The sequence below is a fragment of the Culex pipiens genome, chromosome 3 (assembly GCF_016801865.2).
Source record: "Culex pipiens pallens isolate TS chromosome 3, TS_CPP_V2, whole genome shotgun sequence".
Classification (NCBI taxonomy): Eukaryota; Metazoa; Arthropoda; class Insecta; order Diptera; family Culicidae; genus Culex; species Culex pipiens.
The window spans coordinates 43,448,571-43,505,828 of NC_068939.1; the positions used below are offsets into that span (position 1 = coordinate 43,448,571).

Sequence of the window (57,258 nt, forward strand, 5' to 3'; positions counted from 1 at the left end):
GCACATGTTTGCCCACTTTTGAAAAACATATTTTTGAAAGGCTGAGAAAATTCTCTATATTTTGCTTTTTGAACATTGTTGATACGACCCTTAGTTGCTGAGATATTGCCATGCAAAGATTTTAAAACAGGAAAATTGATGTTTTCTAAGTCTTACCCAAACAACCCATCATTTTTTAATGTCGATATCTCAGCAACTAATGGTCCGATTTACAATGTTAAAATATGAAACATTCGTGAAATTTTCCGATCTTTTGGAATACAATATTTTCAACAAACATTCAATATTTGAAATTTAAGTCTTAATTTAAAATTTTTGAAAATTTTGTTTTCGAAAAGATCGGAAAATTTTACGAATATTTCATAATTTGACATTGTAAATCGGACCATTAGTTGCTGAGATATCAACGATAAAAAATGGTGGGTTGATTGGGTGAGACTTAGAAAACATCAATTTTCCTGTTTTTAAACCTTTGCATGGCAATCTCAGCATCTAAGGGTCGTATCAACAAAGTTCAAAAAAGCAAGATATAGAGAATTTTCTCAGCTTTTCAAAAGTGGGCAAACATGGGCACTATTTTAAAAAATGTAAAACTACGACTATTTTCAAAAAAGTTACCTAAAAATGGGTATAACATGAAAACGGTGCACTTTATCAAAATTTCACTAAAGTACTTTTTGATTGCAAATTTGATTTTACATCGAAAAATGAAGTTGAAAATTTTGTGCGACCAATATTTCGATGTTTTGAAAAATTAGTATTGATGCAAAAATTCATAACTCGGTCAAAGTTTTTTCGCACAACCTGGAAATTTCTGTAAAGTTGGCATTTGATGTCTCCTAAAACATATAAAAAAATTAAAATAGTGTTTTTTTTTGCAAATCAAGTTTTAGTGACAAAAAGTTAAATAAAAAATCACCAAAAAAAATTGCATCATTTTTTTTCAGTGTAGTCCTTACCATACATACAACTTTGCCGAAGACACCAAATCGATCAAAAAATTCCTTCAAAAGATACAGATTTTTGAATTTTCATACATCATTTTTGTATGGACAGCTGCCAAATTTGTAAGGAAAATTATATTCTTTGGGCATCCCGAAAGCACCATAAATGTTTCAGCCGGATAAAAAAAAACGAATGACCGAAATCTGAGAAAATTGCTTAAAAGTAAAATTTTTAAATAAAAGTTTTTCATAGAAATAAATTATTTACCGTAATGTATGGTTATTTCAGAATGTTTATCGTAATTTTCTTCATAAACAATGTATTTGCCATAAGCATTAAATAATTTTGCCATTAATTTACAGATTATAACCTCTTTATCAATATGATTCCGTAAAAAATGTATAAATAAATTGATTAAAAATCGTTAAATTAAAATTCAGATATCTAGCGCTAGTCGTTAAAATTATCACCAAAAAAGTGCCTTTTTGACAATTATATGAAAAAATGGCGTATATCTCGCGTAGATCAAGAGCTATAAATTTAGCATGTTTGACAAACTTTAATCAAATTTTCTCCTCTACAACTTTGCCGAAGACACCAAAACCCTAAAACATCATCCAACAAAGTTAGATTTTTGTTGACACCTTGGAAGATCGTCACATTGTATGTCAATATTTTTTTTTTGCGAAAATCAGAAACAAATGATTGAAGTAAAGTAAATGATTCGGAAGCCTCAAATGAATAGCAAGGAAAGAAGTAAACGAGAAATAAACCTCAGAATTTGCCAACATTTTTTATATGTTAAGTACAGATCTAGCTCACGATTTCCATGACCCATTTACCAACCTATTCATTTAACCACCGACCACAAGAAGCGATCTGATGACTGTGACTTCTTCCTCAATTAAAGCTGGCCGAAGATGCGGTTGCAATTTTTCGCAATCTGAACAGCATTATTTCGCGCGTAAATTTAATCGTTTAAGTTTTTTGCCTGAAAAGCCTTGATTGCATAACGAATCTAATGTGATGATTGGAGATTAGATTTTGGTGTAAATGTTAGGTCTTGATACAATCGATCTTGATTTGGTCAGGACTTTGAGGGTAAGTCAGAAAATTGAACTTTTTTCTTGAAATTGGCCTGCAAATTCTTGAATTTTTGATACTTATGTTTAATTTGCTTCATTGTTCTTAAACTGAAATCAAATCAAATAACAATACGTATAAGGATAATCTAATAAAATTAATTAGCATATAAATTTAGAATTGTTCTATATTGAAACTGCTCAACTTTCGTCACGAGTTGGAACCAACTTCCTCTAGAATTATACTCGGTTCCATACAAGCTAGTGATCTCATTGCAATAAACATTGCATGCAACACAAAACCAACATTTCGGCGTAAGCTCAAGCGGTACACCAAGCGTAACTAACTAGTTCCAACGAAACCGATCTCTAGTTCAAATTCGCTCTCCACGTGTCGCTCGCAGTTCCAATAAGCCATGCTTCAATTGCAGAAAATACAAACAGCATCATTTGCACCCCGCTGAGATTTCGTTATCTTCGTTCCTAGTAATATTACGTTGTTAAGACGAAGCTCTTCAAATGATGTGAGCTTGAATTAAACGCTACAGGAAAAGGAGAGAGAAGAGAAAAGGGATCAACATGTCAGTGTCATTTAATTTCAGTATTTATTAAATCTATTTTGTAATTTTCTGAGCTAAATTGTACAGATTTTTTACATTTCACTAACCTTTAATGAACTAATGCAAGCATCACCGACAATCGACACCAAAATTATGCTAATTAGCAAATCGTTCTAATTCTGCAAATGTACAATGACGTGTGGCCTCGGCAGTAAAAAACAACCAACGTGTAACACATTCTACCACGCTTCTGAGTGCATTGCAAGCGTGGTTTCATTCACATAAAATCTATTGAAACGTTTGTGGCCCGTCCAAACAGTTTGGTTAATAAGCGAAACTAATTTATGTCTCGTTGCTGGTAATTACACTTTTTGTTTGCGCGACTGGGAAATGGAGAAGGTTTAACGGTAAATCGCGGTGATTTCGATCTGTTGCATCTGACTGCTTTTGCTTTTACAAAAGGGTCATCTGCATTTTGGTCATTGCGGTCATGCTGGATGGCGATTTCAGTGGGTTCTGCCAAAAAAGTTTGAAATAATTACCATTTGTTTCACTGGTTCTGGCAGATGAACAAGTAGGGCAAATATTTCACCAAACTAACTTAAATGTGAGAGATTTAATTAAGGTTGATGTTTTTTTGCCCATAAAAAAATCGTGAAATTCAATAATACATAAATTTAAGAGGTTGAACAATGACATCGAAAGAATATTTTCGAAAAGTAATGTTATACTATTTTTTAACTTTTGTAAATTTGACACCTCAAGTTCACGATTGATTGTTTCCTCAAAGAAAGATATTCCACAAATTCGTTGTTGTCTGCAACACAAAGAGACTCAGCATCACTTAACCAAACACTTCTTTCCTCAAAACGCCCCTGCGCTAGACAACAGGTCGTAAAAGTCCTTGCCAAAGTGATTTTAGTTTTTCATCGTATTTAAATTGGACGTGATGTGGAAAACAACTACTTTGGGATTCATTTCACTACTAGTGATATTGTTGTGAAATAACAGCTTTTTTATCAGCTAAAAAATATTTCTTTACAAAATTTCTTTAAGCTCTTCCAACTTAACCAATTACAGCCACGTGCTTCGATTAACCATTATAGGACATAATTCCATCACAACCCTCAACAGTGCAATACTTTCCCAACTTACCAAACAATTTCGAAGGAAACCCCCCGGCGGGGTTCGATTGGTGGGCGTCCTGCTTTGTGCGGGAGGAGTAATAGCCCAACTTTCCACCCCACCTTTTTGTAGGGGACACACACAGGACAACGGGCACATATTCGATGCGTTTTTTGTTTTCTTCTGAGAAAGCTGTGGTGGCATACGATTATCGTGTCACCTTCAGAGATTTCAAAACAACAAAACCCAGAAGGAGGAAACGAACGGCAGAGTCAGGTTCGGGATGGTAAGGATGGTTAGGGGTTTAGTGGTTACAATTTTCAACAAAATTAGTTTTAAAATATTCATTAACCATTTACAATCTTTCTATTGTTTTTATTTTTCATGCTAATGCTTATGATAAAATAACCAGTAAATTCATGATCTTCTGATCACCATTAGTTTCATTTCAATCTCTTTTAAACTTTTTCTCAATTAAATTTTAAAATAAAATTGTGAGATTTTCATCTATGACCTCAGTTTATAAAAATGTTGCTAGTAAAATTTGAACTTATAAACAAAATCGAAATAGTATTAAATCGCTTGATTTTTTTTTTCAAATTAAAAAGCTAAATCAGTTGCTTTTTGTTCTGCAACAGTATTCACAGCAAAAATTCCGATGGTAAAATCGCATGCAAAAGCATGCACATCACCTTTGTGAGCAAAAGCATGTAATATTGTATGAGAATACGTGTACCGTCAGTGGGGGTGACATTGGGTCTGGGGGGTGAGATTGGGTCAAAGTGATTTTTTACGGATTTTACCATTTCTCAGGTTCTTCTCAATGAAAATGAATTCTTTTGAAAGGGTTGTGTAGGGGACATCTTAAGATGACTTCGCTGAAAAAATCTCATTCCTAGAACAAATCCTGTTATTTGGCAGATGTCTAAAGTTGGGGTACGTTTTCGGCCAAAAATGACCTCTTGAAAAATCATTTTTCTAATATTTTTGTAAGAATTGCTCGAAAACTACCTAAATGTTTGAAAATCTCCACTTCAAACATTGTAGCGTGTCAATACGATTCCCTCGAACAAGAAACACTGTTGCATGACTTGTTTTTACCATATCTTTGTATTTGAGCATCATTTTAGTTTCATTTGACTTAATGACACCTCCTCTAAGGGGTGAGATTGGGTCAATTTTCAAACAATTGGCATTTAAGGTAGTGTTCATCAAAATCCACCATATTTTGGGAAAATGTTAGTAAACTATCTAAGAACAAATCTACGTTGAAAGATTTTCAATGTTATTTAAATTGTTTTTGTTACTAAGCAAATACGAGAGGTGTATCGTTTTTTGACCCATAGTCACCCCCATTGACGGTACACAAAGTTCACCGAGCCGAACCAGCGTTTATGGCTGAAAGGCTCGTTAATAAAGACAACTAACTAACGGCTATCTCACCGTCTTGTAATTATTTGGTTCAACGCAAATGTAGCAATAGCTTTCCCGTACGTCGTATACTGTATTTACTGTATACGATGTATGGGAAACTTACATTTACATCGGTATTAATCCAGACAATTTCAAAGCGGCGAGATAGCCGAGAGGGTTGGGGCGCGGACTTGGTAATCTGGATATGACCCTCACCAGATTGTTGTTTTTTTTGTGGTGTGCAAATTTTTTTTTTCTTCCGTACATGCTTTTTGTGTACACGTATTCTCATACAATATTACATGCTTTTGCTCACAAAGGTGATGTGCATGTGCGGTAATGGAAGGAAAAGTAAATAGTTTTACAACGGAATTGCAAAACTTAATTTTAAGAAACTTTCATGTGAAAATTAAGTAATGTTTTTCGTTATATGCAAATTTATACGATATGCAAGTGATTTAATTAACAGCAAAAAAACAACATTTAGAAATAAAAACAATTCAAGATTTAAGATTAGGTACCGTCATCAGAGGTGACATTGACTCTGAGAGGTGAGATTGTGTCGTACAAATTTCAGATTTTTTGTATGATTTTCATTTCATTTTTTAACATAAAGCTTCCGAGAAATCGTTAGTTGAAAATAACAGGCTAATTAGGTTACTCTTAGAAAAGGCTGTATCTAAGAAACTATTTGAAAAATTATCAAAGACTCAGAAAGAATTTTGTCAGTCCTCCAAAAATATTTTTCAGACGTGGCTTGCCTCCATTAAGTACTTTTAAAAATAATCGGTTCCCCTCCCACTGACATTTACACACAAGATCCTCTATAATTACTCTAAGCTTTAAGAAAAATGTAATTACAAAAGCCGACTCGGTCCTAACCAGGTCCCAGTATCGTAAAGGTCCTAATAAGGCCGTTGCAAATATTTTTTGAAGTTTATGTCCCTCGACTCTGGTCGGGGTCGAGGGGGGGACAAAAAAATAAAAAATAAAAAAATTAAATAATAAGCCATGGTCTCAACATTTGAATGAAAAAAGTGTTTTAAAATGCATTTCACACCTGCCCAGTTGTTTTGCAATCATTAGTTTTCAAAATATCCAAGTATTGAAGAAATTTTTATTTTCGCCGCAAAATTAAACTTTTTGCGGTGCTGTACACTGGAATTCCACAAAAATTTAAAATATTTTTGATCGATCCCAGCATGCTAAACATGATTTTAAACGCAGGAAAATGCATTTCTTATTGTTTTCAGTTGATTAGACTTCTATTTCCTTTCCAATTTTGAAGTTTTTTGAAAAAAAAAAAATTTTTGCCCCCTGATTTTTCGAACCGATTTTGAAGGGGGGGGGGGGGGCGACATAAACTTTGAAAAATATTTGCAACGGCCTAAAAATATTGTACCAGTTTTTGCATCATGCACTATGGGCAAAAGATGTCTTTTTGAGGTATTTCTTGAGAGTCTAAGTATTTTTTTTTCTGAATAGTCTTAATTCTAGTCTACACTTTGCCCAAGACACCAAATCGATCAGAGAATCCCTTTCCCCAAGCAATTATTTGATCAATTTAGCGTCTCCTTCATTTTTTTTTTTTTTGAGTTTTTCATTTAAATTGTTGGGGGAAAAATGCTGAACTCAAAAAAAATACTATTTTTTTATAAACGTGTAGTCACGTTTAATGCAACATTAGTTGATTTTTTAGTTGTTTTGATGCTTATTTGTAAAAATAGTGTCTTATTACAACATATTAACACTATTTTCAAAAATGTTTGTTTTGGTAAGTGACTATTTTTATAAAAGAGGTCTAACTTCATGGAAACTATATTAGAAAGGTCCCTAAAGTAATTTCCCATCTCCCTTCAACGTTGTATTAGAGGAAATGGCTTGTTTTCTAAGGTGGCCCATTCTGTCCCGCAGGGTGGCCCATTCTGCCCCGCACCCTGGAATAGTAGTCGAAAAAACATTTTTTTAAGGTGGCTTAAAAATAGTTTTAAGATAAAAAATTTCATCAACCAAGTATACAACATGCATTGAAGGGAACATCCCAAAAGATAAGCCTTTTAAACTGAATTAATAAATTTGTATGTTTTTCTATAGTTTTTGGCGCATTTTACTTAGGCGGGCCATTCTGCCCCCTGCCCCTAACCCGACAAACTTCGTTCTGCCTTTTTTCATTTGCTGACGTTTTTTTGCTTTTTTGCTTATTCAGCCTCCTGTGATTAAATTTGATTTTACGTAACTTTTTCCATAAAATTTTCTGATGCTCCGGAAACGGTTCCAGAGTGGCTAAAATGTCAATTAGTTAGCGTATAAACTGTATGAAGGGCTTATACGAACCCAACGCAACAAAGAGCACCTCGATCCGAGGCTCCGTAGATAGTGATTTTTTTGGAAAAAGAATCGAAACCTTGCAAAAAGTACTCTATTCTTTAATATAAAATATAATTCACAATAGAAAAGTATTTTAAATTAAAAAACGCAATATTGTTAGATCTGATCTGAAAATACCCCATGAACTCTTCAAATAAACACTGAAGATTGTTTTTTTTTTCTGGGATATACTGCCCATGTTCCCATAAATGTCCCATATGCAAAAACAGCAAGTTGAGAAAAACGCATTTGAAGTTTGTCCCATACATAAGGCTACGTGTTAAGGTTTCGCGAAAAAACTGGATTTTCTCCTGATTTCAAGAACAATGTACTGGATGTTGTAGGCTTTTCTGAAAGTGCACAAGATTTTGAACCAATCTGCATCTATAACTCAAAAACGATTAAAATGTATATGGGACATTTATGCGATGGCAGTAGAGTAATTTAAGAACTAGTATTAAAAATTAAGTTTTCCAAACTGCACTTAATTGTAAACTGCCGTTATCTTAGAAACAAATGGTATAACTTTCAATGTTATATAATGTTGAACACAACTCTCATCCTTATTTCGTCTAAAACTTCCCAACTTTTCATGCACTGAACCCCAACATCCCCCAAACGCCCGAAGCCCAACGCAACCGACGAACCTCGCTCACTCAATTCGCGCATTTTACCATACATCAGCTGCCGGTCGGTCTTCTCCAATCTCCGAGTCTCGGCTCCTCATCATTCACTCGTTGGACGTCACCGTGACTAGACGCTGCACAATCGCGTAACCGCGTCTCGAGCCGTGCCGGGTTGTGTTTTGTGAGTCACGACACGCGCCCCAAGTATATACAATCTAAGTTTGAAGTTGTTAGTGGGACTTCCTCGTAGTGTTTTTACAAGGTGCCTGATAACAAGTACTATAGCGGTCGTTGATAGTTTGTGAACTGTATAGTAAATTTGCACTAGTTATACCTATTTGCTCAACCTGCGACTTCGGAGTTTGTTATTCTCTCCGCGACCTGTTCGGTGACCTATCGGCAGCACCACCGTCTGGGAGATTCATCTCCAGCACCGACTTCATGAATAATTCATAGACGACCGGCAAGCAAGAGAAAAAAAAAAGTCTGAAAGTAACGCCAATTTTTAACAGTTGATCGAGTTAGGGGGTACTTGCACTTTGGATACCCGCAACCACCCCACACTTATGTAAGGACGAAGTTCGCCACATCAGCATCGCACGTTGGACCAACCAGCCATGTGGCGAAGATTGTTGTTTACGAAGCGGCCGCAGCTTCTGGTGCCGACGCTGCTGTTGATGACCTTCGCACAGTGGCCGATTCAACAGGTGAGTGGCGTTGTTTGTGTATGGATACCTTTGGTGGTGGATTTTGTATTCTGTGGTGTGTTATGGATTGAGAGGAAATTGGATCGACAGGAACGCGCGCGGGTTTGATTCCATTGGAGACACGAGTTGAAAGTAAATCTGCACATTTGAGGGTGGAATTCGTTAGGAGTGCCCATAACTAGGGCACGTGTTTTGTTTGAAAAAGAATCTGCAGGAAGAGGAAAAAAAAGCAAACAATTGCAGAAAGAAATAAGAAACGCAATTAGAAAATTCACTTTAGGAACCGGACCTAAACATCTCGAACAACCTGTTGAAATTCGAAAATAGACTACAAGATAATTTGTCTTTTATCATTAATTGCCTTTAGGAATCTGTCTACAGTTGATCTTATCTGAAAAAAAGTCTGTACAACGGAGTGTTTTGAAGTGTTGATTTTTTATTTCAATCTCGTAAAAACAATTCCGCAAATTGTATCTTTTATCTTTGTTTTAACTTAAAATTATTTTGCTCGAAGTACTTCATATTGCACTTTTCATTAATATTTGTTTGGCATGCTGATTACGATTTTTTTTTCATTATAAAACGTTACTTAATCCACCTTTAGGTGGTTGGTGCCTTCCTCTCATTTACAGTATGTAAAAAAAGTATTTACACCCCTTGGGCACTATGCACATTTTGTGATGAAACATGTAAACAATTTAATGTTGACATACACCTAGTACTACGTTTTGTTCAGAAACTCATGCCGAACATTTTGCTGCAAAAAGCTCATGAAAAGATGTTTTCTATAAAAAGTTATATAACAAATACTATTACAAAAATAAAAAAATGTGCAAAAAAGTTTGTACACCTTTCGAAAAATTAACATAAATAAAGTTATTTGTTGACAAATCACCATAAATCCAGTCTCCCAACTCCAAATAGGCATCCTTGACTGATTAAAAAAATAATTTGGATTGAATATAAAGTTTACTAATTACTTAGTCTAAAAGTTTATATAACTCTGGAAATTCTATATAAAACCGATCTTTTGATACCCAGACATCTAGGTTTTCTATAAAACCCACGTTTTTAAATACCTGGGCAAAAAATAAGTTTGATCCACGAGATCAAAAATTACGAAAGTCCATACATTTTTGGCAGATTGCTCAAAAGAAACCATAACAACGTTTTTGCCTAGGTATTTAAAAACGTGGGTTTTATAGAAAACCTAGATGTCTGGGTATCAAAAGATCGGAAATTTTAATCCCCTCCGATGCCACATAGGTTAACTTGTGAATTGTGGACCGGTTCGGATGCCGGCGGATTTTCCGACGACGTAATTCCGGGTTGGTACGAAATTCCAACGAAAAATCTATTCTAGCGATACAAAGACCCCCAAAACGGTGTTATTCCTACTCAATTCAATTTATTTTATTAGTAAATAATCAATTAACAATTCCGTATTTCTTAAAACCTAATAGAGTTTTGGAGTTCCTTTCAACTATGATTTGAACTATAATTCATTTTGATGTAATTGGATATTCTAACAATGGATTTAGCAAGAGAAGGAAAAATTAAAAAAAAACCTTCTAGATTTACTAAGGAAAAGGAGAGAAATAGAAAAGCTTAAAATTAAATCACAGTATGTTTTGTCTATTGACGTCGAAAAGCTTCACTGCACAAGGCAGCTTATCCGTTGTAGATGTACTTCATCATCAGCTCACTGAGAGCTTGGAATTGTTCTGCCTTGTTTCGGCAGGCACGAAAGCGCGTGAGCATCTCTCCAGCAAGGGCGAAAAACTCAGGAAGCGTGAAGAGGTCATCACCGGTAACATCAGCTTGTCCCGGGGGAGAACCGCCCCCAGAAGCGGCTACTCTAGCGTACGAACCTCCCCAACCAGGAGGGAACGCTGGGTTGGTCGTTGGAACCGCTCCGCCGCCAGCTGCTGCAGCGTTCGAGCTCGAAGTCTTCGGAGGTTGGCGGGACGCTGGCGCTTTCTTCTTCTTGTCCTGCTCCTCGAGGTACTTTTTCCGCGTGGCACAGCCACGGAAATTCGCCGTGTGGTTTCCACCACAGTTCGCGCACTTGACGCGCGCTTTGTGCTGCTGGGCGTTTTCCCCCAGCTGGTCTTTCCGCGGAAGATTGCACCTTTCGGTGAAGTGGGTCTCACCGCACTTTACGCACCGGGGCGGAAGATTACAGTTTCTTGAACCGTGTCCGAATTTTTGACAGCGGTGGCATTGCGCTGCGTCGGTCGGATTTTTCGTGTAGAATCGCCACGTCACGAAGAAGCCGTCCAGTGCTTTAATCCGCCGTAGATCCTGGATTTTGACGGACCCACGATCGAAGTACAGGAGGTACAAAGTGTACGTACCTGTCACTGTAGTCGATTTCGAGAGCACCTTTATCTCTCGAGGCTTTACCTTGACGCCCGTCAGATGTTCTTCCAGGTCGGAGAACGGGCGGTCCGGTTATTCCCACTCCAGAATGTTTATTTATCAATTCTATGGTAATATATTGACATTTAGTTAAATTGAAAGTTTGCAAAATTAAGTTTAGATAAGTTTTATATAGAATTTCCAGTGTTATATAGCTGAACTTTCCGAAAAAAATACTTTCAAAAGCACACGATTGAGTTTTTGGAGTTAAAAATTCGAAAAACTGGTCAAAAATGGTCAAAATCATAACTTTTTCAAAAAACTTTTTTGTAGAATTTTGATAACTCGTGAAGAATACATGCAAACCCCTTATGTCTATATATCAAAATTTTGTTTTTGTCTGCTCAACAATTTTGTAGAACATTGTTACACTCTAAAATGTAACCCTGCAAAGTTAGAAAAAACACGTAATTTTAAAATGAACAATTTGTTCTAAATGAAAAATGACCCTTCTGAGTTATTTCAGATTCGAAAAGTACATTAAATTTTCCATAAAATGACATGTCTCACGATTTTTGACAGTTGAGTAACGGGAAATGGCATCGATTTTAAAACTATTTTTTAACTTTTTTTGATGAAAAATACGTTTTTTTCGGAATTTTGAGTACGCCATCAAATCGGGCGTCTAATTTTACACAAAAGTCCCTTTGACACCAAATTTCTATCTCTTCACGGTTGCGAGCTACAAATCACTGAAAAACGTGTCTTAGTAAAAAACCAGAAAAATGAAAGGGGTCGTACCGCCCCACCGTCACGAGATATCGAAAAATGGACCTCGGATTCGTGATCAGGGACCAAAATTACCCCTTAGAGCAAAGTTTCACGAAAATCGAAGAGGGGTCGGGGCAACTTTTTCCGATTTCGTGTGAGTTGGTGGAGAATTACCCAGCTTAAAATTTAAAAAATTCCGAAAGTTGTTGAAATGTGTTCATTTCGTCAAAAAAGGGTTTTTTCTCAGTGCACACAGTAAAAAAACATGGAAATAACTTATCTGGGAAGGGATACATTTTTTATGTCAGAAAAAATGTGTAATTTTACATCTGGAAATGTGTAATGTTACCACTTTTCTTTTCTGTAACTTTTTCAGACTAAATTGAGGTAAAATAACATCATAAAAGAGGTAATATTTAACCTTCTAAATTTACACATTTTTTTACTGTGCAACTATTCATTCAATTTTTATTGTAAAAATGTGCCATTTTCTTTTAATCGTTAGTTTTCAATACGTCTTAAAAGTAATCGCGATTTTCGAAATTTGTTTGATTTTTCTCCAAAACAAGTCAAATTTTCGTATTATTGAACAGATTTTGTTTAAGTTGTAAAAAAATACATTTTTCAGATTCTAATAATTTAACTTTACCGAAGACACCAAATCGCTTCGATTGTAGACGGTGATTTTAGCGGATTGCACAATTGATTACGCCATGTGATGTGATGATTTTAAAGGGCAGGTCGCCTAGAAATTGATAATTAGGAATAAAACCGATTCCACCAGAACTGATCCTCAACACCATGACAGCCATCTATTGACGAAATTTGTTTGATTTTTCTCCAAAACAAGTCAAATTTTCGTATTATTGAACAGATTTTGTTTAAGTTGTAAAAAAATACATTTTTCAGATTCTAATAATTTAACTTTACCGAAGACACCAAATCGCTTCGATTGTAGACGGTGATTTTAGCGGATTGCACAATTGATTACGCCATGTGATGTGATGATTTTAAAGGGCAGGTCGCCTAGAAATTGATAATTAGGAATAAAACCAATTCCACCAGAACTGATCCTCAACACCATGACAGCCATCTATTGACGGCCGCTCCTAACTCCACCGCGCACCAGAGACAAGAAAAGAGATTTGAAAGCCGGGAAGTTTCGATGCCCCACTTTTTTAAGGGGATAAGGGAAAATCTCCACGATACCCTCAAAGTCAGCTCTTTTGAGTGGGTTACAGGAATTTATAACGTTTCAAATTACAGTGTTAAAAAATCAAAAGTTTTTTTTTGTTCTCAGTGAGTAATAAAAAATAGATGCAATATTATATTTAAATAAGAATAACTTCGACTCGCCGTTATTTAACACTATATTGTTAATTAACGTCTGGTATCACTCACACTCCGTACCCGACAGTATAGTGAAAGTTATTAAAACAGCTGACTTGCTGGTGCTGGACAAAAAAAACTTGTTTCATTCAGATTTGCGTCATATATCGTTCCTCATTCATTCAATTTACATTTCTCTCTACCTTGTCGGTACAAGTGCAGTTCGGGTAAAACACACCACACCTGTACAGAGTAAAAAAAAAAAGTTCAAGCAACAAAACAACAGCTTTTCCGCTTTGTAATCGAACTATAGCTGTACGCATTTTGATGTTGCTAGTCGAACCGTCTATTTGTCCGCGACAGACAATACCCAAACTAACGGATCACACCGAACGTTAATGGCCCCCCCATTCAATGCTAATTATGGACGTGGGTGGGAAACTTTCCCGGCTTCACTCTGTCCTCAACATATCGGCTTGAGGGGTGATTGAAATTGATTCCTTCCTGCGAGACGAACGGAAGTCGTGAATTTCCACAGTCAAAACAGAATCAAGACGCATCGTTCGTCGTCAGGTCGTAAAGTCGGCAATCACCTTTAATAGAATCTAAAAATATTTTCCAACCGATGTCGGCCCGGATTAAGACGTTGGTATCCTTTCTGGGAAGCAGTTGATGCGTGGGCGTTTGAAGACGAAACTGTTATTTGCCTTCCAGGAGATTGGATCGGTCTGAATTTGGATAAAGTCAATTTAAGCAAGTCCATGATTCGTGATTAAATTGGGGTCATTTTTTTCAGTTTAGATTTCAAGTTTATAAGATTTATAAAAATAAGTAAAAGATAGCATGAATTCACCCTAAAGCAAATTCAAATGACCTCCCGTATCAGTCGCTTCAGCCAGATAATTCCCAGAAAATATCAAAAGTTTTTGTCTTGCTGGGCACGTCCCAGCTGAAATGATTAAGCCACGCACAGATCAAGTTATTCGCGGAATTTTCGGGGGGATAAATTTTCGCTTCTGGAAAAAAGGGATATCGGTGGCACTATTGGGTGGGTCGTAGCGTAGGAAGTATTTTCAGCTGATTTTTTCATCACTTTTATTGATTGGTGGAGAAAAATCAATATGTGGTATTAATATAAAAAAGAAAAAACAATAATAAAGCGTGGAAGCGTCCATATCATCACTTTTGAGTTAATGATGCAATTTGTTTAAAAATCTTGTGCACCTACTAAAAAATTATAGTATTTCAAGATTCAAAACATAATACCTTGAAACAAAATATTCATTGCAGCAAAATACGATTTTTTTAATTTAGTGAAATTTTGTAGAATTTTCATCTACTGAAATTACGATTCAGTTATCCTTATTTTAATGAGATGTGCGAAAATTAATTTGCCAAAATATTTCCAAAACAAAGGAAATCATAAACAAAAAATTCCCAAAGGTATATACAATCAGTAAAATAAGTTAAAATTGTGTTTGTTGCCATGGTTTTCAGCAAAAGGGAAATTTTGAGCGTTTCAAAAAAGTTTAGGCAAAATTTTATAGATGTCAGTTTTTTAACATTTGTTATTGATAATTCCTGAAAAATATACAAATCTTGCAAAATGCTTATAAAATTTCTTTCAACATATTTTTGAATTTTGATTAAAGTGAAAGTGAACTTCAATTTGCTCATTCGTTATTCTATATTATGTACAATCAAATCTATTTTCACTTTAAACTATCTGCATTTCTTAAAATGTTATTATGAACAATATCTTCAAAAATAAGTTCTGAATTTTCCATGCCTTTTTCGCTACTGCTTCTAAAATTACAGTTGAAATTTTTTTGAGTGATCGAAATAAAAAAAAAATGACAATTGATTTTCACGGTGTTTACGGCCAAGGGCAAATTTCGTGGATTACGTAAGTCTCTACGTTTTAGCAAATCGACTACACTCTGTATTTTTTTTTTATTTGCATGAATTGTTCAGGCACTCCCTTTGTCAAAAGGAATCATTTTGTATCATTAGTTTTCCACAAGCACGTTCAAAATCGTGTGCGGCACATTGCGCTTATGTCGCTTAAGATCGTTTCGCCGAATGAGACGTTTTGCCGAATGAAAAAAAAATGACAGAAAACGAATTGTGTAGAGTAAATCCGTGGGTAAAACATGAGTTGAAAAGTATTTGAAAATTATTTACGTGAGTTTTTACATTTTTTCAAACATGACTAAATCTGTGGATTATTAAAAAGTTGATTACAATCCAGGCTCGATTATCCGAAGATTCGATTATCCGAAGGTTTGTATGAGTCTTCCGATAATCGAATCAGATTTTTTTTATTGTTTTATTTTCTTACTTTTTTACATAAAATTAGAGTTCTGCGACTCAATTTTAGTCAAATTTTATTAGTTGTTTGCCTGTTTAATTACCAAATGCATTTTTTTTTCTTCAATATTTTATCATCGTTTTTTTTTTAATCTGGTACGTTTCGCCGAATGTCGTTTCGCCGAATGAACATTTCGCCGAATTTAAAAAAAAAAGATTAAAATGAAAGGTTAACAAAAAAATAAAAACACATAAATTACCGAAAGCTAAAACAAAGAACAATTCATGTTTGAAAGAATGCAAAAACGCACAGATGTATTCTCAAACCCTTTTTTAGTACTTTTTTCACTTTTTTTATCAATTTCATTTTCTTTTGATTTTTTCCTTTTTCGTTTTCTCTTTTTTTTAATTCGTCGAAATGTCCATTCGGCGAAATGTCCATTCGGCGAAACGACCCATTCGACGAAACGACCTTCGGCGAAATGTCCATTCGGTGAAACGACATTCGGCGAAATATCCCGCACCCCTTTTTTTAGAATTTTAATATTTTTATTTTTTAATCCGACTGAAACTTTTTTGGTACCTTCGATATGCTCAAAGAAGCAATTTTGCATCATAAGTTTGTCCATATGATTTTCCATACAAATTTGGTAGCTGTCCATACAAAAATGATGTATGAAAATTCAAAAATCTGTATCTTTTGAAGGAATTTTTTGATCGATTTGATGTCTTCGGCAAAGTTGTAGGTTTGGATACGGACTACACTGAAAAAAAATGATACGCGGTAAAAAGAATTTAGGTGGTTTTTTATTTAACTTTTTGTCACTAAAACTTGATTTGCAAAAAAACACAAATTTTAATTTTTTTTATTTTTTGATATGTTTTAGGAACCATAAAATACCAACTTTTCAGAAATTTTCAGGTTGTGCAAAAAATCTTTGACCGTGTTATGAATTTTTTAAATAATACTATTTTAAAAAAATCGAAATATTGGTCGCAAAAATTTTTCAACTTCATTTTTCGATGTAAAATCAAATTTGCAATCAAAAAGTACTTTAGTGAATTTTTGATAAAGTGCACCGTTTTCAAGTAAAATTCATTTGAAGATGACTTTTTTGAAAATAGTCGCTGTTTTTCATTTTCAACAAAGTTCAAAAAAGCAAAATATAGAGAATTATCTCAGCTTTGCAAAAATATTTTTTTTAAAATGGACAAACATGTGCATTTAAAAAAAAATGAAAAACTGCGACTATTTTCAAAAAAGTTACCTTAAAATGAATTGTACTTAAAACGGTGCACTCTATCAAAATTTCACTAAAGTACTTTTTGATTGCAGATTTCACATCTAAAAATGAATGTGACAAATTTTTGCGACCAATATTTCCTTGTTATGAAAAAAATAGTATTGATTAAAAAAATCATAACTCGGTCAAAAAATTTTTGCACAACATGGAAATTTCTAAAAAGTTGGCTTTTGATGTCCACTAAAACATATCAAAATATGAAAAAAAAATTGTGTTTTTTGCAAATCATGTTTTAGTGACATAAACTGCCGTTCTACGCATAATTGTCCCATGTTCAAAAAAGTGCAACTGAGAAAAACGCGATTGAAATTTTTCGACCGATTTCTGTGTTTCTACGCATAATTATCCCGTGGGTTCCTATTCGCCCTATGTGTCCATAATCGCCCCAGTTATCAATTTATCACCCTTATTTGTGATTCTCTTGCTATATAACAGGTAAACAAGACATAATGCTTAGTAAAACTTATGATTGCGTGAAAGAAAATACTAGGTGGGACAATTATGCGTGGAAGTGCAACAATGGGACAAACAGACTTGGTGTGGTTTTTAATGAGTTTCCGAACAAAGTACCAGATTTTATGTGTTTTTCTTAAAGTACACATCAGACTGAACTTAAAAATGTCATGAAGTCAAAATTGTCCAAAACTGACATGGGACAATTATGCGTAGAACGGCAGTAAAGTTAAATAAAAAACCACCTAATTTTTTTTACCTTGTATCATTTTTTTTTCAGTGTAGTCCGTATCCATACCTACAACTTTGTCGAAGACACCAAATCGATCAAAAAATTCCTTCAAAAGATACAGTTTTTAGAATGTTCACACATCATTTTTGTATGGACAGCTGCCAAATTTGTATGGAAAATTATATGGACAAACTAATGATGCAAAATGGCTTCTTTGGGCATACCGAAGGCACCAACAAAGTTTCAGTCGGATTAAAAAATACAAAAAAAAATCTAATGACCGAAATCTGAGAGAACTGCTCAGTAGTTTAGGCTGCTTAAAAGCTCAACAATCAAAAATAAGAGAACGAAAAAAAAAATCCTGTTTCTATAATCCGAAAATTCGATTATCCGAAGTGAAATTATGCCAAGGCCTTCGGATAATCGAGTCTGGACTGTATATTCATTTCTAAGATTTCTTGCATTATTTTTGACATGGCCAGTTCTCTCAAAATAAATTAGTTTCTAAAAAAAATATTTGTGTTTTTGCATTATTTCAAACATGACCAGTCCTTTAAAAATAAATTGGCTTTGAAAAACATATTTCTATGAGTATTATATTCTTTCAAACGTGGTGTTAAATAATTAATTCATTAAAAATAAATCAATGAGTTTTCACATTCCTTTTAACATGCCCAGTTTTTTGAAAATTAATCGGTTATTTAAAACTAATTTCTACCTTTTGCATTATTTCAAAGAAAAGCAGTTTTTTTATATTTAGTTTTCCAATTTTCGAGTTACGCCCTTTTAAAGATGTTATTATCGATTTTTCATTATACATGCGACCTCGAAAACCATGAAAAAGTCATCTGAAATAAACTTATTTAATGTGGTACAGGTGTAGAATATTGCATCAAGTCATCCTTGTTATTTAGCAATGTGACGTAAACGTCCCAGAACTAATATTAGTCCTTTAGAGATGTTAGTATAGGCTTTCAGTATTATTTGCAAAAGTTGCCTGAAAATTAGCAATGATGACTTTTCCAGTACAGTTCGAACTAGTGAAAGTCATTCTCTAATTAACTACACTAAACTCGCAATGTGACGTAAGCGCCTATTGATTGTATAATTCTGTTTTGATAAATTTGTATGATTCGGACAGGACATTAAAAAGGGTTGTTTTTTTAATATTTTAGGAATAGTCAACAAATTTGATACGTTGTCATTGTTTATATGGTCTGTGGGTAGTCCATAATGTACAAAAATACGTCATCTAAAGGAGTGGAGTTTAAAAAAAAAACAATAATGGAAGATGTAATATTCACAACTCGTACATGGTACATTTATAATATTAACGTGTTGTAGGTGATTTGGCAATTCAGTTCAATACAAAATAAAGAAGTTATAAGGGTCTCACCACAAACTACGTGATTCAATATGTTCAATTCTGCCAGTTTAAATTTCTTCGCATGGAATACTGAAAATGTTAGTGAAAAACACAGCCAAAGTTTTGATCCCAGAAAAACATAAATTTTTAAAAACATTGGCAAAATCACATAAAATAAGTTAGGGCAGCGAATGACCAAGAAGGTTAAAGCTGCCAGAAATAAATGAATTAACAACAACAACATAAAATAAGTTAAACTTCCCACCCTACAATTTTCTTTAATTTTAAAAGTTCTTCTTTAAAATGCTTTTTAAAGATAAAAAAATGATTGAAAAATGGATTTTTAGGCGAATTTTTAGATCGAAGCCCTCCTAGAGGCGGGGTTAGGTTGTAGAGGGTCAATGACGAGTTTACCTTGCGTCTCCATCTTCCTATTTTCCTTGCATATCGTAATGCACCGTGCGTCTCCATGAATCACGTGTTTACATCAAATTATGCTAAATCGTTAAAATTTGCATGCGTCCCATCCAATATTCGTCACAAAATCTTCTTTAAATAATTCTAATGCTCTGTCAACATCTCACAGGTCAGCGCCCAATTTTCGATGGACCAGCTGAGGGTGGTGTCCAAATCGAACAATGACACCCACCTCCGGCAGACGCTGAAGGCGATTCTGAAGCCTCGGATCGTCGGAACGGCCACCCACGACGAGGTCAAACGGTACATCGTGGCGGAACTGCAACGGCTTCAGTTCACCGTCGAGATGGACGAGTTCAACGACAAGACGCCCCACTTTGGACGGCTAAAGTTCTCCAACATCGTTGGCAAGCTCAACCCGGACGCGGACAAGTTCCTGACGCTGGCCTGCCACTACGACTCGAAGTACTTCCGCGAGCATGCGTTCGTGGGAGCTGTCGATTCGGCCGTTCCGTGCGCTATGATGCTGAATCTTGTTCAAACGACCGAATCGGCGCTGGATCTGCTACGGAACAACACCGATCTGAGCTTGATGCTGGTGTTCTTCGACGGAGAGGAAGCGTTCCGGAAGTGGTCCGCGACGGATTCGCTGTACGGGTCGCGCCATCTGGCCACCAAGTGGACCACGATGCCGTACGTTTCGAGCAGGATGGGAAAATCGATGCGCGAAATTGACCGCGTGCAGTTGATGGTGCTGCTGGACTTGATCGGAGGGGAGAATCCTAAATTTTACAGCTTCTTTGACAACACGCGAAACTACCACCGAAGACTGAGCGAGATTGAGGCGTCGCTGCGGAAGAACCGTCTGCTGCTGAAGGATCCCAAAAGTACGGAAATGTTTGTCGACCAGAACGCGTTCAGCCGGATCGAGGACGATCATTTGCCGTTTTTGAAGAGAAGTATGAAATTAAATAGGCTGTCTCGATTAAATTCTAATTCGTTCCCCCTTTTTCAGACATTCCAATCCTGCACCTCATTCCGATCCCGTTCCCCAAACACTGGCACAAACCGGAGGACAACGAAGCGAACGTCAACATGCGGACCGTTGGGAACATCAACATGGTGATGCGGGTTTTCATGCTGGAGTACCTTACGTACTGCAACAGCAAGTACGGGAAGCCGCTGGCGGTCTGTTTGAACGGAAGCAACTAGAGGCGCTATGTATTTGAAAACAAAAAACAAAGTTAACTAAACACAACAAATTGAGAGCTTTTCAGAAAACAAATACAAACGGTTAAGTTGCTAACTCAAATGTGATTTGCTGCAGTGCATAAACTAGGCAGAGTTTGTTATTCGATATTGTTTGCACGATTTTTTTATTCAGGTTGCATTTTATTTTGTTGAGTGAGTCAATAAAAAGTATTTTAAACATGTTTAGTGTCATTTTTCCGACAAAGTTTTGAAGACATGTATTTTTACAAATGTTTTTTTTAGATATTTTTCTCAAAACATGCCGTTTTTCGAACATTTACTCGAACTTCTCCGATTTCAATGAAACTTTGTATACCTACATGTTATCCTAGGCTCATATAAGCCAGTTTTGAATATATGGAGCCAGTGGCACTCGAGAAAGACATTTGAGAAAGGCGTGAGCTATTTAAAAAAAATATTGTAAATCGTAATTTAAATATTACTCTACATATGAGCCGTTGCATCGTATCAAAAAGTACAAACTTGTAGAAAATTTTACGAGCTTTCACTGAACACTGAAAGAAAAAAACACGTCACTTTTATGATATGTTTGAATTATAAAGTTTAAAACTAAAATTCAGAGGTGATGTCACGATTTTTTTTCTCTCAATTATTTTTAGGATAGCCCTAGATGTTGCAAAAAGCCTCACGAAAAATGCGTCATAATTTTCAAAAAACGATCACGGGAATTAATTCTTCAAATAATTTTGCATAAATGTCTCCATACTGACTATTGTCCTAAGTCCAATTTTAAGAGTGTCCACGTGGTTTATAGATGGTCCCTTAATAACTTTAATGGCAGTAATTTAGGGGATGAATAAAAAATTCTATCGATAGTTCCCGTAGTTTTTAAAATACTAAAATGTCTGTAACAGAAATCTGGGTGCAAAAGCTATGGTTGATATGTACCGTTAAGTTTTATGTTTTTAAAGGTTTCTAAGTTTTTAAATTTATAAAGTTGTTATAGTTTTTAAAGCTTTTTTATGTTTTTTAAGTATTTTGTATTATGTTTTTTTTTAGTTTTTTAAGCTATTTAGTTTTTAATTTTTTTTTAATATCTGTTTTTTTTAAGTTTATAAAATTGTTTAAGGATGCAACCAAGGAAGTTGTAGTCTTCTTATTCCAAAATTGACAAACTTACGGACCCAATCCTGAAACAATCTGATAGTAAAAATTGTCAAACTTTGTTGTAAATAACTTTGAAGACAGCACTTTAGTGGATGAATAAAAAAATCATATTGATAGTTTCCGTAGTTTTGAAGTAACTACAATGTCTGTAACAAAAATCTTGGTGCCAAAGCTCTGGTTGATGTGTACCGTTAAATTGTTTAGGGTGTTTTAAAGTTCTATCATGTTTTTAGGTTTTAAATTATTTTAAGTTTTAAGTTTTAAGTTTTAAGTTTTAAGTTTTAAGTTTTAAGTTTTAAGTTTTAAGTTTTAAGTTTTAAGTTTTAAGTTTTAAGTTTTTAGTTTTTAGTTTTTAGTTTTTAGTTTTTAGTTTTTAGTTTTTAGTTTTTAGTTTTTAGTTTTTAGTTTTTAGTTTTTAGTTTTTAGTTTTTAGTTTTTAGTTTTTAGTTTTTAGTTTTTAGTTTTTAGTTTTTAGTTTTTAGTTTTTAGTTTTTAGTTTTTAGTTTTTAGTTTTTAGTTTTTAGTTTTTAGTTTTTAGTTTTTAGATTTTAGATTTTAGTTTTTAGTTTTTAGTTTTTAGTTTTTAGTTTTTAGTTTTTAGTTTTTAGTTTTTAGTTTTTAGTTTTTAGTTTTTAGTTTTTAGTTTTTAGTTTTTAGTTTTTAGTTTTTAGTTTTTAGTTTTTAGTTTTTAGTTTTTAGTTTTTAGTTTTTAGTTTTTAGTTTTTAGTTTTTAGTTTTTAGTTTTTAGTTTTTTAGTTTTTAGTTTTTAGTTTTTAGTTTTTAGTTTTTAGTTTTTAGTTTTTAGTTTTTAGTTTTTAGTTTTTAGTTTTTAGTTTTTAGTTTTTAGTTTTTAGTTTTTAGTTTTTAGTTTTTAGTTTTTAGTTTTTAGTTTTTAGTTTTTAGTTTTTAGTTTTTAGTTTTTAGTTTTTAGTTTTTAGTTTTTAGTTTTTAGTTTTTAGTTTTTAGTTTTTAGTTTTTAGTTTTTAGTTTTTAGTTTTTTAGTTTTTAGTTTTTAGTTTTTAGTTTTAGTTTTTAGTTTTTAGTTTTTAGTTTTTAGTTTTTAGTTTTTAGTTTTTAGTTTTTAGTTTTTTAGTTTTTAGTTTTTAGTTTTTAGTTTTTAGTTTTTAGTTTTTAGTTTTTAGTTTTTAGTTTTTAGTTTTTAGTTTTTAGTTTTTAGTTTTTAGTTTTTTTTTTTAGGAGCGGCCGTGGCTGACTGGTTACGGTGTTCGCTTTGTAAGCGAATGGTTTTTAGTTTTTAGTTTTTAGTTTTTAGTTTTTAGTTTTTAGTTTTTAGTTTTTAGTTTTTAGTTTTTAGTTTTTAGTTTTTAGTTTTTAGTTTTTAGTTTTTAGTTTTTAGTTTTTAGTTTTTAGTTTTTAGTTTTTAGTTTTTAGTTTTTAGTTTTTAGTTTTTAGTTTTTAGTTTTTAGTTTTTAGTTTTTAGTTTTTAGTTTTTAGTTTTTTTTTTTGAGAAAGAAGATTTTTTATTTGCAATCAATTAAATTGCAACATCAGCATTCGTTTCGAAAAATAACGCCCAAAATGTAGGCAATCAAAGTCGAATGCAGAGCAGCAAACTAATCTACACTCGAATACACGAACTCACTCTTTCATGATTGTCTGAGAGATTCCGGCTGCTCAGTAGTTGCTAGCTGTCCGCTTGTTTATCAGTCGCGCAATTGGTTTACGTAAGAATCCGAGAGATGAATTTTGCCGGTAAAGTCGTCCTCATTACCGGTGCCAGCAGCGGCATCGGAGCGGCCACCGCACTGAAACTGTCCAAGCTGGGCGCTTCGCTGGCTCTGACCGGTCGCAAGCTGGAAAATCTCAACCAAGTGGCGAAGGAGTGTTCCGAGGGCGCGGCTAGTGCTCCGTTTGTTGTTGATGGAGACATTACGAAGGAAGCTGATAATGAGCGCATTTTGAAGGCGACCCTGGACAAGTACGGCAAGTTGGACGTTCTGGTTAATAATGCCGGAATCATCGAAACCGGAACCATCGAAACGACAAGCATGGAGCAGTTTGACCGGGTCATGAACACCAACATACGCTCGATCTACCATCTTACGATGTTGGCGGTGCCGCACTTGATCAAGTCGCAGGGAAACGTCGTCAACGTGTCCAGCGTCAACGGAATTCGCTCGTTTCCGGGTGTTTTGGCGTACAACATCTCGAAAATGTCGGTGGATCAGTTCACACGTTGTGTAGCACTGGAGCTGGCCGCGAAGAACGTCCGCGTCAACTGTGTCAACCCGGGTGTCACCGTAACGAATCTTCACAAGCGCGGAGGAATGGACGAGGAAACGTACAAGAAGTTCCTGGAGCATTCGAAGAATACCCACGCCATGGGCCGCCCCGGTCAGGCTTCGGAAGTGGCCGATGCGATTGTGTTCCTGGCGAGCGAATCGGCATCGTTCATCACCGGAGCAAGTCTGCCGATCGACGGAGGCCGTCACGCGATGTGTCCCAGATAAAGTTGTACCAGGAAAGAATTGGTAAAGGACCGACGACAACACTGAAACTTTGGCATTTATAAAAGCATTTTACTAAATATATCGAATTTTGCATAACAAAAAGTGAGTTTGAGTTTATTTGTCAAGAGGATGTGATATTAAGTGACAATCAAAATCAAATTTACCTTATTCGTTACGCCATGTATTAGTTCAGTAAACTTACAATTAACTATCGACACTGGTTCGTGTCTTCAAATTTACAACTATACGACAACACACACTGAGAACGGAGCCAAGTTTAAAAAGCTGTTTTTATATTTCAATAATTGTAATGTTCAATTTCAAACTCACCCTGTCTCTAGCGATGCCGAACCTTCTTGTTCGAGCTGTTGCTCTTCTTAACCGATCCCACGCTAGCCTTGTGCTTGGCGGTACTGCTCGGCGTGCTGACCTCCTTGGCCAGTGCCGCGGTGGACGTGTTCGGAGTGTCCGTAGGGGTAGCCGGTCGCGTCAGGAACGAGGTTGACTTTTCAATCGCGCTGCTCTTCGAAGAGTTGAGACTCTTGCTGACGGCCGCGTTCTTCAGCGTGTTGTCGTGCGCCGACCCGAGCGAAGAGTTTGAATTGATCGCGCCAATCTGATTGTCGCTGGAATCGTCGTTGGTCATCGAATCGGACTCGCTGCCATTACGGTCGTGTTTGGCGTCGTTCGGGTCCACCAAACCGCTGACGGCCTAGAAAAGAGAGCAAACTTATAATCGAAAGCCCTCGCATAAAGGCAGCTTCAGCAACAAACCGCCATAGAAGTAATGGAAGACTTGGAAAACAGTCGTTCGGCCTCCTTGAACTTCCGGTTGCGCTTGTCCGCCTTGGAGTTGGTAGTTTTGTTCGTGGTCAGATAGCGATCCCATCCCCGGATAATGTTCCCGTACAGCTGGGTGTCCTCTAGGTAGGAACCTTCGAACGCGTAAATTTGCCGCTCAAGATTGGCGAGAGTTTCCTGTGGAAGAGGGGAGCGCTTTAAACGTAAACAAATTGACCAAGCTTGGCGCCATTCGACGCAAATAGCTTACCGAAATTTCCGCCTTTCTTTTCACCAGTTCAGCCAGCTCGGCACGAGTATCCAAGCTGTTGGATGATTTGGTGGACATTTCGATTCCCTTATAAATATTTTATCAATAAAGTTAGAATAAGTTCCAATTAAAACTGATCAAAAATCTCAAAACTTGGAGCCTAACATTTCAAAAGGGCACATAACTTTTGTAAACAATAGTGTATCCCTTTCCCTCAAATGACAGTTTACATAAGGTGTGAAAGGGACACACTCTTGTTTACAAAAGTTTTGTGCCCTAATGAAATGGCAAGAAGAAGTCTTCTGCGTTGTTTGCAAATATTTGCTAAGGCGAACTGTCAAACTTTGGTAACCAACACACGTACACGCAACTTCAAAATCGCTGAGTTTCTCAAAAACCGAACCTGCTCAGAAATACGTAAATGATGCATCTGTCAGATTTGAGTGAATTTCACTCAGACTAGATGAAAAAAAATCGATTTGCTCAGAAGAAACGTAAAACTCAATTTCTAGCAAAGCAAATGTTGTGTTTTTGGCTGAAAAAAAAATTACTTAGGTAATTAAAATTACTATTTCATTCTCGCGACAATTTTCTGTCGCGAAATATCTGTCCAAGTTTAGGTGATTTTGAATCAGTGTGTTTGATATTTTTTTGTTTTGATGGTTTTGATGGTTGTTGAAAAAATACGTGACTAGCTTTGCTGATTTTTCAAAGAAATGGAACGCTTTAGATTAAATTGTTGTTTAAAATCTTGCTTTTTAGCTCTGCTAACACTAGAACTGTTTTAATTGGGTCCTAAAATGATGCTTAGATTGCTGATATTATTGTTTACAGCGATAAAGCTTATTTTTCTGAGTACAATGACCCTTTGTACGACCATAAAAAAGTTTAAAATGGATTTTTAAATAAATTTTGAAAAATTAACCTCGCGGTCCTTCATGACAGAAAAGGTCCTACTTGACAGCTCGTTCCAAGGGGACCATGGTTGATCCATCGAAAAAATGTTGTCTTGTAATTTTTTTTTTTTTTTTTTTGCATTAAAATGAAAAAAAGTGATCAGAAATGGTTTTTGTAGATAAAAATTGGCATAGGGCTTTAGTACCCAATTGGGGTCATTTATTAATGTGACTCCTTGCTCTTTTTTACAAGAGCGAGTTGTGGCGCTATAACCACGGCAAAAAGTGTCCAGGGCTTTCGTTGGTGAATTTAAGATTTTAAGAATTTAAGAATTTAAGAATTTAAGAATTTAAGAATTTAAGAATTTAAGAATTTAAGAATTTAAGAATTTAAGAATTTAAGAATTCAAGAATTTAAGAATTTAAGAATTTAAGAATTTAAGAATTTAAGAATTTAAGAATTTAAGAATTTAAGAATTTAAGAATTTAAGAATTTAAGAATTTAAGAATTTAAGAATTTAAGAATTTAAGAATTTAAGAATTTAAGAATTTAAGAATTTAAGAATTTAAGAATTTAAGAATTTAAGAATTTAAGAATTTAAGAATTTAAGAATTTAAGAATTTAAGAATTTAAGAATTTAAGAATTTAAGAATTTTAGAATTTAAGAATTTTAGAATTTAAGAAATTAAGAATTTAAGAATTTAAGAATTTAAGAATTTAAGAATTTAAGAATTTAAGAATTTAAGAATTTAAGAATTTAAGAATTTAAGAATTTAAGAATTTAAGAATTTAAGAATTTAAGAATTTAAGAAGTTAAGAATTTAAGAATTTAAGAATTTAAGAATTTAAGAATTTAAGAATTTAAGAATTCACCACTTTTTTTTAAAATGACCTATACACATATGAAAGACAATAGCTTATAGGTCCTTTTCAAAAAAAAACTCTAGAATTTTAGAATTAAGCAGAGTCTCGGCCCGAAACTTCAAACACGAACAAAAGCAGCGAACCGGAGATTGGCAATGACGTTTTGGAATTTTGACAGTTTGGAACGCATGAATTACCCCATTATCGGTTTCCCGCATGGGTGATGTGGAAATTGTTGCACATGGCTGAAGTTGGGAATTTTGCAACTCATTTTAATTTATGCTAAATTTCAAAATTTAAACACGAATCTACAGCGAATCGATGTGAGAACTAAAGATACACTAAAGCCACGATGATTTGATGTGCAATCGTGATCAGAATCGCGATAAAAGAGGTTTAAATTGAAAAATAATAATAAAACAAATTTTGGTCTAGAATTTAACGAAACTTTGTCTGTTTTGTAAGACTTAATGTTATTGCTCAACGGTTATAGATTTTTTTACAAAAAAGTAAATTTTTCGGTTCATCCACAAACAATCTCATGTTTGTAAACAAACGACGCCATATTGCCAATGTTGTTCGGTAGCTCATATCAGGCCATCGCCGGGGCCCTGGAATTAAGCATGCTCGTAAATTCAGTCGGCTAGAAACTCAATAAGAGCCCTTTTCAAATTTTAGTCTCAGTTTAAAGAAACAAGGCAAAAAAGTGAGAATGCCAGAGTCTCGGCCCGAAACTTCAAACACGAACAAAAGCAGCGAACCGGAGATTGGCAATGACGTTTTGGAATTTTGACAGTTTGGAACGCATGAATTACCCCATTATCGGTTTCCCGCATGGGTGATGTGGAAATTGTTGCACATGGCTGAAGTTGGGAATTTTGCAACTCATTTTAATTTATGCTAAATTTCAAAATTTAAACACGAATCTACAGCGAATCGATGTGAGAACTAAAGATACACTAAAGCCACGATGATTTGATGTGCAATCGTGATCAGAATCGCGATAAAAGAGGTTTAAATTGAAAAATAATAATAAAACAAATTTTGGTCTAGAATTTAACGAAACTTTGTCTGTTTTGTAAGACTTAATGTTATTGCTCAACGGTTATAGATTTTTTTACAAAAAAGTAAATTTTTCGGTTCATCCACAAACAATCTCATGTTTGTAAACAAACGACGCCATATTGCCAATGTTGTTCGGTAGCTCATATCAGGCCATCGCCGGGGCCCTGGAGAATGCCATCAAACTTACCCACTCAAATTTTAGCGTGCATCAGTGGCTGGCGGTTACCAACCAAACACACACACCGATCGGCCTCGGTTACCAACCCTCTTGTGTTGCGGAACAGTCATCGCAGTCGACAAGGAGGAGAGTTCGGTTGAAAGCAGCAGCCATATTTTTTCATCTCTCCCGTGTGTGTGGTTTGTAAAATTTTATTCGTCATTTTCCAGCCCTTTCCGGGGCCCCGCTCGCGTCGAAAACTGCCCTTTTCCGTTCGGGAGACCGTTCCGCGGACGCGTATCACGGAAAATCCGCTTCCGGAGGTCGTTTTTCGCCGTCGGAAAATTGCGTGCGTGCGTGTGTGCTTCGAAGAAAAAGTTTCTTTTTTTTTCTCCCCATTTCGTCTTTTTCCTTCGTCGTACTTTTACACGGTCGCGTGCGGGTGTGTGTGTGCGCGTGGGTTTGATTGTGTCCGTGGTGTGTACAGACACACAAACACACGGCGCGCACGCAACGGACAGCAGCATAAAATTTATGCTTTTGGAAGTTGAGGAAAAATGGAATAAAAAAGTGCGTGTGTGCAGCAACGCACATAGAATAATGCTGGCTGGCTGGCAACGCAAAGTGAAAGACGCAAAAGAAGACGGTGCGACAGTTGGGTGGAAAGAGAGGATTGTTGCTGCGACGACATCGGGTGGTCAGGGACTTTGAAATAGAATTCCGTGTTTGGGAAACGCTAGTTTTGCTGAGAAATATTATGCATTTTAGGTACTTGACATTCACGTCTGTGTTCGGGAAGCGCTTTTTTTCTGGTAAAGGGCCATTATGCTCCTCAAAAGAAAAGGGGTCAAAAAACAACTTTACGAAGGGCAGAACAAAATAGAGGAAGTGATTTTTTCTTTCCTCAATGTAATTCGGGCATATGAGAAAAATCATTTATGGACATATGCGTTTCTTGCCAGCTCCGTACTAGCCCTTAAGAAACATTTTTTTCCGAATTTGTGGATTTAGGTGGTCAACGTTTTTCTTCTAACGTTTCGTATAAAACGTTAAAAAATTTCACACCATGCTCGAACTCAACCCAATTCAACGAATCATCTATGCGGCATACTATACGCAGTAGGCCTGGCCACTTTGTTTTTATAATGCATTGACGCTCTACAACTAAATATCGTGCCAATTTGACATTTTTTATCGGAGCATGGATTTTTTATTTTTACCTATGGGTCATCCATAAACCACGTGGATAGCTTTTTTGTAAATTTCAGATTTTTTTCAAAAAAAAAAAAATGATAAAACCCAACCTAATGCTGCACAGCCAGAATCCTCTCCTTATACCCGAAAGAGCAAATGTGGCAACTCTGCAGCCAGCCAGACTGATTATTGTCGTGTTGCAGCAGCAAAAAAAGGAGTGTGTGTCAGCAGCAGTCTGGCCAAAAAACGACTATACGACGGAGGCCATTGCGTTGTTGGCCAGCCACAGCACTTGTGTGTGCGGACAACGACGACGGAAGAGCGAGGGAGAAAAAGGAAGAAAAGTGCATTATTAATTTTCGAGTGAATTCGGTTCGATGTGAAGAAGAAAGAAGGGAGGCGAAGAAAGGACGGACATTGTGTTTTCGGGGTCTCGTTGAAAGGGGCGAAGAAAAGAATTACAGGAAAATCGAGCTTCTCTTGGGCAGGACGAAACACGGGGATTGATGGTTGTGTGAACGGCTGTCAAGTGTAGCAGGGTGTCGACTTCTTTGTGGGAAGGGAAATTTCTTTGCATTAACCTGTATGGATTTGATCATAAACTAATTGTAATGTTTGTGCTTATTTTTGTTGTTCTAGAATTAGTCAAACTTTGAGGGTATCAACATTACCAAAGAGAGGTGAAGAAGTGTGTTACCAAAGCTCGATCATGTCTCAACTGAGCCGACTTACTCAAAACATCAGAATGCTACGAACCTGTAGCTACCTTCTGCGTGTCACGAACCGTAGCACGGAATCGGTAGCGACATCCTTCCAAACTCAGCTGTACAGCACCGACTCGGGAAGCAACCAGCCCCGCGAAAGCTTCAGCGAGTTCCGTGCTCGTGAAGAGCTGAAAGAGCAGCAGCAGCTCCTCGCACAACAGCAAACACCGGACCAAAGTTCCTCCACCGGTGGTGCGAATCAACCCGAGCAGGAAGACCCACAGGTTGCCGCCGTAAAGGACCGCATCCTGGAGGCATCCCTCGCGTTTGTCCCCAGCCACGGCTGGTCGCGACAGTCCCTGGCCAAGGGTGCCGAAAGTGTCAATTATCCCACCGTGACGAGCGGCCTGTTCCCCCGGGGAGGCATCGAAATTGTCCAGTTCTTTCACAAACAGTGCAACGAACAGCTGGTCGATTACATGAAGCAAGAGGTCGGCGCCACCGCCCCGGCAGATCCGGCCGCCTTTGCCCAAAAGGCCATCGAGGTGCGCCTGCGGATGTTGATCCCGTACATGAAACAGTGGCCCCAAGCCATGGCCCTCATGACGCTCCCCCAAAACGTTACCATCGCACTGTCCAACGTGCTAACAATTTCGGACAACATCTGCTACTACGCCGGGGACCGATCGGTCGACTTTAACTGGTACACGCGCCGAATTGGCCTGGCCGGCATCTACAAAATGACCGAACTGTACATGCTGCAGGACGCTTCACCCGATTACGCGAGAACCTGGTCCTTCCTGGAGCATCGCGTCAAAGAGGGCAGCAAAATGGACAGCTTGCTGCTAAAGTCCGAGGACGCAACGGCGCAACTCCAGAGTGCGGTCAGTTCCGTGTTTTCCACGGCGCGCAACATCCTCGGGATGGGCTTCGAGAGACGTTGAAATGGAAAACTGTTTTAGCAAAAGTCAGAGCGTTAGACTCAAGATTGTTTCGTATATATACAGTAGAGCAAAACAAAAATTAAACCTATTATTTTAAAACTCAGGAATTAATAAATGTTGAGTTGATGCAACGCTAAACGGAGCGTAGTTTTACGAAAGGGCACAGCAGCGAAAGCCAGTCAAGGTTGACATTGGTTTTGCGGATGCTGAAAATTGTCCCTTTTGGACCAAAATAGATCTAGAGAGAAGTCATGAAATGCTACCCAAATCAAGTGCAATTTAGATAGTTTAACGCGAGGTTCCTACCAATTTTGTTGATGTGTCCTTTCGTAAAATTACCACTTTTGTAATTTTTCGGAAAGAATAGAGAAAAGTCCCTGTCCACTTTCGGCTCGGTGCGAACTTTCGGCTTTGTTTGGCTTTGTGAGAGGACACATCATCGGAATTTGAACCTTTGAGTTTTTTTTTCTATCGTTTCAAATCAATTTCTATCGAATTAAAAAGTGGTCAAAGACAAACTTGTAGGAAATTGTATAGGCTTTCTGAAAAAATACACGCCACTTTGAGATTTTTCAATTTTTAAGTTTATAAGTGTAAATTGAAGGTGATGTCACGATTTTTTTTTCGTTCCAAATATTTAAGGAAACAGCCTGAGATGATACAAAAAGACTCACGAATAATGCAGGATGGTATGTCTCTCCTAAAAAAATACAAAAATCACAGAGGCGTCGCGTCCACCTGTTCAACCTGTTCATAGGACAGGTGATCGTTTTGATTTCATTCTGAAGGAAGAATTAAACTCTTCTTGTAATCATGAAACAGCCAAGCGCATTCGTATCATAGAGCGTCAATGAAAATCTAACGCGCACTGAAAATTCTCCCAAGCAGCCGCCAACCTGTCCGGATTTCTCCATGCACGAGTTCCCATACAACGCATCCAAAAAATACACAGAAAGCCCTCCCATTTGTACACGCTGGACGGTATGAATGTGGTAGTTCAGGGTGTGCATGAAAGCTTTTGGACAGTCGACATAAAAGCGCGCGAGCCGAGACGCGAGCAGGGAGAGAGCAAAGTTTAAAGAGAGAGAGAAAGCTCCATATTGTGCTCTCTCCCAGCTCGTGTCTCGGCCCGCGCGCTTTTATGTCGACTGTCCAAAAGCTTTCATGCACACCCTGAACTACCACATTCATACCGTCCAGCGTGTACAAATAGGGGGGGGCTTTCTGTGTATTTTTGGATGCGTTGTATGGGAACTCGTGCATGGAGAAATCCGGACAGATTGGCGGGTGCTTGGGAGAATTTTCAGTGCGCGTTAGATTTTCATTGAGAGCTCTATGATACGAATGCGCATGGCTGTTCCATGATTCCAAGACGATTTGGCGCGTTCGCTCAAATATTTTTGTAAAACCTTTTTAATTGTTATAAATAGTAGAACGGCATGTTGCTTCCAAAAGGCGTTTTGCCTTCCTCACCTTACTGAGGAAAGGCTATAAAATCACTCAGAAAACGAACTTCTTAGTTTTACCTCATAGACCCACCTTCATGTATACATATCGACTCAGAATCAAATTCTGAGCAAATGTGTGTGTGTGTGTGTGTGTGTGTGTGTGTGTGTGTGTGTGTGTGTGTGTGTGTGTGTGTGTAGGGATGTGGGTCTGTGCACCAAAAAATATGCACTCGATTATCTCGACACTGGCTGAACCGATTTGGACCGTTTTGGTCTCATTCGATCCGTCTTGGGGTCCCATAAGTCGCTATTGAAAATTATAAAGTTTAGTTAAGTACTTCAAAAGTTATGCTAAAAAAACGATTTTAACAAAAGTCCGGAAGATTGTAAAAAGGGTGTTTTTTGTTAGAAAACCCGTCATGCTATACATTTTTAGAAAGGTAATGAAGAGACCTTTCCAACGCGTCAAAAACATTTAAGATCTGACAACCCTATCAAAAGTTATAAGCACTTAAGTGATATTTAAGCGCGTTTTGGACGCCGGATCTCAGATATTTTGATGAAAACGTTGTCCGGATCTATCATGCGACCTATCGTTGGATAGGTAATCAAAAGACCTTTCCAACGCGTTCAAGACATTGATGATCTGACAACCCTATCAAAAGTTATAAGCATTTAAGTGTTATTTATAAACATTTTAGAGGCTGGATCTCAGATATTTTGATGAAAACGTTGTCCGGATCTATCATGCGACTTGTCGTTGGATAGGTAATCAAAAAACCTTTGCAACGAGTTCAAAAGATTGCAGATCTGACAACCCTATCAAAAGTTATACGCACTTAAGTGTTATTTATGCACTTTTTGGAGGCCGGATCTCAGATATTTTGATGAAAACGTTGTCCGGATCTATCATGCGACTTGTCGTTGGATAGGTAATCAAAAGACCTTTTCAATGAGTTCAATAGATTGCAGATCTGACAACCCTATCTAAATGTGAGGAAGGCACCAACCACCTAAGGGTGGATTAAGTAACGTTTTTAACTGAAATAAAGTAATAATTAGCTCAGTTAAAAATGAGCAAGCAAGTTCATCGACAGATTTGCAAAACAATTTGGAAGAAAATAGAACATAATCTTTTATCTACCAAGCATACAATAATTTCCTTTACATGTTGTTTGTACAAAAACAAAAATCAAAATAAAGCTCAATAAGCTGTCGTAATATTTAATGTCTACATGGTTTGAATTGCTTTTATGAACAACTGCTAATTTTTGAATTCTTGAGTTTTGATTGTTTAATTTTTTTTTTATACAGATATGTTTTTTATTTTATTTTATGGATTTATATTGAGATATGAGATGCAGTAAAATAACAAAAAATCTCAGATTTTTTATACTTAATTATGGCAATTATTTTTTATGTGTGGCTATTAATTCAAAATTTGTTATATGCTTAAAAAGCCCATTTTGAAAATCAATGCAAAAATAAACGTTAAACGTCCAATTGATTGCACGACTTTTTGTTAAATAAAAAAATAATTTTCATGGATATTAATTTTTTCCCTCTAGTTTTTTAGGGAAATTTTGAAGAGAAACGTAAAATACAATTTTTAATGGTCTAATTGTTTTTGTCAGGAAACTAGAGCACGCGATTTCAGGATTAGAATGGTCAATATCCGGAATGTTTGCTTCGTGAGAATAATGCATAATTTTTGCTCTAAGAAAAACTCCAAGGAAAAACTTGTGGTTGGATTACGCCTCAAGTTTGTTTTGATTTAGTTTTTTTATTTACAAAACAAGCTAATTGTACAAAACTACAATGTAAAAAGCATTTCAATTTTACACTTCTTAAAGAATGATCATTGCTGTAATTTAAAAAAGTTACTATTTAAATACAAATCATGTGATCAACAATTCTCACAACAATATTGCTAACGTTATCTAATTTCTCTTTATTATGTATAAAAGTTATTTTTTAAGCATAAATATTAGGGTGTTTCATCCAAAACCAAATGTTCTCAGAATCAGGCAAACCGAGGTTCCCCTAGTAGAGGATACCCATAGGAGCTCTCATGCCAAATATCAGCCCATTTGGTTGAGAATTGGCCTGTCCCCAGCGGTTTAAAGTTTACATGTAAATTACTATGGGATTTTTATGCTTTTCGTTCAATCGTTCCTACAGGTCTGGAGACAACATGGATTCACTCGGAATAAAGACAGATGTGTAGGGGATGGTCCAACGAACAAGTTCCAGAAGGAATTAGAGTTGTCCATTCTGTCCCCAAGGTGCGCATTGGATCGACGTCCGGTGTCTCCAGAATCAACGATTCACCCTTCAAATGTACGCATTGTCCTTAGTATGCTATGACGGCTAGGTGAAAATTTCGACGCCCCATGTCAGATGGTGACACGTGGAGAGGCATCGATTGCATTATAATTACAAACTCATCATGTTACGTTATTTAGAATATTTCAATTTGTTACAGGAACATCAATAATTATATTTTATAACTTTAAAGAATGTTTCTGAACCAAGACTTGAGTGTATGCTCTGCCACGTGTTCACCGTCTGACATGGGGCGTCGAAATTTTCACCTAGCCGTCATAGCATACTAAGGACAATGCGTACATTTGAAGGGTGAATCGTTGATTCTGGAGACACCGGACGTCGATCCAATGCGCACCTTGGGGACAGAATGGACAACCCTAATTCCTTATGAAATTTGTTCGTTGGACCATCCCCTACACACCTGTCTTTATTCCGAGTGAATCCATGTTGTCCTCAGACCTGTAGGAACGATTGAACGAAAAGCATAAAAATCCCATAGTAATTTACATGTAAACTTTAAACCGCTGGGGACAGGCCAATTCTCAACCAAATGGGCTGATATTTGGCATCAGAGTTCCTATGGGTATCCTCTACTAGGGGAACCTCGGTTTGCCTGATTCTGAGAACTTTTGGTTTTGGATGAAACACTCTAATAAATATGCTTAAAAACTTGAAAATTACTGAAAAGATTTTTTGAACAGGTAAACATTTTGGCCACGCGTCGCCTCTGCAAAAATCATTTACTAAAACAATTTTACATAAAACTGTCCATATTGAACATTGTCCTATGTCCAATCCTTGTGAAGATACAGCGGTTTGAAAAATAACAATGTTGGAAAATAGTGTTTTTGCTGGTTTTTGGCAAATTTTATATGACAGACTTGAAGTTTGCCTCAACAGCATTTGAATTGGATGTACGTAAGCCTGATTACATTGTTCATAACTGAAAATAGTATATTTTTCCAGTGTGGTAGAAACCTGGATAGTAACTAAGTTATGTAAATATTAATACGAGTCAAATTAAAAAGTTGTCAAAGGCAAACTAATGGGAAATTGGACGAGCTTTCCGATAAAAATATTTTCGAGACTGTAAAATTAAGTCTGTCATATAGAAATTGCCAAAAACCTATTCTTTTCAACATTTTTATTTTTTAAATCGCTGTATCTTCACAAAGATTGGACAAAAGACAATAGTCAATATGGAGAGTTTGATGTAAAATTGTGAACGAGAAAAAATCGTGACATTACCTTTAAATTTAAATTTTACTCTTAAAAATTGAAAAATCGCATAGAAGTGGCGTGTATTTTTCTTTTATTGTATTTTTTTCAGAAAGCTTCCCAGTTTTTGCTTTTTGAGTGTTTTTGAAACCACCTTGAGTCAGGAGTATTAAAAAACACACAAAAAGCAAAAACTGAAAATTTGGGTTATTGGACCTTTTCAAAAAAAAAAGCTCCAGAATTGGCTTTCATTGGAATCAGAGAGGTTCGGGTACAAAAGTAACAGAAAAATTTATGATTTGAGCTAAAATTGCTCAATATTAATTAAAACAAGCTGTCCAGTTTTTGTCAGCGATTTTCTAGAATTGGGTACTAAAGCCCTATGTCAATTTTTATGTGCAACGGTAAAAAACACGATTAAAAACCATTTCTAATCACTTTTTTTCATTTCAATGCAATTTTTTTTTTTTTTTTTGACAAGACAACATTTTTTTGATGGATCAACTATGGTCCCATTGGAACGAGCTGTCAAGTAGGAGCTTTTCTGTCAAGAAGGACCGCGAGGTTAATTTTTCAAAATTGATTTAAAAATCCATTTTAAACTCTTTGTGGTCATTGTACTCAGAAAAATAAGCTTTATCGCTGTAAACAATAATATCAGCAATCTAAGCTTCATTTTAGGACCCAATTGGAGGTTTTTGGTTTTTTGTACTAATAAAATGTTCAGCACGATGTAGGAGCGGCCGTGGCTGACTGGTTACGGTGTTCGCTTTGTAAGCGAATGGTTCTGGGTTCGATGCCCATCTGCTCCCAACGAGAAAGTTAAAGAACACAGAAATTTGAAATGATGAATATGAACGAAAAATCAAAGTCGCTCGAGGCGGGGTTCGATCCCCCGTCCTTTGGATTGGTAAGCAAAAAATGCTAACCACTAGGCCATGACGACTTGGTGTGATTGGATTGGAATTAGGAATACTGTTACAGAGAGCGAGTTGTGGCGCTATAACCACGGCAAAAAGTGTCCAGGGCATTCATGGAAATACAATGTCCCATCCCAGAGGGTCCCGGAGTACCAAACCTTCTTAGCATGGTGCTCCCAACGAATACAACCAAATCTCGGAGCGTATGGTGGTGTGTCCCCACGCTTCTTCCTCCCCTGTCGATTCAGAATTGTGTTGTTGTTCGAACACTCTGTGCTCAAACTCAACCCAATTACGAGTCATCTCTGCGATACGGCTTTACGCAGTAGGCCTGGCCGCTTTAACGCTTGTGATGTTTCAATGCATTCTAATGCAATGGCGCACTACAAATGTTAATAAATGACAAGAAGAGTGCTAGGCGTCATCTAACCTAAGGCACTCTCCAGGATCCCTTCGAAAGATTGGCTGCGCTAGGGTCTGATTAGATTAGATTAGATAAAATGTTCAGCACGATGTTTACTTCACCCTGACTCCATCAGTCATGAACTTCTTGAAAAGTACTTCGATTTTCTTGAAAAGTACTCAACCAACTACCAAGTTGACACCCTGCACCCAACCCAATCGCACACGCACACTAGATTTAGTTTCTTGTTCCTTCTCTCCACACACCAGACTCAGTCTGACAGCTGACCTGACAGCAGGAGGAGGCAGGTCTCTTTGGAACGAAACTTGAAAATCGAAATCTGCTGCGCCGTGGTGGACAGTGTGGAGTGCGTTTTCATCTGGAGCCGTGCCGTCGAGCAAATTCCAACGCGATTAGTGTGTGTTGTCTCTAATCCTTTCGTCGGGCATTTCGTGTTTTGCTCAAGGAGCTCGTTTTTCCTGTTCCTTTGCTAAAAAGAAAGTGTTCCTTCCCTTTTTGTACAGCTTTGATTGTCGCAGCAGCGGTGAATACAGATTGATGTGCAGGTGAAAAAAACATTACCCAGTAAAGGAAGCACCTCGGTTCTCAAGTGGTAACCCCCTAATCGTTGTCGTTCCGGAAGTGGAAAAAAGAAGCAGAAGAAAAAGACTGAACCAGCGCCTCCTCAACCGGCAGCAGCAGCAAAAAAAAATCACAAAATGGCCTGTGCAACGCTGAAACGTTCGCTCGACTGGGAGAGTCTCAATCAGCGGCCGACCAAGCGCCGGAGGTGCCACCCCTTCGGGAGTCCGGCCGGCGCCGCCGGCAGCAGCACTTCCATCAGCAACGCCCTCAACAGCAGCCCCTCGTCCTCGTCGGCGGCTGCCCGCAGTGCCGTGATGGAACCGAAGCCTTCCCCGTTTGCCGATGCCGTCTGCCCCAAGCTGACCCCAGGTGAGTGTCCAGTCCACCATACTAACATCACTCTGAATCGATCGAAAAATCGTGCTCGTCCGTCTGTCCGCGCGTCCATGTTGACCGTCGACGACGATGACGATGACGGTACCAGAATACATGGAGCCAGCAAAGTGTGCATTAAATTTTATATTTTGCGCAGAGACAGCGCAATGAAACGTGGTTTGGTTGGCTCTTGACTTGGTGGTGATGGCAATATCGTCGTCGTCGTCGTCGCCGCAACTTTCAAGCTTTTAAGGTTTTAACCCCGAAAAAACAAAAATCACCCCGATAACCAACCGGGGCTTGCCTGTGGAGGAGAGGGCGTGGGTGAGGCCAGCAGTGAACGCAGTGGAATTATAGAGGGTTTTAATTTAAAGGGGAAGAACAAGAAAATTGTGGGGTGGGTTTTGTAGCATTTTGAAAGCATCCCTCTACAACTCAATCCCGCTTTAAGACGGGCTTCGATTTAAAAAAATCACCAAAAATCCATTTTCAACCAATTTTTGATCTTTTAAAAGCATTGAACAGAGAACTCTTAAAATTTTAGAAAATTTATGAGTTGAAAGTTTGACTTGTTTTATATAACTTTGCCAATGTTTAAAAAAAATGTCATTTGGTAAGGGGTCAACTTTGGCTGTGTTTTTTACTAACATTTCCTATATTCTAAGTAAACAGAAGTATGCAGTAACTTTTCTAGTGTCGCAGACTTTGCCTCTACGCATTTTTTTACAATTTAAATTATAATGGTACCATTTTATAGCAGAAAATGTGAAAAACAAGCAAAACATTGAAAAAGTGACTGTAAAAACATGAAAAAATAGATAGGCAAAATGTAATGATAGGAGGTGGTAGAATAGGCCAAATACTTCCAAAAACAAACATAAAAACTAAACAAGATAAACGCAAACTAAAATACCAAAACTAAATTAAAAATTTCGAAAAAAAAATTGGGTAGTAGAGGGTTAATGTTATCATCACTTATTAAACAGGGTGGCCACTCTAGTCGGGAAATCGGGAAAGTCGGGAAAAAGGTCGGAAATTAGCCAAAATCCACGAAAAATCGGGAAAAATTCGGTAATTTGAACTACAAGCATCCTTGTTTGAACAATATATTCTAACTCATGAATAATATTGAAATATTAATTTCACTCAATTCGTTTTCAGCATCTTACTTTAAATTTCGGGTTCCTTTCTCTATTCAAATCTATATGGAAATAAAAAGGCTACTTAAGAGCGAGTCTACGAACAGGGCATACCCCTTTGCATGGGACGTCGTTTGGACCTCACCAATATGCCTGAAATTTTCAGGGGTTGTTTGTACATATAAAACTAGCATCTGGCCAAAATATGAGCACTCTAGGTCAACGGGAAGTGGGGCAAATCGGGACACAAAGTTTAAAAATCTTAAAAAGGCTATGACTTAGGCAAAATTCAATTTAATTTCAAAATTCAAAATGCATCTAAAAGGACTTGAAAAATGCAACAAAATGCAGGTAGAAGCATCCCAATTGATAAAATCTAAAGGGAGTTATTGGCATTTTAGTGAAAAAATAGCATAATTTTCAAACTCAAATAAAAAAGTGTTCCACCCAGATATCAACTCGGTTCGACCTGCAGCTTGTAGGGGACATCTGGGACTACTATCTGAGGCTGAGAACGCTTTGGGTAGATGCATTTTGAATTTTGAAATTAAATTGAATTTTGCCTAAGTCATAGCCCTTTTAAGATTTTTAACGTTTTTGAACCTTTAAACTTTGTGTCCCGATTTGCCCCACTTCCCGTTGACCTAGAGTGCTCATATTTTGGCCAGTTGCTAGTTTTATATGTACAAACAACCCCTGAAAATTTCAGGCAGATTTGTGAGGTCGATGCGAGATGGGTATGCTTTGCTCGTGGACTCGACATTAAAATTCCTTATAAATATTGAATGATTATAGTGCCATGCATTTGACCCAAATTGTTATAATTTTTTTTTTATGAATCAACAGCTATCAACAGATTGTAATTTGTTTTTGACTATGTTTATCAAACAAAAGGTACCCTAGTAACATTTTAAACTTACAGGTTTTATCATGGTTCTAAAAACCCTCATACGGCATAAATAGTCTTTTATGGTCTATCGTAAACTGGGGTGACTTTGATAGGTTTTTCAAATGCCCGTCAAATTAATATCTAAACATTTTTGAGAATTTTGAGTATGTAAGCATTAAGAGATAGCTTATTATCGAACATATATGCAAAAATGTGACTGTATCAAAATTAGTGGCCAAATTAAATTTCTATCAATGTCACCCCGGGCTATCAAAGTCACCCCAGTTTACGGTATTACAAATAAGTTTAAAGAACTTTTGTCTAGACAAAATCGTATAAAATTAGTGGTAAAACATAAAGTGTTATCAAGCTGGATATTTATAAAAAAAAAACTGACAGGTCGATAAATCGACATCGATTCAAAAAATTAAATATCAAAATATACCAAATTTTTAAGGATACTTGGTAAAAATATCTTTTTAACGAATTCACAGATTTTTTTAGCCCTGGGCCTTGTAAAGTCAAGGGGCATGATTTGATCCTAGTGCATTAGTTAAAATTTGGGTATACATTCTTTTTTTATAAGCACTATGGACACCACTTCATGCTACGAGAACTCGCTTTGTCGCAGCCCCAGGGCTTAAGTGTTGACTGATAAGCTGTCTTCGTGAACTAGGTAGTTCTCCGATAGTGAAAATATCACAATTGCACAAGACACCGCTGCATCTGTGACTTTTTCACTATCACAATGTGGGATTTAGGTGGGACTTTAGGATAGTACAATTGATTTGTTGCTTAGCATTAGCATTTAAAATAAATCTGTATCCTTTCCAAATCTATTTGATGTTAAAGTTAGCTGCAATTGTTAAGTTAGAGTAATGCTGTCAATAAACTTTGATTGATGTAGAATACTAGGCATTCTTTTATGTCAAATTGTCCATAGAGTCTCGATCAATCAATAATGTAATGATATCGGACAAAATTCGTTGATCTGTTGAACTAACGGTTTTCGGATTATGGTTGTATCGACCATTGTTGCGAATCGAGGAACTACGGATCTTTTGACGTAAATGGTCATTGCTTTTTCAAATCGCGATTTCTATCCTATTTGTCCTAACCCTTCATGAATTTGTATTGTTTTTTATAGAAGTAGTAGTACAACTTCTTCTAAGGAACGTTTACTTTTGAACATTAAGTTTAGAGGATTTTAGATTAAAATTTAGATTTTCGATCCAAAGTAGTTAGCAAATGAATATTTGGACTTAAATGAATAATTGAATAAGTTGGACTTATGAATAACACACAACTGTGCATTTATTCTAGAGTCAGATCCATACAGCGTCATTGTTTATTTGGTCGAAGTGTACTAATTCATTGGCAGATCTGATTCTAGTTGTAATGTACGACAAGACTACTGACAGACGTGACAGGACGAGGGCCCAGTTTAGAGGTTTCAACATCAACGATGTGCGGCTGGACCACCCTCCCAAAAAAAAAAAAAAACGAATTCACAGATATTTTTAGATTCTTTGTAAGAATAATAACTGTAATGCAGGCCAAGGGTGCATGATACTGATGATACTCAGCAAATTGATGTAAGATCATGATTTAAAGTTGTAGAAAAGACATGAAACCATCAAAATAAATCAAAAACTAAGCATGATAAATTTCATATGGAATGTACTAAATATTTACTACAAATGAATGAAGAAACAAAACAACATATACATATCCAGAGTTTTTTTTTTAAAAAAAGGACCAATAAACTATGGTCTTTTATATTTTTATAGGACCCAATCAAAAAAAAAACTCTAGTTATGAAACATAATAGCTTATAGGACCTTAAAAAAAAAACTCTGGAAATGCATAAAACAAGGTTCAGTTGGTTTTTTAAAATACTTTTTAGCTGGATCTTGTAACATTATTTTTGAAGCTCTATGGCTTCCCGACGGCACCATGTGTATTTTTCCAGCAATTCATAGCTGCTCAAACTATAAACTAGTCTCCAGGCGAACTGTGTTCTGCTAGTAGATGTGGGAGTTGGGATGCAATGAGCCATAAACTAAAACTCTGCATTGCTGCTGCTTCTGCCGCTGCAGTTTCATCGTATTTCATCCCTCTCGAGGCGATGGAAGTCCCCGGTGGGTGAAGTTAAAAGTGGGGGGAATATTTTAGATCTTGCCTCGCACACTCTCCTCCAATAAGTGAAATTATTCATAAGTTTATCTTTTTTCAATTTTTCTACGATTGCGAAAAATCGATGGCGTTTTCGAGGATAGGGGGAAGTCAACTTGAAATATTGATTGCACTCTGTGAAATATGATTAATTTATTCGATGTCCAGCTCACTTTTTTTTTGCGTGTTCCTCATTCAATTTAATTTGTTTTGCAGAAAAAATGGCCCAAAACATCACGGAAGAGATCAAAAGACTGCACCGCCGGAAGCAGCTCACCTTCAACCACAGCGAGCGTATGCAGGACTCGGAATCGAGCGGCTCCGAGATGGGCCCGGACAGTCCCCGCCGGCCGGACAGCCCCCCGAGCATGGTCAAGAACCCGGAGAAGGCGCTGTTCACGTTCAAACAGGTGAGTATTTTGTTGCTTCGATGTGTTAACCAAACAGTTGGTCCTCCTAGCTAGAAAAGGGGGTGTTTTCTGTGGAGAATCCGTCTCAGCAGGGGACGGAGAGGGATTTTCTACGTCTCGTGGAATGTGCTGTGGCAACGCAGCAAGAGATCCCTTTTCGTGTCCTCTTTGCACCAGAGGGATTTAAAGTTAAGGGCAGGATCATAATTCATCCGAACCAGATGTCTGATCCTTTTTTTTTCATTTTTGACGCGCAATAGCTGCGTTATACGACGAATTCTATATTGTCACGATTCAGGAGTCAATAAAGGCATTTTCGTTTGCTTGCACTATTCGCAGGTACAAATGATCTGCGAGCGTATGCTCAAGGAACGAGAGGACTCCCTGCGGGAACAGTACGATGCCGTGCTGACCACCAAGCTGGCCGAGCAGTACGACGCATTTGTCAAATTCACCTACGACCAAATACAGAGACGCTACGAAGCGGCGCCAAGTTGTAAGTATTTACCGAGTAGAAAGTTTCAAAACCGATAGTTCTCTGCAAAAGTCGATGTGCACCGATTTTGATGACCGATGACCGTGTGCTCTCTTGTACTAACTCCCAGCAAGCTTAGTACAAGAGAGCACACCGGCATCGAAATACTAAAATTTTCACAAATTACTGTATTGTTTCAAAAACACTCAAATTATTATTAACGATGTTTTGATATTCATAGATTTAGGGGTTTTTCTCAAAATTTATTTTCCCTAAAAGAGCACTTAGCTAGCAAAATCTAAACTTAGAAACATGTACCCTCCCTGTAAAGGCTTATGAATTGATCTCAGTTGAAAGGTTCTCTAAATCTCTGAATTGCAAATGTAACATCATGGAGCAGAAATGATAAATTCTAATAAACACCAATTGAAATTGAAAAAAATGGATTTCTGATATTTTGTGTGTTTTCATTTAATTATAGTTTTATTTTTTGTAAATACTACAATTTTCACAAAATTTGAGTATTAAAATGAAAATTTACACCAAATTTCAATTCGTTTGATTTGATACACACTTTGCGTATTATGAAAACTTGAGTATTTTCGGAAAAAAAGTATTTAATAAAAAAAGGAATATTAATACAAAATTCATGGGTGCAGATTTGAAATTGAAAATTTAATCTAGAAATATAAAGACTGTCAACTAATAACAATCTAAAATGCATCTTCCTGCATTGATAATATAAAATTTTGCATGTTTGGGCTGCTTTAAAAAATATTTTGTATTTTTATATAATTTCAATATACCGTCAGTGGGGGTGACTATGGGTCAAAAAACGATACACCTCTCGTAATTTCTTGATAACAAAAACAATGTAAATAACATCGAAAATCTTTCAACGTAGATTTGTTCTTAGATAGTTCACTAACATTTTCCCCCACTGACATTAGAGACAATTTTAGCAAAATTCAACGAGAATGAAAAAAAATTATAAAATTTCTTACTCTTACAAAGCTTAAAGAACAGATTTAGAAACCGAATTAGAATCCTGTATATTCAAAAATATGACACGAAAGCCATTGCAATGGTAAAGTGTCTTTAATAAAACTAATAATAATATTTTTCCCCCACTACCTTAAATGCCAATAGTTTGAAAATTGACCCAATCTCACCTCTTAGAGGGGGTGACATTGGGTCGAGTGAAACTAAAATTATGCTCAAATACAACGATATGGTAAAAACAAGTCATCCAACAGAGTTTCTTGTTCGAGGGAATCGTGTTGACATGCTACAATGTTTGAAGTGGAGATTTTCAAACATTTGGGTAGTTTTCGAGCAATTCCAACAAAAATATTAGAAAAATGATTTTCGAGAGGTCATTTTTGGCCAAAAACGTACCTCAACTTTAGACAGCTGCCAAAATAACAGGATTTGTTCTAGGAACGAGATTTTTTCAGCGAAGTCATCTTAAGATGTCCCCTACACAACCTTTTTAACAGAATTCAGTTTCATTGAGAAGAATCTGAGAAATGGTAAAATCCGTAAAAAATCACTTTGACCCAATTTCACCCCCACTGACGGTACTGCACCACAAAAAAAAATATATTTCGTCAATATTTGGATATTTGAAAGTTGAAACCAAGATTCTTTTGATACCCAGCTGCCATATTGCGTGTTAAGTTTTGCAACGAGTTCCATACAGGGTTGCGAATGAGCGAGCGAGCCAGAAGCCGTGCTCGCTCATTCATGAGCATGAGGACTTAACAGGTAGCTCGTGCTCGCTCATGCTCATCGCATGCGCTCGCGCTAAATGAGCGCTCATCAGCAAAGCAGGTACATTTTTAGTACATACCATACCAATCAGCTTAGAACACCATACGCGGTGCCCGTGCTGTATCAAGAAGGTTGTTCCATGTTGCTCGGTTCTGGGCTGCAGCTCGCCAGTCTCCTAGGTTGCAGATCTTTCTTAGGTCCGCCTCGATCTGATTTCCCCATCGTGCACGCTGTGCTCCTGCTCTTCGGCCTGTGCCGCCATCCGGTCGCGCGCGGTCAAAGAGCATCCTGACAGGATGGTCTTCCTCCATCCTCGCGACATGGCCGGCCCACCTGAGCCTCCCGATTCTCGCCAGGGTGACGATGGTCGGTTCTCCCAGCAGCGCGTGCAGTTCGTGGTTCATGCGCCTTCGCCACTCGTTCTGAGCTGTACGTACTCCACCGTAGATCGTTCGCAGCACCTTCCGTTCGAAAACTCCAAGGGCTCGCTCGTCCTCTTGCCGCAGCGTCCAGGTCTCGTGGCCATAGAGGGCAACCGGTCTAATCAGTGTCTTGTACAGGGTCAGCTTCGTGGCGCGTTGCACTCGATCAGATGTCAAGGTTTTCCGTAATCCAAAGTAGGCGCGATTCGCGGAGTGGATACGAGTCCGGATCTCTAAGCTGGTGTCGTTGTCGGCCGTTATCAGCGATCCCAAGTACACGAATTCGCTCACCTCCTCTAGCACATCGCCATCCACAGCTAGAGGGGTGAGTCTTGGGGGGTCAACGTCCTTTGAGCCCCTCCCTTTCATGTACTTTGTTTTCGTCGTATTCATGGCCAATCCAATTCGTCTTGCTTGCGTCTTTAAGGCGGTGTAAACCCTTTTTACCGTCTCTAGGTCTCTCGCTATAATATCAATGTCGTCCGCATAAGCAAGAAGTTGGACTGTCCTGTTGCAAATCGTGCCTCTCGTGTCTATACCCGCTCTTCGCACAACTCCCTCAAGTCCGATGTTAAACAGTGCATTGGATAAGCCGTCACCTTGTCGTAACCCTTGGTGCGATTGGAAGGGGTCCGCTAGCTCCCCTGCCACTCGCACGTGACACATCACACGATCCAAGGTAGCCTTGATCAGCCGAGTCAGTTTGTCCGGAAATCCGTTCTCGTGCATGATCTGCCATACACAGAAAAAAAAATCCGGTAAATTTACATCATTTATGATGTACCAAAAGTGCACGTCATTAATGATGCGAATTTACATTAACTTCATTGGAAATTTACGAACCATCCAACGTAAATAAGCCTAAGCAAATTATTTGGAAATCGTGTAAATTTCCGATGAAAATAACGTAAATTTACCAAAGCGAAAAAAATTTTTGCTCCGCTGAATCTAGAATTCGATGTAAATTTAAAACTTTTTTTTCAATTTTTGCTTAGGATGACATACATTTGGATTTTTGTTTGATCATATTGGAGTATTTGGAGCTAAATAGATACTCAATGTTAATCATTCAAATCACAAAAGTAAGTCATTTAAATTAGTGAAGCAAAAACTGTTTTGAATTTTACATCAGAACTCAGATTCAGCGGAGCAATATAAACTGAACATTTGAAAAATATGATGCTGCAAAAAGTCATTAGCAGGTCCGGATGAACAAATGTTTATATTAAACAAAAGATAACAAAAGTGCTGTGAAGTCAGAGTCGGTAGAGTCGAGTAGGTACTTCTCGCAAAACGATTCAAAAGGGTGATCTTGGCAATACGGATTGTACTTACCTAATGTCTGTCAACAAGTAAACTCTCTCTAATCCACCTCGTAATCCAGTAAATTTTTGGTGCAAGATGTTTAAAGCTTCAGAGGTGACCAGTTCCAGGTTCACCTCACGGTAGTCAAACTTGATTTTCCTCGGTTACCAAAATGTAGCCGATGCTGAGTGACGAGAAGCTGTCAGCACCATTTCAAACCTGCTGGAGCATGCAAAGTTCCAGTGATAGTGGCGTTGTACAGCAGCCGGCGAGTCTTTTTAAAGCGTGTGTTTCCTCGAGGGTTTTCTTCAGTGACGTAACAGGCTGTGTCGGGTTCAAATCCGGGAACACAAGCTTCGCGGAGGATAGTGACTTACTGCAGAGGGGCTGGCTGTGGGCAATCCTCATCTCTTCTTTGATGGCCGCCGACTCTCATGTGGACAAGACCGTCTTGATATTCTGATACGAGCAGCTTGGTAATCCGCCCGTTCCGTGATGCAATACCCGTCACAATTCCGATGCCTAACATCCTCAAGCATGTTATTTATCTCATCTGGAACTAAATCTATGCGTCAGTACGGTTCCCAAATCAATTTCATTCAACACTTACCGTTTAATCATCATCGATCCAGAGGAAGAGGACGTAAACTGTTTGATGAGCAGCTTCCCGGTACAGCACTAGCGCACAATTCAGTGAATTCCTTATTTACAGCAACATAATTAGTTTTCTGCAAAGCTGGCAAAGATCAAGCTCATCCAGTTAAACTTTTTCGTCAGACAGCTATTTGTAAATATTTGGAAATCAGAAAATGACGTTTCTCGGCCCTGAGGCTGAGCACATTTCTTGTCAATCTAGTACTTCACTATAGGCCCCCAAAACCAAAGCTAAAAATTCGATTCGCCACCTACATTCGAGTAGGAGAACTTTGGTGCAAGGTTACGTTTACGTTTTTGCGCGATAAGTGCAAAGGGGAGTGAAAACTATTTTAAGGTTTTTTAGAAGAAAATTGATCTTTTGGAATAAAATAAAGTTACCAGGAGGTAAGAAATAAAAAGTTCTATCGACTGACTTTTAGATTTTTTTTGCTAAGTTGCCATTGTGATTGAAAATTCTGAGATCCGGATTGAAAATGCGAGAATGAGGTTAGATTGCTAATTTTGAAAATCATTTCAATTATCATTTTTGAAGCAGAGCTTTGCTTTTATGGTAGATGTGACTTTAAAAAATATTTGTCCACTTGAATAATCTACATTCTCAATTGATTAGTTAGGTTTCGGTTGATTAAAACATTCCCTTATTTTGAATCAGATAATAGACAGGTTAAATCGGCCATCACAAAAATATATATCTTTTTTTTCATTTTCCTCCAAAATTTTACATTATTAAAACTTTGTATACACATCGAATTGTCATTTTGCTCAGATAAACACACAAACTAATAAAAAGTGTATAATAAATAAAACAATCTGAACTAATTTTTGGTTTCTACTTTGCCTTAAATGGCACCAAATTCAAAGGACAGTTATTGCAACTTAATGCTACACGTTGGTAATTTTGATTTTCCTATCTTTAATAGGATTTTTTTATTTCAGCAAAAAAAAATGCAACATCTGGTTAAACCGAAAAAAAATCGTATTAATTGTGTTAAATCTATTTTTGCAAAGTATATTATTTGGTGTAAATCATAAGAAATACATTGCAGAAAAAAAGAAAAACTGCTGGACGATGGGTGCTCCATTCATAGCAAATAAAACTTTTCTGTCTGTTTGAACTTAAATTTGGGTACATAAGATTTGATGTGTCAAGTGAGTACACACTTTCAGTCGCAGGGATTCGTTGGCAAACAAACAAAAAGATAAACATAAAGAAAACTTCAAAACAATCGACGTCAGTTGACTGTGGAAAAAGTAGACAATTTACCGTTACCCGTGTGTTCTGGAAGACCAGTCTTGAAAAAGCGCTTACCTTGTGGCCTTGCGGCTAGTTCTCCGACCTGGCCAACCTTAGATCGAGTTTGGTTTTCAGATCACACGTTCGTGGGTAACGCAACATCCCGGCCATGCAAGGAAATCAGCGCAAAGACCTCCTGGGCTTGTTTTACCGCAACTTGTGCCTGCAAATCTCCCTGGACGGTGTCAGTGCGCGCTATCTGCTAATGGACCAACAATTATTCGGGAATCGGGATGTTTACCTGTTCGTTGATAGAAGAGAACAACTCCAGAAAAACAACTCCAGCGGCTTGTCGTAGCCCAGCTCCTCGATGCCCAGCTCGCACAGTTTTGGCCGCAGCTCCTGCAGCAGGTACGGATAGATGGTGCTCACCTGGTCCCCGCAGCGGTCCTTGGCCGCTTCCAGAAAACGAATCGCCAACGCGTAATCGTTCAGCCGGCGACAGTCCTTCAGTGCCGCCACCATAATATTCGGGTCCGGAATCAGGACAAGGCGGTGCAGGATTTCAAATTCATCCAGCTCTAGGATTTAACGCTGCAGCGCACCTGCCGGGAGTGGGAAAACTGCCGTCTAACAGCTGCCCCTGCCTGATTCTGCTGTAGGTGCCGATTGCCAAGCTTAATGATCTGGAATTTCAAGCCTGACATCCGTCCGGAAGCCGCCGGTACGATTTTCGGGAACGAAAACATCGCCAGTCAGGGCTCGCCAGTTTCTGCCTATAATTTCAGGTATTTTTAAAAGGTCAATTTTGATAAACGATTACTTTTGGGCATTTACTTACAAAGTTTTCTCCAAGTTACTGGAAAACTTCAAAATCAGAAAAAATAATTGAACAATTATTGTTCAGGGCTAACATAACATGTAAACAAACAGTTCATCCCGCTCACTCTGGTTATCTCTTGCATTGAGTGTGATCGGGAAGAGCTGATTGTTTACATCTAATGTCAATTGCTGAGGTTGTTTAATTGAATGTGAAAACACTTCCCTTCAATTGCGGACCAAACATCAGCAAAGTTGAACTGAATTGTTTTCGTTGTCCGCTTGAGCTGTCATTCGCAAAACAGAATAAAAATTGAAGTATAAATGCTTTTAGAGTTTACATTTCCAATTTTTTACATCAGAATTGCAATTACATGTTTTTCATAAATTCAAATTTATGATTTTCCAGAATAAAAATGTCGTTTTACAATAGATACATAGATTACAATGAATCTCGTTTTACATTGAGGCTCTTTAAGTGCATTTCAACTTTTTACAATGAATTTCAAATTTACATTGAGCATGTTTACGTTGAAAACATGGTTTCAGTGTTGGGTAAATTTACATTTTTTTTTCTGTGTAGCTACATCTGCCATAGGTACATTTTTAGTATTGTTGATGAATCTGGCACAGGCCAATTGTATTGCCACTTTTGAAGATAATTTCATCACGGAAAAGGGACATGAACTCATCAAAGTTGCATTTTTAATTTTATTTTGTTTAACCGCGGTAAATTTTCATGAAATTATTCGTTGGCGTCGAACTGTCAAAAATTGATCGCGGTGAATTGTGGGGGATACTTTTCTACCACAGTTTTTGTGTGATCATTGTTGTAAATGCTTTTGTGGATTTTTGACAATTCGAAATATTTCAAGAAAATTTACCGCGGTTAACCAAAATCAAATTAACAATGAAACTCTAATGTTGTCAGCTTATTTTTTTTTTTCAGCGTTTGATAATTAAGAAAACTAGTTAAGATGTCTAAATTTGCTTAGAATCCCAGACACTCTTTTTAGCTTATTTAACTCTCAAATTTAGAGTAAACTGTCAAGGAACGGAATGTTTAGGTCTTAAATAAGCTGTTAACAGGATAACAATCGATTTTTTATATTAAAACATGTTTTTACTTGTGAGCACGCTCATTTCTATTTTTTTTTTTTTAATTTGGATCGACTCCAGCATATAAATAAGATAATTGATGTGAAAATTATCTAAAACACAGATTTGACATTTATTATGCACAATTTTTTACAAATAATTCAAACATGACGTAACGTATTATCAAGAAAACAGCTTTATTGAATAGTTTTCTCTATTAGCAACATATTTTTTTATTAATCGAATTATTTCTGCACAGTAAAACAAATAGTGTACATTTGTAAGGTGTAATTTTGTAAGGTTGAAAAAACATGTTCAGAAGTAAAATTACGAATTTTTCTGACATAAAATATGTACCCCTTTAAAGATGTAATATTCTATGATTTTTTTTTGCTGTGTACAGCTCTTAATTTAACACCTTAACTCTGACTCCAAAACAAGCTTCAAAACAAAAATTATGAAAAATATCTTCATTCAATTTTATAATTACCTATTATGATTAGCCTATTCAAGCCTCCATAAAAAAACAACCTCGAAGCTCTGTTGAAAAAAGGTTATAATCGTTTACCCGTTACAGGTAAAACAATACCGCTCATTTTGCTCAATGAGCAAAAATGAGCGCGAGCGCGAGCATTGAGCATTTTTGCTCATAAAATAAATGAGCAAACACGAGCACGAGCAAACGTGAGCTAGCTCGCGTCGCGCTCCTCCCCGCGAATGAGCGAAAAATGCTCGCTCATGAGCGGATGAGCGCTCAAAATCGCAACACTGGCTTCCATACAACATTTTTTGCAATTCCGAAAAACACCCTTTGAATGGAATTGTAAGTCAAATTTCCATATATAGTCAAATTATGTTGAAAAGTTTTACTTTTCGGAACTAGTGTTGAAAAGTTCAACTTTTCAGCACCCATTACAGTGCTGAAAAGTATTGAAAGGTATTAATTTTCCATTCTATTATTTTTGGTATTTATTTTAAAAAAATGTTTCTATTCGAATCTTTATTTTTTGGTAGAGAAAAGTAGACCGTTGTGTCGTTCTAGAATGACAGGAAAAGTAAACAGTTTCAAGACGGAATTGCAAAATAGTAGTTTATGCAACAAGTTGCAAAAAGAGGATTTTTTCAGCACGAGTCGTACATTTATCCAACGAGGTTCACCGAGTTGGATAAATACGACGAGTGCTGAAAAAATCAAGTTTTGCAATGAGTTCCATACAACATTTTTTGCAATTTCGAAAAACACCCATTGAGTGAAATTTTAAGTCGAATTTTCATGTATTTTGTCAATAAATCGTTTAAATTAAATTTTTTTTTGAAAAGTGTTACTTTTCGAAACAAGTGCTAAAAAGTTCAACTTTTCAGCACTTATTTCAGTGCTGAAAAGTAGAACTTTTCAACATTTATTTTGAAAAGTGTTGCTATTCGATTCTGTTATTTTTGGTACAGAAAAGTAGGCTATTTCGTCGTTCAAGAATGACAGGAAAAGTAAGTAGTTTTACGACGGAATTGCAAAAACTATATTTTTATTTAAAAGTCTCAAATAAGTGACGTTTGGAAAAGTACACACATTTAAGTAATGCCTTGGCGTTCAACATCAATCGGTGCACATCAGTACGACCTCTTCAAAAATCGTTTCAAAAATTTTATTAACTGTTTTTTTTTGCTTTTCAATTTCAGACCTCTCCTAAGCAGCTCTATTTAAAATAACACGTTCGATGTAAAAAAAAAGCAAGCAGCAGCAACAGCAACGTGTGAAACGATGTACACACATCCTCCACCCAAGCACACATACAGACACATAAGCACACAAACAAACAAGCAAAACAAAAAATCCAGCAACAGCAAGATAAACGCGCGCGCATCTACTACGTAACAAAAAAAAATATTTAAATTCTCAGATTAACTAGAAAAGAGCGAGCGAGCGAGTAAGCGAGACCGAGCCCTACCGAGTAGAGCGGACCTTTCGTTGTTACTTTTTTTTGTTGTTTGTTTTTAAATTGTACCTCTAAATTTTACTACACACACTGTCACACACACACACACACCTATACTCATCTTGCTGAATTTAACATTGTTGCTAAACAAACACCCACAAACAAAAATGCTTAACAAGAAAGAGGAGAACCCGATCGATGAGACCTTTCGTCCTCGGATAGACTGTTCTTTAGAGAAAGAGAGAAAGAGAAAACATACAAATCAACACAAAAACACATACATTTATTATCTTTATTATTTTTTTGGAATCTATAGTTTGTAATGCTTACACACTCTCAACGCTAACAAAGAGTGAGAGAGAGAGATACATTCACAATCAATTTGTTTGAATTGCTTCGTAGAAATTGTTTTCCAACCTACAACACCCACACACCAAGAAGAGAGAAAGAGAGAGGAAGAGAGTAAGCAACAGTTTGTGAGAATCGCCCAATAAACTCTTGCAAACGAGAAAGAGCTACCGGAACGCGACTTTTCTTTTTTTGTCTATTTCTGTGTTGTTCTTTGGTTAAACCTAACCTTAATCCCTTCTATTACTTAGCATAATTTGCAAAATTCTCCCCCGTATCGTATAATTAAAAGAAAGAGTTATTTTATTTAGCGTAATTTTTGTCTTTTTCATTATTACTACTTCTGATAAGTGCTTTGCGTTTTTTTTTTCTCAACGCAGATTTTCCTCCCCTCAACCCTGCGCTAGTAAAAATTTAGTTTGTAAGAAAACACTCATTTTGTTGTCGTTTTGTCAATTTGTTTCTCTTTTGTTTATTTTTTTCGTAGCCAATTTTGTGCAAAATTATTCCAGATAAATTTAGTTTCTTTGCTCTGTTTTATTGACAATTATTTCTGTGATGCTTCCGCGTATTCGGACACTCACTCAAGAGAGGGGGAAAAGAACGGCGAAGCAAGAGGAGTAAATTTAACAGAAAACAAGAAAAAACAGCACACATAACAAACAATTATCTCATCTAAAATAGTAGGGAAAACCATGATAATACTAACACTGAAGGTGGAAATAGCGAAACACTAAAAGCTAAGGCATAACACATAGAGAACACACAACATATACACTTATACATATGGAACTATATTTATATACATATTAGAAAGTGAAGCAGGAGAAGGAAAAAAACAAGCATAACAATTGAATACGGCTGATGTTTGACTAGAATGCAAAACATTAACCTAACTGACAGAGGTTCCGATCTCTAAAGGGAGAAAAACAACAGTTCATGTAAAGTTAAGTTTCTACATAAGTTAAGGTATGGCGAATCGGGAGAAGAGTAATAAAACAAGTTAAAGTAAACCTTAAGGATCGTCATTATATATTAGTATACAAAAGTAAAACAGCAAACTAAGATTGAGAACGGATACAGAAAATTGAAAAAGAAAACACAAAAATTAAGCTTGTACTATAAACAGTAAGATGAAGTTAATTAATAAGCGTTTATATACATATGTTTTATATAAAAAAAAGTGGAGGAAAAAACTGAAGCAAAACTATCTTTATGAAACAACACACACACTTTAACCTATATCGAATTGCGAACGAGAAAGAAACAAAACAAAACACTAGATTCAGCTCCGATAAATCATTGCAAACGTAATTCATAAACCACACCAGCCAGAATTGCACGCACTCACACACACCTCCAATAGTGTGTATTAAATTGCGTGCATTAAAATGCAGTCGCAGCGCAAATAAGCAGAGAGAAAAAAAAACAAACCTACCTACCTTAACCAAAACAAGTAAGAGAAATAAATTGATCAGCCTAACTCTAACCATACTTCTCTCCGATTGGATTCGATGTTTTTTAGTCAAGAAACAAAAAAGGAAAATCCCACATTCAACCACCCAACACACACACATCTCCGCCACATTCACCTTGCAGCATCCGACAAAAAAACGTTACTCACCAAAGCCAAGCAAAATATGCGTGTCGCGCGCGCGCAGAGAAGCAAGAAACCAACCAGTTTGGCTGGCTAGTGCAGCGCGCGCGTCAAAGAAGGATCGATTCCCTTGACGCGCGCGCAACGCATCTATAGAGAGGGGTTCCAAAGCTTTAAACGCCATAAAAAAATTCCAATGCGAGCGAGGATGCCTTACGGTTATGGGCGCTGAAGGGTGTAGGATTCTAGGGCATAGCTGGATTTGACAAGAAAAAAAAAATGACTAAACATTAGAAGAAACTAAAACACACACACGCAGGCAGGCAGGTCATGTAGCAGCAGGAGACGACACATTGGTAACCAAACGGAGAATGCGAAGTAATAAAACAAAAAAGTGCAGTTTACTAAGTCCATACAATGAGCTAAGTTGGTGTGTTTTCGTTTGATTGGCCGTGTGGTGTATCACAGTCTGAAAATGCATTGGTTTTTTCATCTCATTCGATTGCAGTTGGAAAGAAATTTCTTGAAATATGTCAACAGTGGCAGCGAAAGCAAGTAAGTCACAGAATGGCGTAATTTAGAATCTCTAACCAGAACTTTTGATCTCAATTTCTTAATTAAAGTGAAGCCGTTGATCATTTTCGAAGAAAATTGATCATCACTCTAAAATGCTCTGTATTGAATTCAATTTAACGAATTTCTGCAACAAAATGAATCAGCATGTGCCGGTTGTTGCCTTCTTGAATCCACTGAAAGAATTTTTGGTCTTAATCAAATGTGTTTCAAAATTTATATAATTTTGTGGTACAATCATTGACGTCCTAGACGATTTCCATAACTTTGCAAGAAATGGGATAATCGTTACCATAAGGAATCAGCACGTGTAGGGCACTCTTCTAGACAACTTGTAGAAGAAATTTTGTCAAATTATTGATAGGGGCGCCAAATTTATATCTTTGAACGAAAAATCATGGCAATGATGGAAGACTTCACGTTAAACAACATAAAAAAAACAACCAAACATTTGGTCATCTGGAGCGAATCGGGAATACAGTCTGAATAAGGACAGCAGCTTTTAGAGCACTCTAGCTTGAAATTTGGAAATCGATGCACTTTTTTTGATAATCTGTGTCCAAAACAAAAAAAAATATCCACATATTTTGCAATTCGCCCCATGTGTTCCGATTTGCCTCAGATGACATTATTAAAATTATTTTCTAAATCATGAATAATTTTGTAATATATTGCTGATGCAATTATAACAAAATGGTTTATTGGACCATTAAAGAAAACATTTGCCGTAACCTTTAGGTGGTTGGTGCCTTCCTCTCATTTATGCAGTGATATTGTCAGATTTAAGGGGTTACATACACTTAAATCGGCAAAAATGTCTGAGGTTGATATGAGCACACACTTAAACTTTTTTTTAATCTATTGATTTGGTTGTAATCACCGTGGAATTTTTAATTGGTTAAATTCGCTTGGTTTTGTTCGGTGACAAAACTTGTCCTTGTCACCGTTCAAAACCAAGCGAATTCAACCAATTAAAAAAATTATTTTTTTTTTTAATCTGTTTTCAGAGCATTGAAATATACATTTTCATCTATTAACAAAACAATTTTGAAAACATTGGGTTGTATCATTGCAGAGAGATAGCTATTTGAAGTTAGCAGTTTCAAAAAACGGGTGCCACAATATCTCAACACTGTTTTGACCAAATCGGCTCAAAATATTGGTGAAGACTCGTTAACCGACCCCGTGTGCATGACGAAGGCCGATTTTCAAAAATTTATTTTAAAAATCGGGCTTCGTCATGCACACGGGATATGTCTTGAGAGTCTTGAGAGTGAATAGTTTGTTGGGGTCTCCTACGAAAGGCCGAATATCAAAAGGCCGAATTACTCGAAAGGCAGAATTCTCATAAGGCCGAATGATCAAAAGACCGAATCTCATAAGGCAAACCGCGACCAAAAAGGCAGCTCCGGCTGCCGATCCCTTTTTTTAAATTATTGAAATTTTTATTTTTTTGTATTTTTTTATATTTTTTGAATTTTTTGTTATTTTTTGTTATTTTTGAAATTTTTAAATTTTTTAAAAATTTTTAAAATTTTTAAAATTTTTGAATTTTTTTAAAAAATTTTAAATTTTTGATTTTTTTTAAAATTTTTGATATTTTTGAAATGTTTGTTTTTTTGAAAATCATTAATTAAATAAAAAAGTTTTCAAAACGAGCTTCGAACCCATATCGAGATTTTCTCGATCGTCGGTCGTAATTTGTCGATGGTAGATCGAGAAATTACGATCGAATGATCTCAATCTACTATCGACAAATTACAACTTACCATCGACAAATTACGACATACCATTGACAAATTACGATCGTAATATTACGATCGAGAAATCTCGATCGTGAGTCGAGAAATTACGATCGAAATATTACGATCGAATGCAATAATCACCACGTCTATTAATTTGTCGCAAAAAAATAATTGTAATTATTTGAATTCATTTAAGTACTTGGTGACGAATGATCAAATCTCGGTTATCGTCACCATAATTCAATAAACAACAAGATTTAAACACTTTTGTAATGATTTCAACTCATTCTACTC

General features: G+C 36.7%; 6 protein-coding genes across 8 annotated transcripts; 4 read left to right on the forward strand and 2 right to left on the reverse strand.

Annotated features, from left to right (window-relative positions):
- The first annotated feature begins 8,243 nt into the window (after positions 1–8,243).
- Positions 8,244–20,799, forward strand: LOC120416501 (glutaminyl-peptide cyclotransferase-like). The gene is made up of 3 exons (XM_039578217.2): positions 8,244–8,825; positions 19,538–20,327; positions 20,384–20,799. The coding sequence occupies exons 1-3, from the start codon at positions 8,736–8,738 to the stop codon at positions 20,578–20,580; spliced, it is 1,077 nt and encodes a 358-aa protein (XP_039434151.1). The 5' UTR covers positions 8,244–8,735; the 3' UTR covers positions 20,581–20,799.
- A 2,556-nt stretch (positions 20,800–23,355) lies between these two features.
- On the forward strand, positions 23,356–24,320 carry LOC120416502 (3-oxoacyl-[acyl-carrier-protein] reductase FabG-like). The gene has a single exon (XM_039578219.2). It carries the CDS (start codon positions 23,448–23,450, stop codon positions 24,216–24,218), a length of 771 nt encoding a protein of 256 aa, XP_039434153.1. The 5' UTR covers positions 23,356–23,447; the 3' UTR covers positions 24,219–24,320.
- A 115-nt stretch (positions 24,321–24,435) lies between these two features.
- LOC120416503 (chromatin modification-related protein MEAF6) lies at positions 24,436–25,441 on the reverse strand. The gene is made up of 3 exons (XM_039578220.2): positions 25,270–25,441; positions 24,993–25,196; positions 24,436–24,930 (listed from the first exon to the last, which is right to left on the reverse strand). Exons 1-3 carry the CDS (start codon positions 25,345–25,347, stop codon positions 24,556–24,558), a joined length of 657 nt encoding a protein of 218 aa, XP_039434154.1. The 5' UTR covers positions 25,348–25,441; the 3' UTR covers positions 24,436–24,555.
- Positions 25,442–28,358: 2,917 nt separating this feature from the next.
- LOC120416495 (ubiquinone biosynthesis protein COQ9, mitochondrial) lies at positions 28,359–31,225 on the forward strand. 2 transcript variants are annotated; one of them, XM_039578211.2, is made up of 2 exons: positions 28,359–28,452; positions 30,086–31,225. In XM_039578211.2, the coding sequence occupies exon 2, from the start codon at positions 30,156–30,158 to the stop codon at positions 31,092–31,094; it is 939 nt and encodes a 312-aa protein (XP_039434145.1). In that variant the 5' UTR covers positions 28,359–28,452; positions 30,086–30,155; the 3' UTR covers positions 31,095–31,225. The 2 variants fall into 2 exon arrangements, with proteins under 2 accessions (XP_039434145.1, XP_039434144.1); XM_039578210.1 differs by having other exon boundaries at positions 28,365–28,443.
- On the forward strand, positions 28,359–54,559 carry LOC120416496 (akirin). Of its 2 annotated transcripts, none has more exons than XM_039578212.2 (5): positions 28,359–28,443; positions 37,936–38,365; positions 42,791–42,984; positions 43,324–43,480; positions 52,445–54,559. In XM_039578212.2, exons 2-5 carry the CDS (start codon positions 38,131–38,133, stop codon positions 52,453–52,455), a joined length of 597 nt encoding a protein of 198 aa, XP_039434146.1. In that variant the 5' UTR covers positions 28,359–28,443; positions 37,936–38,130; the 3' UTR covers positions 52,456–54,559. The 2 variants fall into 2 exon arrangements, with proteins under 2 accessions (XP_039434146.1, XP_039434147.1); XM_039578213.2 differs by having other exon boundaries at positions 28,370–28,452.
- Positions 48,625–50,155, reverse strand: LOC120416497 (cytochrome c oxidase subunit 5A, mitochondrial-like). The gene is made up of 2 exons (XM_039578214.2): positions 49,692–50,155; positions 48,625–49,626 (listed from the first exon to the last, which is right to left on the reverse strand). Exon 2 carries the CDS (start codon positions 49,373–49,375, stop codon positions 49,148–49,150), a length of 228 nt encoding a protein of 75 aa, XP_039434148.1. The 5' UTR covers positions 49,376–49,626; positions 49,692–50,155; the 3' UTR covers positions 48,625–49,147.
- Positions 54,560–57,258: the final 2,699 nt, after the last annotated feature.

Bases quoted from the DNA above. Each gene is read 5' to 3' on its own strand.
- LOC120416496 (XM_039578212.2), top strand. From the start codon at position 38,131: ATGGCCTGTGCAACGCTGAAACGTTCGCTCGACTGGGAGAGTCTCAAT. The intron at 38,366-42,790 runs GTGAGTGTCCAG...TTTGTTTTGCAG, and splicing joins CTGCCCCAAGCTGACCCCAG to AAAAAATGGCCCAAAACATC. The intron at 42,985-43,323 runs GTGAGTATTTTG...CACTATTCGCAG, and splicing joins CGCTGTTCACGTTCAAACAG to GTACAAATGATCTGCGAGCG.
- LOC120416503 (XM_039578220.2), bottom strand. From the start codon at position 25,347: ATGTCCACCAAATCATCCAACAGCTTGGATACTCGTGCCGAGCTGGCT. The intron at 25,197-25,269 runs GTAAGCTATTTG...CCTCTTCCACAG, and splicing joins AAAGAAAGGCGGAAATTTCG to GAAACTCTCGCCAATCTTGA. The intron at 24,931-24,992 runs GTTTGTTGCTGA...TCTCTTTTCTAG, and splicing joins CTTCCATTACTTCTATGGCG to GCCGTCAGCGGTTTGGTGGA.
- LOC120416497 (XM_039578214.2), bottom strand. From the start codon at position 49,375: ATGGTGGCGGCACTGAAGGACTGTCGCCGGCTGAACGATTACGCGTTG.
- LOC120416495 (XM_039578211.2), top strand. From the start codon at position 30,156: ATGTCTCAACTGAGCCGACTTACTCAAAACATCAGAATGCTACGAACC.
- LOC120416502 (XM_039578219.2), top strand. From the start codon at position 23,448: ATGAATTTTGCCGGTAAAGTCGTCCTCATTACCGGTGCCAGCAGCGGC.
- LOC120416501 (XM_039578217.2), top strand. From the start codon at position 8,736: ATGTGGCGAAGATTGTTGTTTACGAAGCGGCCGCAGCTTCTGGTGCCG. The intron at 8,826-19,537 runs GTGAGTGGCGTT...AACATCTCACAG, and splicing joins CACAGTGGCCGATTCAACAG to GTCAGCGCCCAATTTTCGAT. The intron at 20,328-20,383 runs GTATGAAATTAA...CCCCTTTTTCAG, and splicing joins TTTGCCGTTTTTGAAGAGAA to ACATTCCAATCCTGCACCTC.